Raw genomic sequence first — 71,634 nt, forward strand, 5'->3', positions numbered from 1 at the left:
TCTGCAGTTTTGAAAGAGTAACTATTGAAATAGGCTACATCATAAAAAGCCATCTTGAAAGTAGAACATTTAATGACTTATGCATAGTACATAAGGAACAGTTTATTAAATTAAAGGAGGGGGGGTGAAATGCTCGTTTTCACTCAATATCCTGTTAATCTTGAGTACATATAGAGTAGTACTGCATCCTTCATAAATCCAAAAAGTCTTTAGTTTTATTATATTCATAAGAGAAAGATAGTCTGTACCGATTTTTCCCGGAAAAACACGAGCGCCTGGAGGCGTGGCGTGTGGGCGGAGCTAAAGAATCACAAGCGCGAATAGGCTTTTGCGTTGAGAGCATGTGGAAACTGTGACATTACCGTGAGGGAAAACCCATCATCCAAAACAAACCATGGCTTACAGTCAGATTCAGCCGTTTATTTATGATCCAGAATCATATCCAGAGGCTGAAACTGAATGAGAGCAGCAGCAGCAACGACTCGCTCCGAGCGGGGCTCGAACCCGGGTCTCCGATGGGAGGCGGACGCACTATCAAGGAGGCAGAGATATTTGAAGCAGTTTTACTCACCGCCTGCAGTTCCAACACACGATCGTGACCCTTTTTCCTTGGGATTGCATCATCCTTAAGAAAAAAACGATACGCAAATCCGTCGTCAAACTGGGCCTTGTGAACAAGCATCTTCGAAATGCAGGGAACAAACACAAACACTTGCACAACTCCGTGGATGCTCTGTAAAAATAAACTCCATCCACTGGTCCCTTAATGGTGTTTTTTTTTTTGGTAATCTGTGCAGGGTTGTCTTGCCCTGGCAACCAAAAACACACTACTTTTGTGACTTTTTCCGACGCTCTCGCTCTGATCAGTGAAATGTCTGTGGCTGTGCTGCTCAGCCTCGCTATACAGGAGCGCGTGCTCTTCCGGCAGACGTGCCCTCATGACCCATATAAGGAAATTCCGCTCCATCTAATGTCACACAGAGCCATACTCGAAAAAAACTTTCCGAAACTTGTGACAAACTGGAAGGAGTATTTTGGGAACAAAAATACTCCTTCAAACGTACAACTTAATTTTTGAAACTTTGTCCATGTTTAGCATGGGAATCCAACTCTTTAACAGTGTAAAAAACTCAGTATGCATGAAATAGCATTTCACCCCCACTTTAATGATTCAGTTGCCAGAAATTTAGATGACAAGTTAGTAAACTGTGCTCAAAAGATGTGAGCAAATATAAATTCCATTCTGTATGGGAATCAGATGGTAGCTAGATCTACAGAACATAGCTGCTATAATTATCACTTTTTACAAATGAGCATACCGGTATTACAGTTGCATATTGTATACAAATATATACAGCTATATTTTGAAGCTGGTAAAAACATAGAGTAGACTTACATTTGTAATATTTACATATATTTATTTATTTATATATATCATATTTACATTGCAAACTAATGAAAATAATCTTTACATATAAAAGTGTCCCTTAAAAGGCTGTATTTTTTTTTAATTAACCATTTAGCTGAACATTAAAGAGCCAGTAAGATGAAAATTCTAAGCTTCCTATCACTGTTTATAAGTCCTTTACAATAGGTTTGAATCCATCCAAGGTTAAAAAACATTGTCATTTTGTCAAAATATCATTTTAAAATTACCTCAATTCTCAGAGATCCCCAAACGGTTCGCACGAAGATTCAGTTTCCTTAAACCCCACCCTTCGGTAGCATACTGTGTTCTGATTGGTCAACTAACATAGTCAGGTTTGATTGGTTGTTCCGCACACAACTTCATGGTAAACAATGCGTTAGCATCTTTTTGGGGTGAATTATGTCTTATTCCTCTTATCGCGAAGCAAACAGTAAAATAAAAAACTTGAACAGTCTCGCTGCTTTTTCTTCTGTGTGGGTGTATTCAAGCCGCGCGCTTCAGTTTGAATCTGAATAGCGCGTTCAGCGCGGGGGCGTGGTCACATTAGATATAACGAAGGGAGACATGAAAAACAGACATCGCGTTGTTTTCATATGGATTACTTTATCACAGAATATCTGTTAGCAGCACTTAATTAGTTTTAAAGAAGACATGTCAAGCTTTCTATAGATATCTCTCTCATGTCTCTTCGTTGAGTATTCACGGAGTTACACTTCATTTTAATGATGTGTTTGTACATGAGGATCAGCGCAGACAAAGGCTGCAGACAGCACACATACTGATAAGACGCTCGGGAGAAAACAAACACATAACTTCATAATCATACTTCGCGTTGTGATTCGGAGATGCTTGTTGGTCTAAATAAAGTTGGTAATGAACCCTCTTTTATGGCCAAACGCTTTGAAAATCCCGCCTTGTACTCACCGAGATTAGAAAAGCAGTCATCAGTGAAATGTTGTGAACACAACAAGGATTTGTTGTACTGCTCTGGTATTGTGGTAAAAATGAATTTTAGCCATTGATTCTTCTGATCTTCATTCTTTGTCAGTGAAAATAAAACAAACTTGCCTTTAAAATTAAAAACACACTGTCTCCTCGACATGATGCTATCACACCAAACAGAGCGTCTGTGTGTGGAGGGGGGGGGGGGTCTCAGAGTTCTGTTTCTCTCAAGACGGTAGGCGGAGATTATTATGCAAAGTGTTCCTAGTGACGTACATAGAGATGGGCAAAAGATTTGAAATCTATAATGACTCGTTTCAGCGATTCAGAGTCGACTCCTTATTTTAGAAGCCAATAACTTTATAAATCGTGTACTTTTTGGTTTAATTGCTTTGCAAATTGTTTACACTGATGGACAGCTACATCATACACTGTAATACAGGTCATTTTTGATTTCCCATCTGTGTGGCTCTTTAACTTTTTAACTTTAGCTTTGGTCTTAGCTTTTAGCTTTTAGTTGTATTTATAACACATTTTATTTGTATCATAAAAATAGTTTCATGTCAAATAATAAATGGCAGACTGTACCTCCACACGCCCCTGAAATCACAAGACTCTTCCACGGTCTACCTTGTTGTTACATTTTTGTTGTTTAAGTACCAAACTTGAACATACAATATAAATATATTAATAATATATGAATGTGCCAAAGCCACACTTCACTTACACCATTTGTGTTTCCGTAAACAAGTAAAGATGTATACTTTTATGCATTTCTCCTCCCTCCCACTGAAAAGAGGAGAGGAGAGCAACTGAAAGTGATGTCAATGAACAAGCCACTGATTTATTAATGAACGTAGCAAAATTACATTTTAACAGTCAAACACAACTGTCAGTGTTTGAAGTCTGTTATAGTCACGTCTTTTCATGTCTCGTCAGGTCTGTTCAAGTCAAGCCTAGTCAAGTCTGATCAAGTCAAGTCTTTGGATGTTTATGTTTGGATCACTCTGTAAATAAACTGCACTTGGGTTCTCACTACGCTTGCCTTCAGTTGACTGAATCAGTACAATTAACATAACTCCCTCACCGGATTGTCTACAGTTCTGTATAGTTTTACTATTGATTTGCTATGCAGTCAGTGCAATAAATGCTTACTAAAATTGTCAGGTTAAACATCTCTCACAGAGCAAAGGATTACCAAAGCCTCATCAAAAGTCTGACTAGGTGCATGAGCCGGGACTCAGAGTGTTCCAACTTGGCTATTTATGAGCCGTTTGTCTGCCCTGAACTGTCTGTCTGTTCCACTATGACCACTGAGGTCGTTCCCCTTTCCCTAGCACTCCCAGCGCTGGGAGTTGCTATCTGATGTGTGTGGGCAGCACAAACCATCCCAAAACCCACTGTTAATCACAAATTTTGTGAGTCACATACTAGTCACATACTAGCTGCTGTTGGGATACGCAGAAAGCAGCTCTCTGGAAAATCAAGGCCTCTTTGGATTCTTGTCATATTGGTCTGTGCCTTTTTCTTATGCTGGGCCCCATACCACTTTGTTGGATTTGGAAGAAGGCCAAAGTCTCTCATAGCACGTCACTAGAGAATAAAGCTGTGATTCCATTTTAAAGGCTGCAGACACTGTGTGAAACTAAAATTTAAGATAACTTTTTATAAGCAAGTTTTTAGATGAGACTGAAAGCATGAACATATTTCTTTTCTGCTTGCATCGTATCTTCTGTAGTTTCAAATAAGAGTCAAATAAGCACATTTATAGTACCATTATTGTCAGATTATTTTCTGGTTTGAAATATTTTTAAAAGAAAATTTTGTCATACAGCTTTGAAAATGTCAGCCTTTCCCTATACAAATAAATAGAAGCTGTTCTTGTTTGCCTATTCAAAAATAAAGAATAGTAAAAAGTCAAAATATAGTAAAAAAAATTTAAATAAAAAAATACAAGTTTAAAATTCAAGGAGATATAATGCATTTTCTCAAGTATTGTTGACGTAACTATTGTTACGAGTATTTTAACACGACAAGTAATAATAATGAACAGAATGAACAGAAGTTTAAGTGAACAACAAATAATGAGGAATGACAATTTCTATGAATATTGGAAGGAAAGCAAAAACATTCTGAAATGAATATTAGAAAGAGCTGGCATGATCAAACTAATCCCTGATCAAATTGAATAACTGCAAAATACACAAATGTACTGGTATATAAAAAGGCAAGCCCTGCTTAAATCTTTTTTTACTCATTTTTTCTCTCACAACCGTTTTAACACAGGATGTGCAAGACTTGCTGACTACATGCTTGAGTTGATGTGAAACTGTGAAACAAGTCTGATACTCATCGACACATGGTGAAATAATTGCGCATGAACAGTTGCTAATAGACTGCAACACTAAAAGTTGAATGATATTTCAAAACAGTTCCATAGAACTACATGTACAAGCTCTAACTTACTACATAGAAAGACTCTAAAAACGTTAGTCATAATGTATTGCAATGATACAATATATCAAGAGAGATATTTCACAGGAAATGATTTAATGTGGTATTTTAATGAAGAAAATGATGAAAAGTGAAATTAACTTTTGTGAAGACTGGTCTATTTATCTGTGCAGAATTATACAAATATATTTGCATGTGTAAAAAAGTCCTTTAATACTGTTTTAAACTATTAATTTGTCAGTGTATTTTTGCATTTTAGAGTTTTGAGGTATAACATTAAGGTCTAATGGAGGTCCTGATGATTTCCGTGCCAACACTTTCTGTTTCTTGCAGTTTAATCTTATTCAGGTTAGCGACTTCTATAACCACTCTCCTGGATTCATACAATCTGTGGGCACACATGTAGAATATTCCTGCAAAAGACAATTTTTAAGTCATAAACTTTTAAATAACTGTAAATATTTGTAAACTAAAAATAACATTAATACATGAAAAAATAATAAATTATATTTACTTATATTTAAAGTTTGTCATAAAAATGGCTGTAAGAGTGATGTATTTTTATGTATTTTTATGAGTCTGCATGCACATCCTGGTTTTATTTTTTTTTTTTTTGTGAGAGTACTTTATCAAGACATCAATCAAAGTCATTTCAACCACATCCTTAGGCTTATTATTTTCATCCTGCACCATGAGAACATTTCATGACTTTTAACTTCTGTGAGTCAATGCAATCCTTAAAGCAAAAGTATGTACATTTTCTACCTTGAAATATCAGTTTCAAAATCATTCTGATGGCACACTGACGTCTAATAAGATAAATGACTTGTTTATTTTCCACGATCCTTAAAACGTCTGTTCAGGGAGTATGTACATTTTTTGTGATGGTACGAAATTCCGTGAAAAAGGTGATTTTGTCACCTCATAAGATATGATACATGACTTACTTAAGCTACTTTTAAAATAGTTTTCATGGGTGGTTTTTTTTATGTGTTTTATTGTTCATCAAAATTGAGTTGTATGGGTTTAGAATAATTTTTTTGAGTAAATTATTCCTCCAATGTTGTTACGGAAGGTTCATACTGGAATAACTGAAAAATCTAAAAGAAATCTGTGTGAGTAACATAAAAAATCATCAGTACATATTCAAGTTAGATGAAAAGCGTTTAATGAAAGAGGAAACCCAGAAGATTAGACCAAACGTAGAGCTCCTCAAAGAAAGGATGGCACTGATAAAATGTTATCAGACAAAAGGAGAAGTTCAGGTGCATGATTGATGACTGAAGATGGCAGACTGAAAAAAGGGTACTTAAATCATTACTGCTTAGATTTTCATTGTACCACTGACTGACACCCAACCTCTCTGCCTGAGATCATAACTGTCTATATATATCAGGACTTGCTCTTCTTTAAAAATGTACATATTTCAAGCTTTCAAGCATTATTTATTTTGTGTATAAAACAACAACTCCCCGTATACTGTGATGATGTATAGGTATATTACCTGGCATGTCAGCACTCATTTTATTTGCTGCTTAAATAAATAAATTAAAAGGTTTTGAAAATGGGATGTATTTTATTTCTCAGTAAGCTTGTAGTACAGGAATTTGAATCTTTAAAGCTGCAATTTGGTAAGAAATGAATAGTTATCATTCATCTTAAGTAAAAGTGTTAAGTTTAGAACCATATTGGCTAATAGTCTTATATGACACCTCTATTGGTTCTGTGTAACACATTTTGACAAATGTGTTAATTAAGCTTGTTATCTTTAAGAATATGTGCCAAAAGAAGTTCCCCTATGATAAAAACCCAGAGCATAGTTTTTGACAAAAGTGCTAATTTTTTACATATAGCATATATTTTTCATCCATTCAGGATAAAACGCAAAAACAACAACAACAGACATATAATCAATTTACATATTCCAATAAGAGAAATATATATATATATATATATATATATATATATATATATATATATATATATATATATATATATATATATATATATATATATATATATATATATATATTATTTTATATAATCCTGTTTTTTAAAAAAACCTCTTGGCCTTATTAATTTGTGCATGTGCGGTGACCAGTTCTGTATTAGTGTCTTTTTTGCAGCTGTAAAAACAGTAAACAACATTATTTTTTTGTATTAAGCTTATACAGAAGCAGTAATCATCATAAAGACATAAACTTGGCTTAACCTTTTTAATGATACGATCTCCATACTCATCGGGAAGAAGGAGGCGGGAACCGGCGCACAATCAAAACATTTTAATATTCAAAATAAATACAAAACAGCGCACCAGCCCCTCGCGGACGACTGGTGCGCACAAAATAAAAAGCAAACATAAAATAATGTCCCAGGCCTGGTCCTCTCTCGTCCTTCACTATAGTCGCTCCAGTTTTATATCCTTCCATCTCCTACGTGGGACTCGATACCGGCGGTGGGGCGCAGGTGTAGCTCATCTTCAATCACTACACCCGGCCTCACTCCTCGTTCCCACGCCTCTCGGCCCCGCCCCACTCGCCACAACCATATAATAAGTTTGTAGTAAAGAGGATAAAACAAAGTTTAAATGTGTCCACAGAATATTGACAATAGAACACTCCCAAAACATATGAAGAAAGGTACCTGATGACGCAGCATCACAGATATGTTGTAAGTTGGGTGTAGTTTCATTTGGAATATTTTGTAAGGAGTTATAAATGCCATTTGAATAACTTTGAGATGTATAAGATGATGAGCCAAGTTTTTAGGTTATACTGAGGTTAGACCACACACTCTCCCAGTCGACAGATAAATTAAGGTCAGATAGTGCCAAACGATTCCAAAATAGATTTGATAGAAAGAGGTTTTATAATAGTAATTTTACTATATATTAAGGAAACCAGAAAGGCTGCGGTTGGTCGACCAGAAGACTGTATAATCCAATCTCGCATAGGATGAGAGGAAATAGGAGCTACCCAAGGAACTCTAAATGCTTTGAAAGCAGAACGTAACTGAAAAAGACAAAATATGAGGATGCTGTTAAACTGAACTTAATTCTTAATGCCTGAAACGAACAAAGGCCTTGCTTATTATATAAATCAGAGCATGTGTTTGTGCCTAAAGAAGACCAAGATTGTTGGACAAATAGACGATTTCCACATGAAATGTCCTGCTGCTGCGCCCACACCATCTGTTCCCCGGGCTGCCACTGAGAAAAACCATCAACCGGAGCACCGCCTACCCGTTCCTGAGAGTTATGTAAGCAGAACTTCTGTAGAGCATTCCTTACCAGATGTTCCATGCATTTATCGTTGCAGCCTCACACCTTTGAGATGGAGGAGTCTAAGGTGGCCTTTATCCTTACCTTGCTTACTGGAAGGGCAGCTTTGTGGGGAACGGCAGTGTTGTAGAAACCGGGACCAATGCTGCGCCTCGTTCCAGACTCTCGCGGTGGAAATGGAGAGGGCGTTCGATCTAGCGGTAGCTGGCAAGGAGGCTGCCAGAAGTCTCGCGGATCTTAAACAGGGGAACTGTTCCGTTTCCAGAGATGTATAGTAACGAAGTAGAACTACTTCACTACTGTACTTAAGTACTAAAAGGCGGTATCTGTACTTTATTAGAGTATTATTTTTTTCTTCTACTTCCACTTTTACTTCGGTACATATTTTCGCTGAGTTTAATACTTTTACTCCGATATTTTTTTTATGTGCTGCATCGTTACTCGTTACAATTATAATATTGTTACGAATCATTCCATTACAAACCACTGCCAGAACTGTAGATGGCAGGTTTGATGAAGCTGGCACATCATTGAGCGAATCAAGCGAGACTGCGCGTGCTGACTGAACTGCTGGGAAGAGAGAGATGAACACCGAGCCGAGCCAGATGATGACTCGTTCACGAGTCAAGAACCGGTTGCATCGGTTTTCGGATGACCAGTAACGTTAGTTCTTTCTGACAGTTTGATTCAATAAACCAGTTGAAGAAAACAGTTCACCGATTATTTTGCGCTCGATGCAATGGCGTCATTGGCGTTGACTGCACATGGGCTCATAACATTAACACAGAATCAGTTCAGAATCAATCACCAAAAGAATCAGTTCGGTTCCAGACGCTCTGTGTGTCGGTTTGCTTCACGCTAAATCACACATGCGCAGTATCATCACCTCGGTTAACGAATCGGAAGCGTCTGACAGAAACGGTTCTTGACTCGTGAACGAGTCATTATCTGGCTCGGTGTTCATCTTCAGTTCTCTATTCACAGCAGTTCAGTCAGTGTACTGTTTGAGTCAATGAATTACTCCGGGATATTGGTTTGTTTTAACTCAGAGGGAGTGTCAGACACATTAAACAAGTTAACAGCTTAATTCATCTGTGGATTAATGCGCATTGGAGACGCGAACTGTTTAAAACGATTCAGTTCGATTTGGTGGACTGTTTCAAAAAGATCCGGTTAAATCGAATGATTCGTTCGCGAACCAGATATCACAAACTGCTTTGTTTTTAACTGTCTTACAACAGACACGGAAGAGAAGACAATGCTGAATAAAGTCGTAGTTTTTGCTATTTTTGGACCAAAATGTATTTTCGATGCTTCAAAAAATTCTAAATGACCCTCTGATGTCTTACGGGTTTGCAAAAAACATGAGGGTAAGTTATTAATGACATCATTTTGCTAATTGGGCTAACTAACCCTAGTAACCATTTTTTTTTTTTGTTTACAAGAAGTTACAGTCAAAGGAATTGTGATTGTCCTTTAGGTTAATCATTTGAAATAGTAAAAACAATATGTTCAAACTTTTGACTACTTTCTTTAATAGCTACATAACACAATACTTCTACTTTTACTTTCAGTACTTGAGTAGTAAATTTTAAAATAGACTACTTGCAATACTTAAGTACAAAAAATGTTGAATACTTTAGTACTTCTACTTAAGTGTGGTGCTTAAAGAGCACTTCTACTTCTACTCAAGTCACTTTTTTGATAGAGCACTTGTACTTTTACTCAAGTATGGTTCTCTAGTACTTTATACATCTCTGTCCGTTTCTGACTACTCCATTGATTTTCGCACGTTGGCAGCCGAACGTAATTTCCTCTGCAATACTGGAGCTGGCAGCCAATGCAGAGAGAACACTGCCGGCCCCAAGCCTGGTAGTAAACTTAGGGCTACTATCGGGTGGGATCTCTGCCGGGAAGTCCTCATCATCCATTCTCCTTCCGTTGAGACTGAGATGGGCCAACAACAACACTTACTCCTGCCTAGCCCTCCTAGATTCCGGAGGGTAACTTCATCGACACACATGTTGCCCAGCAGTTGAAACTCCCCATCACGTATCTTTCACACCAGATCACCGTCAAGGCACTGAACAGTCAAGAACTCGAAAAACATCACCTTCACTACTGGACCCATAACCCTAATCACCTCCGTAAATCACACTGAGACCATTCCCTTCCTTCCCCTGGACTCCCCTGTGGCACCTATTTTCCAGGATGACATTTTGATTTTTTTCTTCGTCTCTCCAAGAACACGTTCAGCACGTCAGGCGAGTACTCCAGAGGTTGCTAGATAATGGGTTTTTTGTCAAGGCAGGGAAATGCGTTTTTTATGCACAGTCTGTTTCTTTCCTAGGTTACATCGTCTCTTCTGAGGGAGTACGTATGGATCCTGACAAGGTTAAGGGTGTGATAGATTGGCCAATCCAGATTCTTGTAAGGCCCTACAACGGTTTCTGCGGTTCGCCAATTTCTATCGCTGTTTAATTCGCAACTTCAGCGAACTAGACGCGCCTCTGGCCACCTTGACCTCCCCCAGAACGATGTTCAGGTGATCCGATACAGCCGAAGCTGTATACACCAACCTCAAAAGTAGCTTTATTTCGGCTCCCATTTTAGTCGCCCCTGATCCCACATATCAGTTTGTGGTGGAGCTCGACACATCAGAGGTGGGGGTAGGTGCAGTGCTTTCCCAATGCGCTTCTTCAGACAACAAGATGAACCCTTGCGTGTTTTTTTCCCATCCTTTATCACCCGCTGAACGTAACTATGACATTGGTAACAGAGAATTGTTGGCCGTCAAGTTAGCGTTGGAGGAGTGGCATTATTTGTTTGGAAGGGTCAGCTATTGTTAAACACCAGCTAAGGGCTTTGTCTTTATTATTGGAAAGATTAATTTTACACAACACAGCAGAATGATAAGACATTAAGAATGGTAATATAGAGATGTTAAAATTAGATGTAATTAGAGATGGAGTGAGAAATATGTAATCTATCCTAGAGAATGTGTTAGCCTATTAGAGAAAAAGTACAGTCAGTAGCGGTGGTATTCTGAATTCTCTAAAGATTATATTTAATTCAGTGATAAATACATTGAGCAACCAAGAAGACAGATTGTCTGTTGAATCAAATTTAGATTTATCCAAAACAGGATTTAAAACAGCATTAAAACCACCACTACTGGGCAATCAGTCAGCTCAAGCAATGTATTGGAAATATTTGTAAAAAAAAAATTACTGTCTGCCCCGTTCGGACCATAAATATAAACCAATGCTATTCTGTCATTAGCTATTTTCCAACGGAAATAAACAAATCTACCCTCATCATCACTTCCTGTGTATTCAACTGTTGGATAACATCCTGTTAACTAAGATCAGCACCCCCTTATTTTATTAAGAGTGGAGGAGAAGGCTTCCAGTTTATAATACTTGTTCTGGAACCATGCCTCGTCTTATTGTTTTAGATGCATCTCTTGTATCAGTGCACAGGAAAATGATTTATGATTTAAATATTCTAATATATGCGACAGGTACATTTAATAGCAGAATTTAGGCCATTTACAATCAATTATAGAATATTTACAACATGCATTGTATATTTGTAATCCCAAAAATGTATCTAGTAAATGAAGAAAAACAAAAGCAATTTATGTCTTAATTTAGACATGAAGCACAAAACTGTATTCCTCTTAGTAATCTTGAATTAATACCATGAACAAGAAGAATAACATGCATGCATTTGCTCAGCATTCTTTCTTAGGCTTCTCACTTCCTCTTTATATATATCCAACTCAAAAATCTTGAGCGTCATCTAGTGGTGCATTAAATTAAGGACATCACATATTCCCCTCTTAGTTAAATGAATTCTTTCTGTAACTAACAATTGGCATGAAATAAAAATGAAGAACATCAGAGCTGTAATGTATAAACAATTTCACATGTATATGAATATGAATTATACACTAAGAAACACATTAACTGAATACAAATGAGCATTTAAAATCAGCAACATGAACCAAACTACTGAATTTTCCTGTGAGTAATAATAATAATTTTTATTTTTCTATTGCACCTTTAAAATTTACTTCTCAAAGCACTTTACTGTACATAAAAAATAAATTAAAATACACAATATAAAAATGTATGAAAATAGAGGGGGGGGATTCATATAAACCACATTAGAAATAAGAACAATATAAAATTTATATAAAAAAATAAGAAAAATCTACCTAATAGAAATACGTTTTAAGACAAGATTTAAAAATGTTATGAGAATTTGCCTGCCGTATTTCAGTAGGAAGAGAATTCCAAAGTTTTGAACCTAGAGAAGAAAAAGCCCTATTCCCCAGCAATAGGGAAAGACAGCACTAGATGTAATCTGGTGATATTTCTAAGATGAAAGAAAGATGTTTTAACAGTATTCAGTATATGTAGCTCAAATGTTAAATTTGAATCAAATATTACCCCTTGATTTTTTTTTGTCTGAGATTCCACAATAGTGTCATCAACAATAAAGATACCATTCCAGCTTAACACAACTGGTGGGGTGAACCAATAAGCTTCTCAGCCTTTTCACTGTTGAGACAAAGAAAATATTGTGACATCCATTCCTTAATCTTAGAAATCCACCCATTGTAAAAGACATACTGTCTGTGAGGCAGGACCTAAACCACTTTAGTAAAGTATCAGAGACCCCAGTTTATAAACGAGTAATAAAAAGAGAACGATCTACAGTGTCAAAAGTGGCACTGAGATCAAGAAAGACCAGAATTGAAAGACAGCCAGAATCTGAAGCAATTAGCAGATCATTTGTAACCTTAACCAATGCTGTTTCAACACCATGTACATTACACTGTAATCCACGGAAGCCAGATCGTAAAGGCTCCAATAGGTTGTTTTCAGTTAAATGAGAAATTAACCAAGTAGCAAAAACTAGCTCCAAAAATTCTGCAAGAAAAGGGAGATTGGAAATGGGACAAAAATTATTTAAAAATTATTCACAAATTATCCCCTTTTTTGAAAGAAAAGTGACCCACATGATGCTTGTGGTCAAAGCAAGATTTCATGACATCCTGACGTGATGAAACATGCTTCTGCAGTTGTTTAGGCTCATGACCAGACGGTTTTCAAGATATTGAGGCAGGTGCGCATTTTCCTTTCGTGAAGTAATTCGAAAGGGCAAAACACCTGTCACAGCATGAGGTGTAACGCTAAATCTGCAGAAAGTCGGTCACTGTTGTTTTCCATGGTTCTGATTAAGATTTCTGATTGAATTGTACTTTTTATAAATTGCTGTGTGGAACTTGCGGTTGCTGTGTCTACTAGGGGCAGTGCCGTGTAGGCATAGGCAAGCTAGGTGGACGTCTTAGGGTGCCACCAGCTGAAGGGGTGCCAGTGAGCACTCGTACTTGCACTACATTTAGCAGGGTTGTGGTAAAGAGTGACACGGTTACCCTGTAATATAATTGCCTCCCTCATTAGATCCCCAACATTATTGGGCTAGAGTACTGTTGTGGCGAGTGGGGCGACTTAAGTGAAGTGAAGTGAAGTGACATTCAGCCAAGTATGGTGACCCATACTCAGAATTTGTGCTCTGCGTTTAACCCATCCGAAATGCACACACACAGAGCAGTGAACACACACACACACACTGTGAGCACACACCCGGAGCAGTGGGCAGCCATTTATGCTGCGCCGCCCGGGGAGCAGTTGGGGGTTCGATGCCTTGCTCAAGGGCACCTCAGTCGTGGTATTGAAGGTGGAGAGAGCTCTGTTCATGCACTATCCCCACCCACAATTCCGTCCGGCCCGAGATTAGAACTCACAACCCTTAGATTGGGAGTCCAACCCTCTAACCATTAGGCCACGACTTCCCACAAAGCCACTATCTGAGGAACCTGGGCTCTCATAACACCTGAGTAGTGCCACATACTGATCGACTCCATGCCACACCACATTGCTGCATTTTCCTAATACCCATTGATTTTCAATGGGGTGAAGTGGTTCTTGAAGCACTGACTCTAGCTGCAGTCCACTCTTTGTGAATGTCCCCCACATTTTTGAATGGGTTTTGTTTCACAATCCTCTCCGTTTATCCCTATTGCTTGTACACTTTTTTCTACCACATCTTTTCCTTCCCTTTGACTCTCTATTAATGTGCTTGGACACAGAAGTCTGTGAACAGACAGCCTCTTTTGCAATGACCTTTTGTGTCTTACCCTCCTTGTGCAAGGTTTCAATGGTCGTCTTTTGGACAACTGGCAAGTCAGCAGTCTTCCCCATGATTGTGTAGCATACAGAACTAGACTGAGAGACAATTTAAAGGCTTTGCAGGTTTTTTTAGTTAATTAGCTGATAAGAGTGTGCGTGGCACCAGGTGTCTTCAATCTTGAACCTTTTCACAATATTCACATTTTCTGAGATACTGAATTTGGGATTTTCCTTATAGTTGTCAGTTATAAACATCAAAATTACAAGAAATAAACATTTGAAATATATCAGTCTGTGTGTAATGAATGAATATAATGTACAAGTTTAACTTTTTGAATGGAATTAGTGAAATAAATAAACTTTTTGATGATATCCTAATTATATGACCAGCACCTGTATATACATAATCGATTATAACTTATGACATTATTAGCATACGCACTTGACATGATAGTATTAAGGGCTGCATTTACACATTTGGGATAAGCGATCACCGTGATCATCTAATAATGCAGATCGGATCATCACTCAATCACTTGGCAACAGCCACTAACTTTTCTATCTGGATAACCGATCAGATCTGTCTTTCCCGTGCAATATTTAAATAGATATGCTGAGAATGGCCTGGTGCAAAGTCAACCAGAAGAAGTGGGTTTTCTTTTGAAAAGCATTTCCAGTGCCGGGACATTTTTACAAATCAAAGACAAGTATAGGAGTATAACTAGTCTCCACACAGGTGTTCTCTTTTTTTTTCTGAAAGTTTGTGAGAAAAGGGGCAGTGTTTTTTGCGTGATGTCAACCTGCAAATGCAGACATGATGGCTGGATTGCGTTTACATTACACTGAGATCCGATCACAATGTGTCCTCAACTACCTCTGGATCAGGACATGCGGATCGGATAATATTCGACACTTGTCTTTTCAATGTGTATGTGGACAACATCAGAATACATGTCGCATGTTAATGCCAAGGGTAAACGCTGCCAAGAACCACTCTCTATTATTAAATCGGATCTTTTCTTTTTATCGCATATGTGTGTGCACTATAGAGACAAACGCAAACACAATTATTTTTAAAAGTAGCCTGCTCATATAATTTAATAAAAATGCAAAAGATTAATTTCATATAATCTTCATTTCAATCAGGACCACTTCCGTCAAGTATATTTTATGCCAAATATATTGCATATAATTAGTGTTGGCGGTATGGTTATGTTCTGGGCAACACTCCACACACCTGTCCATGCAGCTATGCTTGGACAGAGCAGGGAGAGCAGCAAGACAAACCCCCTTGGGCTACAGAACATTATAAGCATACATAATTACAATTCACAATTACATGAGTTGTAAACAAAATTTGATAGAGACTGCTTCCAATTCCAGTTCCAAGGAAGAATAAAGTTAGATTGGATTACAGGTTCAGTTTGTGGAGTTGGGGTTGGAGGAGAGAGTTAATTGCAAGCAGCGATGCGATGGAAGCATGACTGACGTGGCCTGATTGAACTAACGCGATGCTCGATGCATTGTGATGCATCGTGATATCCAATTGAATTGAATCGTTGACATGATAATCATATTCAAATTTAATTTGTGAAACCAGTGCCGATTCACACCCCTAGTGTCTACTGAAGACAGAGGTAAGAATTGTAGTCCCCTGTTTTGTTGCAACAGATGCTGTAAAGGCTACCTCTGACTATTTCCTATAATAGTCAGTGAGTGTTAGAGCATATCAAATGTCCCAGATAGTCTCAAAAGGGATCACAATGTCTATCGCTAGTTTTTCCTAAGGTGCAGAAGTTAAAGGAACAGGCTGGAGCATAACTGACAGGCAGTAATTTTCTCCTGCTAGTGTGTCCATTTTGTGCCACCAATACATTTCATGCAGGCGTGGCATTGTCCTTACATTCCCATGATGGCCCTCATGTGCAATGCAGACCAATGACTCACGCATTTCCCCAGGTACCACCAATCGAGACCCTCTAAACACAAAATCAGCTTGCACACTGAACTTATGTCTGAGCTTGTAGTACAGGCAAAGAACAGGATCCAAAGCTGAAGAAGATGGAGACCATCCACTCGCAATTTGTGTGCGCGGTGCAGAGCATTCAGAAAAGTAAGCAAAGGCAGCAAGCTCATCCTGGGATATAGCAGTCAGACCAGAGGACAGGAAAGCTACAAACTCAGGCTCTGTATCCAACTCAGCATCCGAAGTTAGAGGTATGGGCAAGTGGGACAGACAATAAGCAGTGTGCTTTTCAGATCCAGCATGGTACTCAACAGTATAGTTGATACAAAGCAATCGAGCAACGCCCTGTGCTATGTGCATACCAGCTCTGTTAGTCCATTTTGTGGTCAGCAGCGTCGTAAAGGCTTTATTGTTAGTCCACAGAGTAAATCTGCGGCCCCACAAGAATGTCCTCCACCTTTCCACTGCCCAAACGCATGCCAGAGCCTCCTTTGAACAGTGGAATATTTCTGTTCAGCTGAGGTGAGTGTTCTGGATGCGAAAGCGACAGTATGTTCTTGACTATCAGTGCATATTTCTGTGAAGATAGCACCTAGTCCGTAAGCAGACGGGTCAGTAAAAATGACCACTGGCAGACTGGGTCAAATAGTGCAAGAGCAGGACTATGTACCAGCAGCTTTGTTTTATCAGCTAAGCTTTGTTGAGCTTCATCAGACCAGAGAAATCCATTCTCATCACTCAGGCATGCACACAGAGGCATCACTATGGTAGCGCAATTGGGAATAAATTTGTTGTACCATGAGAGTAGGCCCAGCAGAACCCACAACTGAACAGCATACGATGGTGCAGCTGCATCGATTATTGCCAAGAGATGTTCCTGATCCAGCTAAATACCCTGTGATGTCACCATGTGTCCTAAAAACTGAATTGACATTTAGACTCATTCAGCACCAACCCAGTGTAGTGTATCAGACCCAAACCAGACAAATTAAAGACTCTATCAGGAGCAAGGTTGAAATATAAAGAGCCAAATTTCACACTAAATCTCAAGACAACAGAATGTTGTAAATCACGCACCTGATGGAATTTACAGCTGATTAGAGAACCGGCTTTACTTATGAGATGCAAATTAATCAACGGTGATATATATCGTGCACCCCTATGAAAAATATAAAGACAGGTTTGCAATCTTAACATTAGAAAATACAACACAGCATGACATGCATACAAAATACTGAAGTGCTTAAGTTTGGTTAAAACATTTGTAGATATCTATTGTATGACAGCATTACAAACATTGCCTGATATAGTGGCTTTCTCATGTTTGTGGGCTTTATGTAAAAAAACAAAAACCTTGCTTTAAACATTTTCGCTAGGTAACTGAGTAAATAAAAACACAATACTAACATTTCAATGGGAATTCCACCACATAACTCTCACCAGGGGCCTATACCATGAAGCTAGATTAGCTGGCTAGCCAGGTAAGTTTGCACCAATCCTGGGTTTTAGGTACCACGTAAGTGGCTTGGCTTTTAGTGGCATTCATTGCCATAGTAATTTACACTCCACGGCTAACCTGCTCCATGGCAGGTTATGTTCTGGGTTAGAGATCTCAAACTGAAGTTGGACCAATCAGATGTGAGAAAAGTGACACATGTCTGGCACAAAGTCACTCCCCCAGGTTATCTTGCTGCATATTAAAGGTCACAAAAAAAGTCTGGCTTTAATGATAATTACTGAGTCACTATATGATTTATATAATTATTAAGATGATGATTTTTATTATTTATCTATTACACACAAGCAATTTTAGTTTAACAGTTATTATAAATAATTTATTTTAAATAAATATGAATGTATACAGATCATCTAATATAAATAAGCTGTAGTATCAATAGATTGTACTATTTAAAAAAAAAAAACCCTGACCTTACATGTTCGAGTCATTTTCAAATGTATAAACTAGTTTCATTTGTGACTGCACTGATAGAGCAAGAACATTTATTTTATTTGTCCTCTTTCATGTCTAATATTACGTTTAAATTAGTATTTCTTTAATCTCTTAACCTTTAGCAAAATCTTTATCCTTTAGTTTTGAATCTCGCTGGGTCTCTCGCGAGAAGTAAATCAAACTTCCTTTGTGTTGCAAGGCTCGTGATTGGCTGTTCCAGTGTTGTCACACATGAATCACTGGCGAACAACCCTGTAACTCTAAATTGGCTACCATCATGATACAGGCCCCTGTTTGCCAGTGTTTGACCCATGCCTGTTATGACCATGTCTCTGTCTAAAAAAAAGCTTGCACGTGAATTAACTAATTAATACACTGAATTGTGCCATTAAATGATTACATTTCTCCTACACACATCATACCAAATAGAATCATTGTTCATGCAGTTGAATATACTTAAAAAATGTAAATGGCTGTGTGATTTCTTTCAGAAACCTGCAGAATTTGATGCGTTTGTAGACAAAATTTGCACATCTCCTCCCACTTCCTCCCTGTCTTCCCTTGTTGCCGAAGATTACACTTTAAAATGACTGGTCAAAAAATGCAGTGAGAAAATCTTGTTTATCATGAAATGCACCTACAAGTGATGTTAATGAAGTCACTTGTATATTAATTTGTGCACTAATGATACAGTCACTATTTGACACTCAAACATAGCTGAACATATTGACAAAGAATCTTGTAATGCTGTTTATTCTAAGATTGAGAGTTTTGGCTGATTATTGCAAAAAACGCTTTCTGACACTGTGTCCAGGTAAGAACTTAACAATTCGTCACCAGCTTTAGTTCACCATTTTAAAATACATTTTACAAGATGAGGATTAAATCTGATTTGTTGCATGGATTAATGTATTAAAGAAACATAAATAAAATACTACTGTTTAAATTAAATAAATATTAAATATTTGATTTTAAATTTTAATTCTGAATACAATACATTGATTAAAGTGTGAATGAAATGTGAATGAAATCCTAAATGTTATGAGAGGAGAACATTTAAAAAGGTTTTACTGGTAACTCATGATTTAGCAGAAAAAAATTTCCAAATCTATGTCTGAAATCTGTGTTCCTTTTATGACTACGTAAACCTTATCAGTTTAATGTACCCTCTTGGTTGCCAGACAACACTCATCATGTTTATCTAACTGTGATGTGAAGCTTGTGAGACTTGCATGGTAACCACACGCTTATGGTGTGATTGTGTACAGATCAAAGTTGAGTGCATAAGCATAATCATATGAAAGCTGCTGTAGACCTACAGAAGAAACACTGAAAAAGCACCTTTAAAGGATTTATCTGTCTTGCTTGTAGAATGATCTCCAATCCAACTCTTTCCCCTCAATCCAACTCCAATACCTCAATGTCCTATGAGAAAACAACAATAGACATTGTCTTCTACTCAATCGTAGTTCTCCTTGGCACCACTGGGAACTCTTTGGTCATCTGGGTAGCTGGATTCTGCATGAAACCCACCGTCACAAATGTTTGGCTGGTGAATCTCGCTGTAGCAGACCTGATCTTCTCCCTGACACGAGTCACTTCTCTCATCAAAAGCATCTTCTTCGACCACTGGCCTTTTGGAGTTTTTCTCTGCAAGTTCAATGGTTTCTTCAAGTATGCCAACATGTTCTGCAGTGTTTTTCATCTGGCTGTCATCAGTGTGGATCGAGCTCTCTGTATCTGGCGTCCAGTGTTCACCAGAAAACGCCGGACGTTATGTGCTGCTCGTGTGGTCAGTGTGGGAGTTTGGATTGTGGCAGTGATGTTAAGCTCACCGTACTTTTTGTACCGACAGGTCTTCCTTGAAAAGAACAACTTGAGCCACTGCTCATTCAAGGTAAGAATGGTGTTATAAATTACTGCATGTGCCAGCCTTCGTTAGCTTGCATAAGGACTAATTTTAGTATTATATATTCATAATTGTATTTTCAGGAGAAAGGAGAAGAAGAAGGAGATGGCAGTTCAGCAAAGTATGTCTACTATTTAAATCGTTTCATCTGTGGATTCTTGTTGCCCTTCCTGGTCATCCTAATCTGTTATATACTAGCTGCTGTTGGGATACGCAGAACACGGCTCTCTGGAAAATCAAGGCCTCTTCGGATTCTTGTCGTTTTGGTCTGTGCCTTTTTCTTATGCTGGGCTCCCTATCATATTCTAGGACTGGTCAAGTTGGTGAATAGAAACAACAAGGCAGTAAAAGAAGGATGGGCTATGGTTTCAAACTTAGCTTATTTCAACAGCTGCATTAACCCGGTTCTGTATTTCTGCATGGGATTGGATTTTAGTCGATGCTGCAACCAAAGTTTGTCTGGGATTTTTCGCAGAGCACTTGTGGAGGAAAGCCACAGTCTCTCACAGCAAGTCACTAGAGAAGAAAACTGTAATTCCATTCCAAAGACTTCAGATACTGAGGGTGAAACTAAAGTTTAAGAGATGAATATCTAACATCTAGATTAATAGCTAACAAAAATGAAAGGTTAACACACCTCAGTGTCTTCTAGCTAGCTTGAATCAGTAGATGGAGCCTTTATATGGCAAAATGCTCAAATTAAGGTAATTTATATGTAATTTTTTCAGACAAATGTTTATGTGACAATTGTAAACTTTCATGGTTATGTTTGCCTACATGTTTGTTTGTTTGTTAATTAACAGTCAGGAAGAGAAAGAGGAAATTATGTGGGAAAGGGCAAACGTTTTAGACCAGGATTGCATTATGACTGGGGTTAATCTGAGTTCATTTTTATTATTATTCATTTTATTCCTGTAATATTTGCCTTTGCAATAAATACAGTATATGAAAAAAATGTGTCTGGTGTAATTACTCTTCATTAGAAGAAATCTAATAAAGACTTTCAAAAGTTTATTCAAGTTCAAATTCTGATTGTGATGTCTAATGTGGTGAATCAAAACCCCTAATCCTTTAACTCTTAACCTGTTAACTGTCACTCACGTTTTTGAAGATAGACTTGAATGTTCATGATACAAACCTAAATTTTTATAATTCATGACTGAAAACATTTTGTAACATGATTTTGATGTGCCATTTACATGGTAATGCAATGTCTGATTTTAAAATGGGTTTTAAAGGATGAATTTTGAGATTTTATGTTTTCAAGTGATACATAACTTCTGATGATTTCTAAACAAAGGTCAAAGCTCCTTTTGTAATGTAGATTTCTGAGGGTGCACTCTTGTCATAAATTGATCTCTTACTTTTCCTACATAATTTTTAACAACAAATATTGGTATAATATATATTTGGGAGTCTTAGACCTTTCCAACGATATATAGTTTGTCAAGATTAGATTAAATTTGATTGTAATATAGTATAGTCAGCGTAGGCATCCCGTATACGGGATGGGGTGACATTTAACAGGTTAATGGCATTACTGAGCAAACTTAAAATAACTCAACTAACATCTGCAGTGACACTGCAACATTAAAGATTGAGCAGTATTGAAAAATAACAAAGTGTACAAAAATGTCACTAAGACATTTGAAAAATAAATAATTAATTGTTCAGAAGTGAAGTTTGGGAAGAAAGGGATAGTTCACCCAAAAATCAAAATGATGTCATTAATAACTCACCCTCATGTCGTTCCAAACCCATAAGACCTCCTTTCATCTTCGGGACACTGTTTAAGATATTTTAGATTCAGTCCGAGAGCTCTCAGTCCCTCCATTGAAGCTGTGTGTGAGGTCTATTGTCCATGTCCAGAAAGGTAAGAAAAACATCATCAAAGTAGTCCATGTGACATCAGAGGATCAGTTAGGATTTTTTGAAGCATCGAAAAACACATTTTGGTCCAAAAATAGCAAAAACTACGAATTTATTCAGAATGGTCTTCTTCTCTTCCTGGTCGGTTGCGAGATTTCAAAATACTGCAGTTTAGTGATATCCGGTTCGCGAATGAATCACTCAATGTAACCGGATATTCTAGAACCAGTTCATCAAATCGAACTGAATCATTTGAAGCTGTTTGCGCATCCAATAAACATTAATCCACAAATGCCTTAAGCTGTTAACTGTTTTAATGTGGCTGACACTCCCTCTGAGTTCAAACAAACCAATATCCCGGAGTAATTCATGTACTCAAACAGTACACTGACTGAACTGCTGTGAAGAGAGAACTGAAGATGAACACCGAGCCGAGCCAGATAACGAACAACAGACTGACACGTTCTCGAGTGAAGAACCGTTTCTGTCAGATGCGTCCGATTCGAGAACCGAGGAGCTGATGATACTGCACATATGTGATTCAGTGTGAAACAGACCGACACACAGGGCGTCTGAACCGCACTGATTTTTTTGGTGATTGATTTTGAACTGATTCTGTGCTAGTGTTATGACCGAAGGTCAAGTCGAGTGCAAAAGAACCGGTGAACCGTTTTCTTCAACCGGTTTATTGAATCGAACTGTCCGAAAGAACTACTGATGATCCGAAAACCGATGCAACCAGTTCTTGACTCGAGAACGAATCAATCCTTCGTTTATTATCTGGCTCGGCTCGATGTTCATCTTCAGTTCTATCTTCACAGCAGTTCAGTCACTGTATTGTAAATGAATTACTCTGGGATATTGGTTTGTTTGAACTCAGAGGGAGTGTCAGTCACATTTAAAAAGTTAACAGCTTAAGTCATTTGTGGATTAATGTGTATTGGAGACGCAAACCATTTCAAACGATTCAGTTCGATTTGGTGAACTCGTTCGAGAATATCCAGTTACATCGAGTGATTCGTTCGCGAACCGGATATCACTAAAATGCTTTGTTTTGAACTCTCTAACAACAGACACAGAAGAGAAGACAATGCTCAATAAAGTCATAGTTTTTGCTATTTTTGTACCAAAATGTATTTTTGATGCTTCAAAATATTCTCACTGACCCTCTGATGTCACATGGACTACTTTGATGATGTTTTTCTTACCTTTCTGGACATCGACAGTATACCGTACACATAGTTTTAATGGAGGGACTGAGAGCTCTTGGAGAAAAACCTAAAATATCTTAAACTGTGTTCCAGAGATAAACGGAGGTCTTACGGGTTTGGAACAACATAAGGTTGAGTCATATATGACATAATTTTGATTATTGGGTGAACTAACCCTTTAAGAATAATTTGACAGAATATTGTGTGATTTTGATATAAAATATTTTAGAAAAATGTATTTACATATTTGCCTAAACACACATATGAGATGGAAAGTGAGATATTTGGATATAATTCCTCTGCAGTTTTGAAAGAGTAACTATTGAAATAGGCTATGTCATAAAAAGCCATCTTGAAAGTAGAACATTTAATACAATGCATAGTAGCCTACATAAGGAACAGTTTATGAAAGTAATAATTCAGTTAGCAGAAATTTAGATGACAAGTTAGTAAACTGTGCTCAAAAGATGTGAGCAAATATAAATTGTGTTTTGTATCAGAATCATACAGTAGCTAGATCTACAGAACATAGCTGCTATAGTTATCACTTTTTTTCTTTTTTTTTTTTTTTACAAATGAACATATTACAGTTGCATATTGTATACAAATATATGTTAGATTTTGAAGCTGGTAGTAAAATAGAGTAGACTTACATTTATAATATTTAAATATTGTGACACGTGTCCCGAGTCACCTCATCAGCGTCGCCCTGGAAACGCACGAAGAACACCTGGAAACCTCATCACCGGCTGATCGGTCACGGCTGCCGTCAATCAAGCGGCGGGATACACAAGTGAGTGATCTCTCCAGAAGACTGGATGCTAATGCTGTTCTCCGTGTTCCCTTACAGAAAGCTCGTGACCGATCAGCACCCCCACGCACGGACACGCCGCACTTGGGACACCATCACGACCAGCGCACCAGCACCTCCTACTCCTGACCACGGAACTCTCACACCCGAATAAACCCACCCTCCGGGGCTTTACTTTGCACTCCTTGCTGTCGTGTGATTCTTCACCCCGTGACAATATATTATCATATTTACATCGCAAACTAATGAAAATAATCTTTAGATATACATGTTTTCCTTAAAAGGCTGTATTTTTATGAACCGTTAGCTTAAAAATTAGCATTTTTTTACTTTGGCTTTGGTCGAATGAATTGTATTTATAACACATTTTATTTGTATCACAAAAATTGTTTCATTTCAAAAAATAACTTGGAGACTGTACCTCCACACGGCCCTGAAATCACAAGACTCTTCCATGGTCTTGTTGTTACATTTTTGTTGTTTAAGTACCCAACTTTAACATACAATATAAATATATTAATAATATATGAATGTGCCAAAGCCACACTTCACTTACAAAATTTCTGTTTACATAAACAAGTAAAGATGTATACTTTTATGCTTGTCTCCTCCCTCCCACTGAAAAGAGGAGAGGAGAGCAACTGAAAGTGATGTCAATGAACGAGCCACTGATTTATTTATGAACATAGCAAAATTACATTTTAACAGTCAAACACAGCTGTTGACTCAGTCACAAAGGATCATCCAGTGTTGTTTCCTTGAAGACTGATGTTTAGTCTGATTTGTGAAAACGCTGATTTGTACAGGTAAGAACATTAACGTCATTCCCTCACCAGATTGTCTACAGTTCTGTAAAGTCTTACTATTGATTTGCTATGCAGTGCAATAAATGCTTGCTTAAATTGTCAGGTTAAATTTGTGTGAATATTTTACTCCAGAACATCTTGTTTTTAATACAGCCAACATTAGGATGATGTAACTGGGGATAACGTAACTATGATTTATGAAATCCTAAATCTTTATGTCTGTGATTTCATAAAGTAAATCAAAATATAATACTTACACTTACATGTGGCATAACGAGTGCTCTTTTAAACACATTTTGAAGTGCAACATGAATTTCTACCGCCTGACACATATCTTGGTTGCATCTCGCAAAATGATGATAATTATATGTCAGAAATTTTTTAGGGTACCCATAATGAATCAACCATTCAAGTTAGCTGATAGAAATTGACAGCAAGACTGTTGTTTAAACTGAAATAACATTCCCTGAGTTATCTCTTGATCATAGAATGACCTTCAAAACAGCTCTTCTCTTCCACACCCACTCTGAGGTCTCAAACCACCATGCAATCACTACAGTGGACATTGAAGCCATTATGGACAAGGTTAGCATTGCCTTCCTCACCATCATTACTCTCCTCGGGACCATTGGGAACTCTGTGGTCATCTGGGTGGCCGGCTTCCGCATGAAACCCAAAGTCACTAACATATGGCTGGTGAATCTCGCTGTAGCAGACCTGATCTTCTGCCTGACACGAGTCATATCACTCATCTCAAGTCTGTTCTTCGACTACTGGGCTTTTGGAGTTTTTCTCTGCAAGTTCAATGGTTTCTTCAAGTATGCCAACATGTTCTGCAGTGTTTTTCATCTGGCTGTCATCAGTGTGGATCGAGCTCTCTGTATCTGGCGTCCAGTGTTCACCAGAAAACGCCGGACGTTATGTGCTGCTCGTGTGGTCAGTGTGGGAGTTTGGATTGTGGCAGTGATGTTCAGCTCACCGTACTTTGTATACCGACAGGTTTTCCTTGACAAGAACAACTTGAGCCACTGCTCATTCAAGGTCAGAATGGCATAACAAATTACTGCATGTGCCAGCCTTCGTTAGTTTGCATAAAGATTAATTTTATTATTATGTATTCATAATTGTATTTTCAGGAGAAAGGAGAAGAAGAAGGAGATGGCAGTTTAGCAAAGTATGTCTACTATTTAAATCGTTTCATCTGTGGATTCTTGTTGCCCTTCCTGGTCATCCTAATCTGTTATATACTAGCTGCTGTTGGGATACGCAGAACACGGCTCTCTGGAAAATCAAGGCCTCTTCGGATTCTTGTCGTTTTGGTCTGTGCCTTTTTCTTATGCTGGGCTCCCTATCACGTTCTAGGACTGGTAAAATTGGTGAATAAAAACCACAAGGCTGTAAAAGAAGGATGGACTATGGTTTCAAACTTAGCCTATTTCAACAGCTGCATTAACCCGGTTCTGTATTTCTGCATGGGATTGGATTTTAGTCGATGCTGCAACCAAAGTTTGACTGGGATATTTCGCAGAGCACTTATGGAGGAAGGCCAAAATCTCTCACAGCAAGTCACTAGAGAAGAAAACTGTAATTCTATTCCAAAGCCTGCAGACACTGAGTGTGAAGCTAAAGTTTAAAAGATTAATATAACATCAAGATTAATATCTAATAAAAATGAAAAGTTAACGCACCTCAGTGTCTTCCAGCTATCTTGAATCAGTAGATGGAGACTTTATATTGCAAAATGCTGAAAGTAAGGTAATATATATATATATATATATATATATATATATATATATATATATATATATATATATATATATATATATATATATATATAAAATTTATACAAATATTTACATGAGAATTTAACATTTTTATGTTTATGTTTACCTGCACATTTGTTTGTTTATTAACAGGAAGGAAAAGAAAGAGGAATTTTTTTTTCAAGCTTAATATGTGTAAAAGGGTACAAATTTTAGAGCAGGAGTGCATTATGATGGGGTTAATCTGAGTTATTCATTTAATTCCTGTAATATTTGCCTTTGCAATAAATACACAGTGTATAAAAAAATGAGTCAATTGCAATTACTCTTCATTAGCAAAATCTGATAAAGACTTTCATTAGTTTATTTGTTCAAATTCTGATCTCTAATGTGGTAAAAATTTAATCTAAAACCCCTAATCCTTTAACTCTTAATGGCATTACTGAGCACACTTAAATAACTAACATCGGCAGTGACACTGCAACATTAAAAATTGAGCAGTATTGAAAAATAACAAAGTGTACAAAAATGGCCTTAAGACATTTGTATAATAAATACTGCATTGCTCAGAAGTAAATAATTTTACAGAATAGTGATTTTGATTTAAAATATTTGTGAAAAATTAATTTACATATTTGCCTAACCACTCATATTAGATGGCAGGTAAGATATTTGAATAGTCAACATTTTAACATTCAAACACAGCTGTAGACTCCGTCACAAAGGATCAGGGTGTTGTTTCCTTGATGGTTTAGTCTGATTTGTGAAAACGCTGATTTGTACAGGTAAGAACATTAACATCACTTCCTTACCAGATTGTCTACAATTCCATATAGCTTTCCTATTGATTTTCTATACAGTCAGTGCAAAAAATGCTGGCTAAAAATGTCAGGTTAAATATGTATGAATATTTTACTCCACAGCATCTAATTTTTAATAGAGTTCCTGTGGCTCAGTGGTTGAGCACTGCATTAGCAGCACAAAAGGTTGTGGGTTCAATTCCCAGGGAACATGCATACTGGTAAAAAACTTGTAGTCTGAATGTACTGTAAGTCAAGTGTCTTCTAAATGTAATACAGCAAACATTGGGATAATGTAACTATTATTTATGAAATCCTACATCTTTGTATCTGTGATCCATCTCAAGTATTTTCTTTGACCACTGGCCTTTTGGAGTTTTTCTCTGCAAATTCAATGGTTTCTTCAAGTATGCCAACATATTCTGCAGTGTTTTTCTTCTGGCTGTCATCAGTGTGGATCGAGCGCTCTGCATATGGCATCCGGTGTTAAAGGTTGCGTTCTTCGTGATCCCATGTTTCAAACTTTAGTTAGTGCGTAATGTTGTTGTTAGAGTATGAATAATATCTGTAAAATTATAAAGCTCAAAGTTCAATCCCAAGGGAGATATTTTATTTAACATAATTCGCCTACATCGAACGACCAGTTTGGATTACACCCCTCTACTTCCTTCATTAATAACGTCACTAGAACAGTTTTTTGACTAACGTCTGCCCACAAGAATACACAAAAAAGGGGGCGTGGTCTTGTTCGCTCTCACGGAGAAAATGAAGAGTTGCGTTTAGCGTGTGTTGGTCACCATGTCGTTGAAATGCTGTCATTTTCATCTCGGAGTCCAATCACCTTTGTTTGGCCTTCCCAGGGATGCTGTACTTAGAAATCAATGGTTACAATTTATGTTTAACTCGGTTCCCGAAGATTATAATCCACATGTGAAAACTATGTGCAGCACATTTTGCTGAGGACAGCTTCCTCAATCTCAATCAGTTTAATGCCGGATTCGCACAAAGATTATTCTTGAAAGATGGAGCAGTTCCCTCTTTGTCTGTAGAAGGCGTTGTTAATGGATCACAACCGGTAAGTGTATTTTATTATTTAAGTTGGTGCGATAAACAGTTTCTGTAACTTATTACACAAAGGGCAATGATATTTAGCTTTGTTAACTAGATTGGAGGGCTGTGCAAAAAATCGAATGCGATTTTCATGTGCATCTCGTCAGTAAAGGCGCTCCTGTAATTAGAAGTACATCTCCAGCATGTGCATTCAGATCAGGATTGCCAGGTTTTCAAAACAAATCCTGCCCAATTGCTTCTCAAAACTTGTCCAAAACTAGCCCAATCGCGTTTCCAGGAGTGCAACATGTGCTAAGCTGCAGTCGAATCACAACACAGGAACCGCTGGCGAAACACAAAACACTTTTCCCATTCCCTAAAATTCCCTCTTTACCGTCCAGATGGTTTAGATTTTTACATTTCGAGGAAGGAGGGGTAACAGAGAGGTCACGGATTTGCTGGAAGCACTTCACACACAAATGCTTCAAAAATTGGACAGAACACGAAATGGGGTTTGCGAGATATCTGTCATTAACAGATAACGCGGTCCCGTCAGTGTACACCGATGGTGCCTCACAAAGTTTGACGGTAAGTGGGACTGCTGGTGGTGTTTCAGGCGGCGAGTAATCCTCAACATCCCATTGTAAACTTGCGTTTAGATCTGCCTCCATTTCTGAATGAAACACCTACTTTTCTAGATCCAATCAGGTGCTAGTTGGAAAATAAAGCCACGCCCACTATTTTTCCTTGTTTAGTATTCCGTTTCTCTAGGAAATACATCACAACACTGGAGAAGTGGTTTGCAACTTCCGGTTCATGCGGACTTTAACAATTTATACCATTTGTTTTAAAACCTGCTTTTTAATTATAAGTTTAGCCTACATACTGACGTGCAAAACAATTCTAACTGATTAGGCTATCTCCCAATCCTTTGATAAACAGCCTATATAGAGTTTGTTCAAAAACAAAAACAATATACATCCAGTTTATAATCAAACTTATCTCTCTGTGTGTGTGTTTTTCTGCTCCATGTAACTTTGTTCTGTGTATTTGTCCTACCCTGTCAGATTGTGCTACTTATCATTAAAACAGTGGACAGTACAATTCGACAACAAAAAAATGCTACCGGTAAAATTATGGTTTATTAACACCTACACATACCACAACCGTAAACTTACATTTGCCTAATGTAAATACAGTAATTACGTGTTATATTTGCAGTTGAAGCTAGAAGGCTACAGTAAACCAACAATAATTATTTTTCTACCTTTTAGATTGTGTTTTGAAGGATTCCAAAACTTTTTTGTGTTGTGACCTAAATCTAAACATCTTTTATGTAAAATATCTTACTCCGGACAGTACTAAATAAAAAAATAACATGCATTTTGTATGATCTCTCTTATGTTGATATAATTATTCACATTTTCTCAGATTCTGCAAGGGGTCCCCAAACTTTTGCATGCCACTGTACTGAGAGAGAAATTTCACAGAAAATGATTTGATATGGAATTTTATTGAAAAAAAAAAAATATATGAAAAGTGAAATAAACTTTTGTCAAGACTGGTCTATTTATCTATTTATCTGTGCAGAATTATACAAATATATGTGCATGTGTAAAAAAGTCCTTTAATGCTGTTTTAAACTATTAATTTGTCTGTGTATTTTTGCAGTTTAGAGTTTTAGAGTTTTAACATTAAGGTCTGATGAAGGTCCTCTGAAGATATCCGTGCCAACACTTTCTGCTTCAGGTTAGCGACTTCCAACCACTCTCCTGGATTCATACAATCTGTGGGCACACATGTAGAATATCCCTGCAAAAGACAATTTTCAAATCATAAACTTTTAAATAAGTGTGAATATTATTTTCAGTATCAACTAAAAAGTAAAATAAATCCATTAAAGAATAAGCAATTATATTTACTTAGCTCTTTTTGTTCATTTGAACCATTGGTAGGTCACCACATTAATAATGCGAATAACAGGCGCACTTATATTTTTATTGTGCTTGTCATAAAGATAGCTGTGAGAGTGAATTTTAGTTTAGTCTGCATGCACATCCTGTTTTTTTTTCCTTCTGTTTTTGTTTTTTTTGTGTGAAACTACTTTATCAAAAGGTCAATCAAAGTCCTTTCAACCACATCCCACATCCTTTCATTCTGCACCATGAGAACATTTCATGACTTTTAACTTCTGTGAGTCAATGCAATCCTTTAAGCAACAGTATGTACATTTTCTACCTTGAAAAATCAGTTTCAAAATCCTTCTGATGGCACACTGAAATGACTTCTAATAATGTAAATGCATTGTTTTTTCCCCACGATCCTTAAAATGTCTTTTCAGGGAGTATGTAAGTTTGGTGACCAGGTACGAAATTCCCTTAAAATGGCAGACTGTTTTACGGCAAAACCAAATGCACGTGTAGGCTACAAATATCCGCAGTAATTAAAACAGTGTATTCCACAAACTTAAGGGGGATCCAAAGTAACAAAAATACACAGAACTACATGCGGTTGGTTTAGATAGCAGTCTATTTGGTATTCTATCACCTGCAATGAAGGTCATGAGCATGGCCACCCATCCCAGTATGTAGGACCAGGAGAAGCGCCAGTCTCCAAAACGCTTGCCCAGGAAGCTTAGGGTTACGCCAGTGTAGATCGCCATAGCAAGCAGCAAAAAAAATGCTGGGTGTGAAAAAAGTGATGAATTAAAATTGGACAGAGGAAACGTAGTGCCATCTATATTTTTGACTTTGTGAACAGTTTTTATTTATATTTAAATATGCTAAAAATCCACATTCTTCAGCTCATTGTGCATGTTTGTGACTCACTGGAGATGAAAAGCATGATTCCTGCTGCAAAGGAACGACTGAATCTCTCAAAGGCGGAAAAATGGGCAAATGAGAGGATGCCTGCCATGATGCCTGCAAAGCATGCCATTCCCGATAGGATCATAAACGCCCGTGTGGCATTCCAGTATGCTGGGGAAAGAGACAAGAAATGTTCTAACAGTCAATAAGTTTATGTTCATTCTCCTCCCATCCCAGCCAATCACTGTTTGTCTGATTTTTCTTATTTGATCTTTGAAGAACTGTCCCTACAAAATCACCTTGAACGAACCAGAGTACAGCTCCTGTAATCTCAGATGCCATCTTATGAGACCAGGGGTACAACTTTGGAACACCTGTTCAGAATACGACTGTGCTAAGAAAACTCAAACCAGAGTATGGAGCTCTGTATGGCAAAAAGAATAATGCATTGCCATCTACAGGCACAAATTGTCTAAATGCTCAAATGCAGGTGTCCGATTTATTTTATAATGATGTAAGGGACTTTTAAGTTCAAGTTGATTTAAAAAGCCATGAAAAATGCATATATTATAGACACATCAAAATATGTTTCTGGTGTTTGCATGAAGACATTTGCTTACCTATACTTGCTGTCTGCATGTAGCATTTGTTGGCCATGCAGTACCTCCACAGGCCCTGGTGGGCATAGCTGCCCGAGAGGCGATACTGCATCCAGTAGTCTGTCGCTGTGGAAACCACTATCAGGATGTTCCCAATAATGGCACAGAACAGGCCTCCACCCGTAAAGCTGTACATTCTGACACACGCTGTGACAATGCAGGAAGGAGATATGCACTATACACATAGGAGAGACATTTTAATTTTACAGACACAGATGCTAGCACAAACATTAATAAATGGGAAATACAAAATAATTCTTCAGTTAAAACTAAAATATAAATAAAACATCAAAAATAAAATCAATTCTCATCAAACAAACATTTGGCTAAAAGGTTAATTAAATATAAACACGCATCAATATTAATTTATCAATATAACTTTTTCTTTTTAAAGTTACTCAATTTAAACACAAAAAGCATTTCCGAAAAATATGCATAAAGCATTTCAAAAATAAATTTGCAGAAAAGAATTATGAATTTGGTATCGATATCTACTTTTTAAAAATAAACATATACTTTTTAAACATACACTTCACAATTGCAGATTTCTTTACACTTGCATAAATGATTTTATTTATCATGTTTTGAAATATGCACCAAACATATAAGGCAAACAAAATCTTGTAAACGAATACATAAAAAATATAAATAAAACATTTAAAAAAAAAAAATCTAACTAGTTTTCTCGTCAAACTATGTTAACAAAATTAAACATATTATATAAAATTAAATAATAACATGTAAAGTACATATTCATATACAAAATAATTACAGTTTCTCAAGTTAAACACAGAAGCATTTGGGAATTTTTTTAATACATTTCCAAAACAGCATTATGTATTATCTACAATAATTCAGCAATATCTACTCTTTAAAACATTCCTAAAGCTTTACATAATAGATTTCTAAATAGTTGCATAATTCATTTCGTTTATCAAATTTCTTCGCACAAGAAGCTTAAAAATATGGATGTTACAGCTTTTTCTGTATACTTCAAAATATTGTAATTGAGAAAGCCATCTTACTTAAACATCAGAGCTATTTTTGATATTCCAGGTTAGATAAAACATTTCTGCAATGTATTTAATTGGCACGCTTATCGTAAAATAACTACTAGTTCCATTTACACTGCATTTACGTTTCAATCAATGAATCAAATATTAAGAATTACAGATATATATATATATATATAAATATATATATATATATATATATATATATATATATATATATAGAAAAAAAGTGCTTTACATCGCTTACCTTGTTGCTTCTGAGGCAAATCCCTCTTTGCTTGCTTATCCTCTGGGGAAAGAGGGAGTGAGAGAGTGGAGAGGGAGAGAGAGATATTAAGAGAAATAGACAACCTCTGTTGCCCTTTTTTGTTGATGGTGGCAAAATCCTTTAAATGCTACCTCCTCTGTCCCTGAAACAAATACACTTGAACTGGTTAGGGCAGGGGCCCTGGTGTGTCCGACTTTTCACTATGTGTATGCATGATGTCAATGGTCCACCTTTTGTTTGAAGAGTAGACTGTTCTGTAGCTGCACATATTCAAAGGATTGCTTTGGTAAAGCTGTCAATGCAAAATGCTGAGTTGCATGCTTGCTTTGACAGAGGCCACAGCGTGGATGCCCATGGCATACCTATAGTTTAAAGTGCAATAAACTCAATGTTTCCTATTCCCAAATTAAATTACTGAATCAATTTTTAAATATAGTTCAACAACGAGGGAAAACTGCTTTTGAAAAAAAAAATGATCTGTAAATATGTGAATGAATCAAGTCAATGCTTACAAACAAGCTTTTAATATGGAGAACCCGTAGGAATGCATTTGACTTATTGCGACAAAAACAGCTTAACTGTATGATTGACAATCAGAACTGTTTAATCAAATTGCATGACTTTATTCGGTTGCATTTTATTTAACAGTATGTGTACTTAAATGTACTTATAGTGTACTTACAGTGTATTTATCTAAGAAAGTTCTGGTAATACAAGGTATCTACATGGGGTAGGGTTAGGTTTAGGGGTAGGTTCAGGGTTAGTACCTAGTTATTACATAGTTATTGTAATTACTATAATATGTACATAGTATGTACATGGGGAACAGGGCTGTAAAATAAAGTGCAACCCTTTATTCTTACAAATTACATTAATGTATATACAAATGTACTGTTTAGTGAAATTCTTGGGTCCTTGCTTTACAACAAAGCAAGCAGTAATATCTCAACAATGCTGCAAAATATCCATCCACCAATTTTCTACACCCTCTTATGGAATGCTGGAGCAAAATAAATCCACATATTAAATATTTATAAAGAACACATACATACAATGCACAGAATTAAAATACCTGTTAACAATAAAGAATAACTGCATGGTCAACAGGACAGTTAACAGTCTCTTCAGATATTATCCAAAAGCACTAGACACTTGCATTTTAATAAACTTTCATTTTGTACAAAAAATAAAGGTTAAATAAAACCTTTAATATTTTGTTTGGGGGTTTTCAGTGAATGCTGAATGAAAATTATAAGAAATAACAGAAAAAAAAGCTTGTATTGTAGGGACGAATTCTAGTGACAATCTGTTTAAAGTGATGCTTTGCCAAACATGTCTAATACTACTTGGATTTCTCCTCCCATAAACATCAGATTTATATGAAATAACTGTCCACCACGCAATTTTCAACATTATTTTAATTCAGAAAAAATGGAACCCTTAAGGTGTATGAGCTGGACATACTGCATGTTCAAATTCATATTCCATGTTGTCAAATGTCTTTGACTTCAGCTGTTCATCGCGTTAACTTCTCAAACAATGTATATAAAATACACTGCTTAATTATTTCAAGGCTAAAAAAAGAAATTTGGTATTGATTTCAACAGCTCAATTTGCCATTCAGCAGCACAGTCTTGTGACTACAGCAGTGCGAGTTCAGGAAAATAGAGAAGTAGCCTACTGTTGGGAAACGCTTGCTTTCATAATTTCATGTTTAGGCATATTAATGAAAACTTGTTACGCGTGTAGGCTATATCGAGTTAATAATTCGGAGTATTTGTGTAAATGAGGTTAGCATGTTCATTCACATTACAGTTTTTAAAATAAAATGTCTATTTCCTATCCACCACTCTTGCGTTCGTGTCATGTGGTTTGACCAAAAACCCGGATTGGATCGCTGGGGTCACCTGAGAAAAATCACCACTCGTCATATTCGTTATTCCTCGTGCTGATGTGACCAAGGAAAATCTTATATTTTGTGCACGTTATAAGTTTTGAATTAACACGCGACCAGGTTCTAAGTCGTGGCGAAACACAAGGTAAGTTTTCAAGTTCACTTATTTATGAAAAGACATTTCAAAGCATCATGACAGTCATCATAAAATTCGCGAGGCTGTTATAGCAATAGGTTAGTTGGATCTGATTTGAACTTAAATTCCCAGTTTTAGCGTTGAAAGTCTATCGCAATAATATATCGTTAGACTCCCTATTTGTTCTGTTTCTAGCCCGTAATGTTACCTGCGAAATACAAGTTCTCTCATAGTACGTATTCAGCCATGGACGTGTTGTTTTATCTATCTACCAAAAATATATTATTGTTTCTAAACCTAAAACACACTTTGTTTTAAATAAGCACTCCACTCCATATCTTATTAACGGCAGCTCTATAATGTGGCTGCTTGCGGATGGATACGTAAAAACGATAACAAAGCAATTCGACGCAGTTCAGAAATAAGGCGAAAACGTGATTTTAATGTTCCAAACGCTTATAAATAAAAGGACAAATAAAAACAGTGTTAACGTCAGTGCAAATACTTAATGAAAAAAAGCGATTCAACAGCTCGAGAACTCGATTAGACCGAGAGCAGGAGTGCGTAACATACGCAACAAAGCCGCGCAGTGAGCGCAACAACAACCGGGACACCTTCCTTCTTCTTCCACAGCGATCTCCATTTTAACTCCTCGCCCAGCCTGCACCTCACGTGTCCTGGACTGTCTTTCTCACATGACCCGTGTGTTTGTCCCCGTGATCAGAGCTTCCATCTCCCGTATTTCAAGTGTCGCTGAATATCGCATTTTTAAAACCGCTCGCCTTCATGGATATGCTCGATCAGAGCTTGGACACCTCGACGAGGTGAGAGCGCGTCCTTTATGTACGGCTAACCTCAAGGCCCCAGTCAACCATTTTCTGCTCTGTTTTCATAGTAGGACAGTTAGCAATCCTCTTTCAAGTTTATTTTTTTACTTTTCTAAAGTTTTATGCACGCCATTAATATAGTAAGTTAAACAACATATACGAAAAGCACGAAGAAAACAACAGATCGCAGGCGTTTTAACATAGATGGTCGACATATTTATATCACTATTAGCCCGATTGCTAATTTGGTGGTTTTTGTCTATCCTTTGTACTAGAAGAAAACACAACTCCAAGCCGGTGTATGTTTGCCTTTAACAGTAGTCCTCAAATTTGACATTTTCTGAAAAATGAAAGACATTTGAACTGATATTTCAAATAGAAATGTCGTGTGTAGGCTGTTACTGTTGGAACAAAAGCTCTTTCAGCAGTTTAAAGCATTAACTGTTAAATTCCCTTCAACCTGCAACCAAACCGTCTTTTCCTCCAGAGGCTTTATGTGCATACCGAAGTTTGTGTTTATTTAATCCCGTGTGAATACATATGTATATAATTTTTTATCTAGAGAAATCGTCGCTATTAGTATTTTAAAATTTTGCAGACCACTTTAAAAACTGAACGGTCTGTAGTGATGAGAAGGGGGCGTTCACTGTTTGTTCACAAATATCTTGATGATCTAGTTCAGATTTATAACTAGAACATATTTTTTCAGTCATTTGGAGTTTTTAATGGATTTTCAAATAGTTCAAATGTCGTTTTAATTAATTGCATCAAGACTGAATGAATGTAGTAGTTATGTACGATTCGTTAACGAATCGTTCTTTGAGTCGGATCTTTTCAATGAATCGGTTCGCGATTCTTTCACAAATCTGAGCTGTCCTTGAGTGAAAAATATGAAGGTTATTTAATTTAAATATGACAACAACAAAAAAATTCACATTAATTATATCTAAATTTAGAACAAAATATGTTTTCAAAATAAAAGTATAAATGCGAATTATACTGTATTCCGGGACTAAAGGATCAAAACACAATTACAGTAAACGCTTTTATTGTAAATAACAGTATTATTTTTAAACCAGTGTAATCAATTAAACATTTAGCAGAAATGTGTCTTAAGAATATGCCTATATGATTTTGATCTGTATCTGGAGTTTCCTTTGAGTAGTTTTATAACATGACCCAAAACATTTGCTCTTTGTCTTTGCAGTCACGAGAAACAGGAAACTGAGGAGGTTGTTCAGCTGCAGGAGGGTAAGTAAAATCATGCATGTGCGGATGCAGTGAGTGATGCATATATTAAATATAGCGCTGTTGGTTTGTGGTGCATTTCTCAGGAGAGGGGGTGGGAGCGGAGGAGCAGGCAGCCGTTACAATAGCGAGCGTCCAGCAAGCGGCAGCCTTTGCAGACCACAATGTTCAGTATCAGTTCCGGACAGAGAACACTGGTGGACAGGTCAGTGTGACCATTGACCTTTCCAAGGTTCAAACTGGGGTCACTCTGTAATAAAACATGACTTGAGTACTGTGTCTTAATAACGAGTCTTATAAGAATTATTTTATGCTTTTATGAATATTTTCACTTCATGCTATATCAAAATAAGAGAAATCCAGTAAAATTACTTCTTAAAATCTACTTGTGAGCCTTGCGATGATCTGGCCATTCAAGCAGGGATTTTCCTGCCTGTGGCTCAAGACGCTGAGTTAGGCTCCATAATTGTACAACCCTAATAAGGACAAAAAGGTTTGGATTATAGAATGGATGGATGGACTACTGAAAAGATTTATTTAAAGATACAGCTCACAATTTTAAAGGGATTTTAAAGTTGACCTTATAGAACTGGGCATATAGTACTCAACATCCCACGTATAAATGTTGCGGGGAAGTACAGTATATATAAGTATATACTTCAATGTGCAGTTTTCATAAACGAGACCCATTTAAAGATTTCAGAACAAAATCAAAAAGGTTGGGTCTTCAATTGATAAAATATCATCTAGAATTACAGTAAAATCATACTAGAGCCACTGGCTCAAATTACCCCACTCCTACCATCTTAACAAACTTGTATTATCCAGCAGTTTAGAGATAACGTCACTCAAACAGTATAACCACATATTATAACCTTCTAAAGCACAAACGTGTGATATTTTTTTTTTCAAATTTGCCTGTAATTGTTCAGATACAAAAAACTAAATGAGTCCTTGAACATAAAAAAGTGTTTGAATCTAAATGTAGTTACAAATTATTTCATGGGCCTCTCTCCATCACAGGGTTAGTAAAATGAAAAACTCTTCAAATGTGTGTGGGCCATATCACCAATATTGTTTAAGGTTGTCTCAAAACAAGGGGTGGCTCAACTTCCCCACAGGCTCAAATCACCCCACTTTCCCTTATTGGCAATGTTTTAGCAAACGTATATAACATCCACTTTACATTTATAATTTGATTCCTGGTAGATAAAATGAAGTGCAACCTTTCTTTTTCTTTACTGTTGAATATCACGTCTCATTCAGAAAATGTCAAACTATGATAATACAGTAGGTTTCAAATGGCAAATCATTTTTGTTTTAATGCATTTTTGTTATTTAATTCCAAATAGATTATGCAACTTAAAAGATACAAAACATTCCTACCAAATTCACATTTGTGTTCTGACCTGAAACAGGTGACATATCGTGTGGTCCAGGTAACAGAGGACCATTTGGAAGGAGATGGAGGAGCAGCAGTCAGTGTAGTGTCCACAGCCTTTGCAGGCGCACAGCAAGCAGTAGCACAGGTGTGTATGGAACAGACTGGATCAAAGCATGGAGAAAAGTAATAAATTAATGCAGTGTCAAATTTGGCTCCATGTCTCTCATATTTCTTTCATGTATCTTTCTATAGGCTGTCATCCAGAACCCTTTTAGTAATGGAGGCAGTCCAGCGGGTGAAACGGTGGGGGGAGAGACACGCTTTGCCTACTTCCCAGCAGCAACTGTCACTGACGGTACAGCTACAGCTGTCTCAGTGCAGGCCACGTCTGATCCGACCCTCACACAGGCTGGAGGTCAGTTTCACATGCCAAAGTCCAAAAGCAGTGTTTGCCATTGACGCATTGAAATGACCGTTTTTACCTGTTTATATGCAAAGCAAGTAAGCTGCATTTAGAAGAATTGTATTCCAAAATGTCAATGGCATATGTGCACAGTTTTTACGACTGTACCACTTATCTTATTACTGCACAAAATTTGAACATTTTATTTTTTTTTTATAACCTCTTGGGCCAGAATTTATCAGAATATGCAATATGTTTCCTCCTCCCCACGGCGAAACACTCACTGTGGCTGGATGCACTTAAATCCGCTGTAAGGATGCTTTCCGGTCACATATTACACATGCTATAAACAAACAGAATGCAGGTTAAGGTGTTTACATGCTGGAAGCAATTGGGTTAATGTGCAGAATCCTATGAATCAGTTCTGTTAGGTTTATTTAAGCCATTTATGACCTTATGAAAAAATCAAACAAATTGGTTTAACACGCATGAGCACCCATGTTGTCAGTTTAAGCATAATCCAGTGGTAGTAAGTTCTAGTATGTCAATGTGCCGAAAATGTAGAGTGTTGATAACAGATGCTGCAGGTGCACATTTTTTCAAATTGTGTTTTTCAAACACTATTTTAACATTTCCATTTTTGTTTTCCCTAGGTCAGTTTTACGTGATGATGAGTCCACCAGATGTTTTACAGACTGGAACACCACGGACCATTGCCCCTCGTACACACACTTACTCTACGTAAGTATGATCATGAATCAACCCCTCATTTTTTCCTGTCTGCACGGCCCAGTCCAACCTTTCACCCTAGTACTATGTACATAATGATTTGATCCCTTCACATTCCCCCAAATTAATTTCAGTGTGCAGAACGATGAGAATGAAATTTCAAATCAAATCCTGACGAATTTTCCTGCAAAACACCTCAGATTGAGAGTATGGAATTAATTGGAAAATGCAATGATTTCACATACAAATATGCAAAGTATTTTCCAATCAGTTTAAGTGCAGTCAGAAAAAACAACCAAAACAAATTTGTCCCACTTGCCTGCTATCCCCAGAGACCTTGGTGAACGTGAGAGTCTTCAACACAGCAGATCAGAATGGTGAGGAAGACCTTTTACACCCCACCCCCTTTCAGCTCCCAGCCTGTCCATCTCTAGATGCTGCAGCTAGCTTTTAAAGGAATAGTTCACCCAAGAATAACATTTTGCTGAACATTTACTCACCCTATGCCATCCAAGACGTAGATGAGTTGGTTTCTTCATCAAAATTCAGCATTACTTCTCTTACTCAACAATGGATCCTCTGCAGTGAATGTGTGCCGATAAAAACATCACAGTAATCCACACAACTTCAGTCCATTAATTATTACGGACTGTGGACTCATATTTTGGCCAGAAGCAACGGTTTAAAGTTAGAAATGCGTTTTTGATGGATTTGTTTCCTACAAACATGCAGCTTTTCACTTCACAGTTTGTTTATTGATAGACTGGAGTTGTGAATAACTTGTGGACTATTGTGATGTTTTTAATAGCTGTTTGATCTCTCATTTTGATTTCACCCATTCACTGCAGAGGATTCATTGGTGAACAAGTGATGTAATGCTAAATTTCTTCAAATCTGTTCCAATACTCCTCTACATCTTGGATGGCCTGAGGGTGAGTACATTTTCAGCAAAATTTCCTTTTTGGGTGAACTATTTATTTAATTCAGTACTGTATAAATATAACAGATGTGTTTGCTCGTGTTTGAGTTTTCTTCATGTTGGGAAGACATCAATTCTGGCTGCTAAAAACTGAAATGAAGAAAAATCAAAGGGTTTCTTTCAGGCTTATTACTTGTTTAATCCAGATTTAAGCAAATCTTTGGGTAGATTCAGTACTGAACTGTTGTTATATCAGTGAACGGGCTGGAGAAATTTTAGTTTTTTTGCAGATTCATTTGGTGGTTTAATAGTGCAGTAAAGCAAGCTAACATAAGTCTCCTCTTTTTCTCTTCTGTCTCTACTTGCACAGGAAAATTGATGGACCCCGGGCACCTCGTGACGAGAGAAGGAGAGCACAGCACAATGAAGGTTAACTAATGCAAGCCTTAAGTCTTAGAGCTCACAATATGTACAGTTTCAGTGGAAGCAAAAACATCTGTACCAAGCAGTTACATGATCAATTTCCCAAATTTTGCTAATTTGAAAAATTATGAATTTGAAACATTTTTTTGCCTATTTAGTTACAGTAAAAAAAAGAAAAACCAGGAATGTGCATTAGAGAGAGAAAATGGGATCAATTTGGATTTCATATTGACTTACTGGAAGTAATTCAGTGTATAGAGTAAAAGTAGATCAGTTTGGGCTGTTGCAAAAATGGTTTTCTTGGTGTTTCTGCAGTGGAAAGGAGAAGAAGAGACAAAATCAACAACTGGATTGTCACACTGTCTAAAATCATCCCAGACTGCAATATGGACAATACCAAAACAGGAGCAGTAAGTAACAGCACCAGATCTATTCTTCTTGGAACTATTGTACCTCTTTACACCTGCTAATGTTAATGGGCTGTTTGTTGTCGTCTCTAGAGTAAAGGAGGCATCCTGTCTAAAGCATGCGACTACATTAGAGAACTCCGACAGACTAACCAGAGGCTGCAGGAGAGCTACAAGGAGGTGGAGAGAATACAAGTGGACAATGAGCTACTAAGACAACAGGTATTTTTGTTGTTGTTGTTTATGTAGGATGCACAGTGGGATCTCAAAGCAGATTACTAGTTAAGATGCTCCTTTTTGCTTCAAAATATTATTTCTTTAAATTGCAGATAGTATAAATAACAATACAGTCCAAGTCAAGTGCTAGTTGAATTGAAAATGTTTTTTTTTTTGTTTAATTTTTATGGATTCTGTTTTTAATTGTTTTAATTAAATTTTGATCATCAAAACGGATGTTTAATCAGTTTTATATATATATATATATATATATATATATAAATATATATATATATATATATATATATATATATATATATATATATATATATATATATATATATATATATATATATATATATATAACAATTTAACACTTTATTATCAATTATTTTTCCAGAAATTCTGTTTCGGTTTTTCTGGGTCCTGAGTTTTTTATCCATTTATTTTTTGGTCTAAAACAGTAGTAATCAAATTATTGCTGTCATCTTTTACAATTAAATTAATCTTTTAAATTGTAATCAAATGACTTTTCAACAGTTACCTTCAGTTTTTGGTGAACAAAGTGTTGTACAAGAGGTTTACAGTTTCAATTAAAATGGATGACACATTGTAATAATCTTTAAAAAAAATGCCTTAATGTATCCTTAAGTAAAATAAATAAATAATTCAAAGTTGTAGATTTATGAGATCTGTGTTGTTTTGCTTACCAAGTCCGATTGGGCAAATGGTAATATGTTGAATGTCCATTACCCTGCAGATTGAAGACCTGAAAAATGACAATGCACTGCTCAGAGCTCAACTACAACAACATGGCCTGGAAATCAGTGAGACTACATCACAGTGACAAAAACAAAACAACAACAAAAAAAAACATTCTCACGAATAAAAAAAAAAAAAGTGATAGTGACATGGAGAAATAATCCCTCAATGACTTGCTTGTACACGCATCTTCACAGAGTTAAGATGTTCTGCACCTCAAGTAGGGTATGAATGCTTATGTGATGCACAGACACACATCCTTCTGATAAGAGACTGTGACCATTTTGAAATTAACATCTGCTGTACAAGCACATTTTGTTTTCTCTGTCACTTCCGTGAGAATTCAACCACTTGGACTCGACTGATATGGAATAACCCTCATCTTCCAGAAGTATTCTGCTTGCCACAGGTTTATGTCTTTAGTTTCAATCTTGGATTTGTGAACCAATTATTTGCCTGCTAATGCCTAATGCTCATCTTTTGTTCTGTTTGAAACATTTTGTGGATTTTATTTTTGCTACATAGTGCAAATTTTACTACTGTCTCTTAACACGACAGAAGGTCTTTTTTCGAGGGTTCTTCGGTATTGTATTTATTAGCTTTCAAGAAATTGCGTAGCAGCAGGTATACAAAACCTTTGCATTTGGCTGATGTTTTGAATTCGATTTCGTTTTTCTGTCTTGTAGTCTTTCCATATATCAGACTTTGTGAAATACATTCATCAGGCTGATCAAAGACTTGATATCGTGGCACATCAAGACTAATTTACAAGTTTGCTTAGAATGTAAATGAAAGTGCATAGAGTATGTTTTTATTTAAAATGGAGACTTGTGATATCTAAAACTGCATTACCTATAAATCTCAGTTATCAGAGTACATTATATTTAATGCACTGTAATTTTAGTGAAGGATGAACGAGTAGCTCAGGGTTTTGAGGTGCAGGAAAATAGCCTAGGCTCTCCCCACTAACCTTGTAATCCTGCACTTTTTCCCCTTTGGCTTTAATATACTAGATTCAAACATGTACTCTCTCGCTCTCTCTCTCTCTCTCTCTCTCTCTCTCTCTCTCTCTCTATATATATATATATATATATATATATATATATATATATCATGTATTTCAACCAGTTGTTCTTAAGTCATTAATTGATTCAAAGAAATGTACTTCATAAGCCCTAATTCCCAGGCTTGTTTATCTACGGCAAATAAAATGGAAGATGCACAATAGAAACAGATAGAATTGCTACTGCTAATAGTGTTCTGGCTTATTTTATTGTAGCTTATCTTCCATCTTATTTTGTAACATTCCTAATTTAGGTCGTTGATTTAGACATTGATCAACAACACCATTTTGATCAATAAAATTGGATTTGAGCTTTAAAATTTATCAACCTCCATTTAATTATAAGAGTGTGAACATTAATAACTGATGGCAATGAGAGTTACTGTTAATGAGCTATGCATAAGGAAATCAAACGTACTTTTAAAGTGAACCGATTTATTTTCTTTAACCTTCTTAATAGTGTTAGTGTTTACCAGTTAATCTAGGTTTTAAGGCCAGAAGACCTAAGTCTTGGAATGAAAAGGGCTTAGGTCTACTGGCTTAAGTCTCCTAAGACTTGGATTTGCGTGATATAGGACCTTTAAGGCCATCTCTCACAGCCTTGTTTTCATTCATGTTTAATTCAATATGTCGTCCAACCTGAAGGTCTATTCAGGTCTGGGTTTTTCCCTTCCTAGTCAGGCTTATTGCAGAGTTTGAATAATATAATGCTAGATTACAAAAATAATACTTTAGACTGTTTACTGCAACCAATCACGAGGTGGTGGTGGTGGTATCCTCAAGTTAAATCACAAACAACCTGTGATCATAGCATACCAAGGCCTGGTATCACTGACGGGGCTTAGCTGAAACCAGGACTAGCACTTTCATTAAATTATGGTATTTAAGCAACTTTTATAAAAATGCCTTTGAAGAAAACATTACCGGTCTGTATCTTGTGACAGAACAATGGCACTGACATATTTTAAGATATGCCAGAGCAAGATATTTTCAGTTGAGACAGCTCAAACATTCATTTTAGTCTTGGACTAGCCTTAAGACTTGTCTGTGAAACCGGAGGAAAGTGTTGAACCAGTGAAACATCAAAATATATTTCACATAGCAATACAGAGAGGGCACAGATGACCTTTAAGCACTCTCTCTGTCCTCTTCACAGTATTAATGCTGTACTTGAATGACTGTTGAGTCCAGAACCATAGTCTAATGCACTGCTACTTTTAAATTAAAGCTTAGAAAGAATATTTTTATTAATGTATGTCTGATTGAATTGAGGAACACTTAGCATGACATTCTTACCACTGGTTTGATATCTATAAGCTATACAACAACAACAACAACAACGTTGCGTTTGTCGTGCCTAATGACTGTTGATGTTTATGTATGTACTTATATAAAAGAGAAACCCAGAGTTACAATATGTAGTTATTTTTCTTTGAAAGAAACAAAAATTCTAAAATAAATGTGAAAAAAGCTGTCAACATTTAAACAATGTCTTATCTTCTACATCACCATTAAGTCATATGAAATTCAATTCACTGCAATGACAATGTCCCAAAAACACTGACATTTCTAATCTAAGCCAACGGAGGACTATATATATAGTCGAATCTTCAGACATTGTTGTCGGCCTGTGGTAAAGTTCTTCTTTACTGTAGAAAACAACCCTGCAAATTCTTAAAACAGCACCTGTAATATAAAAACATTTATTTAACATAGATTTTTTAATATAATAAAAAAATAAGCAAAATAAAAGTTTGTAAAGATACTAAAAACATAAGCGGTTTTATTTCCCTTTTTTTTATTTCGTAACAGTGTAGTAACCATGTTTCTTGGTGAATTGATTACCATTTATATAACCAAATACCATGGTTAAACTATGGTTAGTGTAGCAAAACCATGGTTAATTTGTGGTTACCATGGTTTAAATGTAGTAACCATGATCTTTTTGGTTTTGTTTGTAGTAAAACCATGGTTAATTTTCGTAAGGGTTGGAACTCCTGTAACATACTTTAGACACCTGGATGGCATAGATACAGTAAACAGAATATGATTTGCATTCTATTATATGAACATTTAAAATTAAGTCACTGTGGAGTCTTATGTTGTTATAAACCTGTATCCAATTTTTTTGTTTTGTTTTTTTTGTTACATTTTTAAGCATTGTTGTGCAGTTTTTCCCATGCTTGATCTCTTGTTTGTTGAAAGGTCTCTGTGGTGCTGACTCCTTCCTACCTCTTCCTTGATTTAGGCTTGTCCATCACGACAGGCAGGTCTCTATGGTCTGTGGTGGGCTCTATCAGAATCCCATTCAGTTCACTACCTGGTGGATGGCTGGTCTTTGGCTGCACTGGGGTCAGAGCATTGCTTGTGAGTTCTTCTACAGTGGGGCAGATGGTGTATGGAGATCCACTGCACACCCACTTGATGAACTTGGTGAAAGTTTCCTGAGGACCCACACTGGGCAAGTGAGCCATTAGGTGTAGGCCTTGAGGCTTTGCTGCATTACATTTACATTTATGCATTTAGCAGATGCTTTTATCCAAAGCGACTTACAGTGCATTCAGGCTATCCATTCTTATTTATTTATTTTATAAGTATCTGTGTTCCCTGGGAATTGAACCACAACGCAATGCTCTACCACTCAGCCACAGGAACATTATTCTGGATTTTGTTCCAGGCATAGCAGTTGGCCCTTATGAAACAAAAATATATTGCAGTATAATGGAAAATATCATGCAATATATTAGGCATATATTCTTATATAGGGGATTTAATCTTTATTTTTTCCAATATATTGCAATATATTGAAAGCGGCAATAATTTGTATATTTTGCAATATATTATAGAATATATGTATCATCAATATATTATTCAATGTATTCATTTTAAGAAATATATTGGTAAATATATTTTCCTTTCGTAAGGGGAGTTGCAGGCAGGTCTATTTTCCTGGTACCGTACTCACTTTGGAGAATCCATCTTTCTGTAATGTGTGTTTGTCGCAAAAAGTGCGCAACGAAGGAAAAATTTCTAAATCAGAGTTTTGATGTAGAATACACAGGAGAACTAGTAAAACACAACCAGACATAAATGCAAACCAAGGCAGTCTAAGACTAATAATAATAACTGTCTTAATGTGCGATAAAATAATCATCAACGTTCCATCCCTAAAATATTTAAAATATTACTTGCTGCATCAATTCATTATTTTCATACACGAAAACTGCACCAGGAAAATGACCATGTAAGAGCAATTTAATTATATTTACAATACAGCACCCATAGTTAACATTTTACACATTTCACATTATACATTTTATATTACAAATAACAATAATTACAGAATAAGTGTTTCAAAGAATAGTACATATTAAGCACATGGGTCAACAGTACCACACTGTTGTCCAGATTTTGATGAAATACATCAAGCCTCCATAGAACCACTTCAGTCTTACTATAGATCTTCCCTCATTTTCAAAAGATCCGATGCTGCTAAAGTTTAAATTTTTTGCCTTTATAATAACTTACTTTTATTAATGTTTAGTTAAAACCATTAAAAATTGTATCATGTAATATAGAAGCAAACATAAGTGAAAAAGGAAAGCTGTGATTAAAAAGCTGTCTTGAAAAATGTCATACTGCTAAAAATATTATGTTACCATGCACTCTCTTCCAATAACTTTAAAAACCACCAAAACATTATCTCATATCCTTCCCTTAAATATGATTGGGTGACTCACACTCAGAAGTTAAAAAATTCCATGATCAAAGTCAACATCTCATGTATTTCCATGAGTGTCTTGTCGTACCCTAATCAGCTCTCTTTTATAGAAGGGTCAGCTTTGTTTGCTTTTGATTTGTCATCTTTAGATTCACCATGGCTTATTATTGACGCAGCCTGAGTCGTTGTTTGAGGACTCCTGGAAGCCCTGTTGCAGTGATTCCACGACTTATATGATGTATTCCTTCGTTTATGGCACAACTTGTCCACCAAATCCCTCGGCGTCCACGGCGAAAGCATTAACATGACCACTGGCTCAAGAAATACATTGCAGGAGCAGGAAAGCATGGCTTCACTTCTCCACTCCACATTAGTGTACAATACAAAGCCCACCACGTGGGAAACATTGTAGGGTCCATAACAGACCACAAATACTACTAAAGTGGAGAGTGCAATGGCTAACACCCTTCTTTTCCCATCAGAGGGCAAAGCAGAGTGTCTGACAAGCACTAGGCAGCGCAATGTGCAGAATGCTGACAAAACAAGTGGCACCAAGAAGAGTAGCAGCGCCATCTCCAGGCGTAATGGCACCAGCACTTCCAACTGCACCTGGGTGAAGTTTTCATAGCATGCTGAGACATTCTCCTCTGATAAAGACACAAAATGGCCCCCTCCTTCAGCAATATAAGCAAAACCCAAGTGTGCAAGCACTAAGAGCCACAAGATGGCGCTTACCAGGCAAGAGGTACGCGCCCGACGGTAGAGTTTGTAAGTTATGGGATAGGCAATACTCAGATAACGTCCAACGACGACTGCTGTGAGGATCAAACTGCTACCATAGACCGAAGAGAACAGAAAGAAGCTGTAAACTGGACAAACCGCAGCTGGAAGCGCCCAACCTTGGAGCACGGTCTCGGCCACTTTGACTGGCATCCATGACACTAGAGCCAGGTTTGCCACGCACAGGTTAAGAGCGTAGACTACGTTGGGGGTGGCACCGTGTTTTCGAGCCTTACGGATGTACACGAAAAGTACAAGGAGGTTGCAGGGAAGTCCAAGCAAGAAGGTCAAGATGTAGACCAACAATGAGACGAAGCTGGACACAGTCAGCTCCATGTCAGATCAGTTTGTCGATTCGTAGCTCACCTACAGTAGATCAATTAACTTATGCCTCCTTTTTATATGCCCTCCATTGGCTGCCAGTATTCTCTCGTTATTCCATTTGTAGGAATAGCCGTTCCTGAATCAAATTAAGTGCTGAACACTCTCCAAACTGCATGGGGAAAAAAACATGAAGACAATAAGGAAATTCGTATTTGCACAAAAGTTCATATTTATTTGGAAGGCAAAAAGTAGGGGGTGGAGGTGGGGGTGTGTATGGGAGGGGCGATAGATGGGTGGTTAGTGCATCTAAGAGCTCGAATTGGTCTGATATGATGTAAGGGGATGGGTATTTAATGCAGCAAGATGGCATTTATATGGTCTCACATTGCCTTATTTGCTTTTGGTGCACACACTAGATCAGGCAACTTAGTGAAATGATTCAGAATAATTGGGATTTGCAGGAAGCTGAGCCCATCCAGCCGTGACTGCAATGAACTGGACGGTTAAACCATTAAAGCTGTAAACTCACTAGGAGTCTGTTTGGGGACGTCATTCAAGAATGGGTATTACATACTACAAATTAACTTGACGCTTTTATAGCAGCTTGCAAAAAGCCTTTGGATCATTTTATTAACCATGATCATACTGGCTATACACAGTATATACTGTATATGTGTGTGAGTGAGTGAGTGTGTGTGTGATCATATACAATATAATCATACTGGCTGTATATATATCCTAATGCAAAGTAGAACTTGTGAGTCAATTATTCACAAGGGATCTCAGGAAAAGACAAATGCTTTAATAAAAAAATTAAACAATTTAAAACCAGTGAATTTACTATATTCTAAATATTTTAATTACATTTCATACTGCTCAAACCAAAGATGCCTAACCACATCAAATTATGTATTTAAAGACTAAAAAAAACAAAGAAAACAGAAAGCTTTAGGAACCATTTACAACCTCAATTTTAGGTTTATAAAAACAGTTATAAACGGCAAAAACAACATGCATATCACAAAACCAAAAGTAGCACCACAGTCTTCATATAATGGCATCTAAATATAACCTGATCATACTCTTGTGATCAACCATGATTAGGACTCTGTCATATTTGTCATGCACATAAGACACAAGTAGTCCCGTTTAGAAACAGTAGTGCAGCAGTAAACTTCACCAGAACTGATAAATCATGACCAATGGATGGGCATTTTTGTGTCTTTTATCATGTTTATCACTGATTAGAGTCAAAGTCCAATCTGAATAGAGGCTTTTGTATGACATTAGCTTCGCTTCCCAAACATGAAACTGCAATCTGTTGACAGATGGATTAACATTGTTGTTGTAAAGGTCTGTGAATACAAAAAGGCCATTTAACAATATGACACAATGTTCCATGTGCAGATGACCATGAATCAAAAAAATTATAATTTAGCAGCTATTTAAACCTGTTGGTATCTTTTTATATTTAACGTTTGCTCGACTCGAACTCAAAATGATTACCAAATTAAAAACACTTTTTTTATTTCTATCTTGAGGCTGATAAAATAAATTTGTTAAATACTGGAATCAAGATAATACAGTTTATTATGCAATGATTTGTATCAATGTATTTATTTAATTTATTTAGTTGTTTTTGACTAGTTTCCACCCTCTCTCTTCCCAATTATTTGCCCATTTGTGCAGCTCAACTGGTAGATCCTAGTGCTGGCATCTCCAAGGCTCTGGGTTTAATTCCCAGGGCATGCTAGTACTGATAAATGATTTCCTTTAACACAGTAAAGGCACTTTGGATAAAATTGTCTGCAAAACATGTCTATCTATTGTCCTTCCTCTTTATTACCTCACCATGACTGGCCAGACCAAGTTGCTAAATGTCACACTCATGTCATTGACTAATAATTACATAAAGTCCTGTGTCAACAGGCTATGTTCATTTGTCTGATGTCAAAAACTTGTGGAAGTTCAGAACAAGCCATTGGAACAGGGTTGCCAAGTCCACAGTTTTCTTTAAATTTTTTAAAAATGCTGCCATGGGTTGACTTTTTTCCCCATGGGTTAAAAGTTTGACATATTGCATAAATTGTATTTGAAGTGCTCTTTTTGATAATATTTTGCCCATTTTGTAGTATTCCAATGATAAAATCATGCTGGATGATGAGTTATTTGAGTAAGGGGCAATGGTTGGGTGTTTTGTGAAATCAGACTGTGTTTATGATTACTACTGCATAGTGATAATCCAGTTGAAATTGTACATTGAAAACAAAACGGTGACTGTAAAATATGTATTTTAGGTATGGGAGTGGCATATTTTGGGCCTATTTGGCCATTTACCTAGTTTTGTTTTGCAGATATGTAAACCCTGCATTCAACTGAGGAGGAAGCTTTGGGTAATGATTTCAACTTATTTCTAAAGATCAAGTAAAATTTGATTTCTCATGAAACAAGTCCTTTAAATCGAGGTGCGGTCAAATTAGTGAACAAAAAATAAATAAAACATCTATTGTCAATAGCGTAGAAATGTATAAAGAACCACACACATGTTAGTCAGTTTCAAACCAAGCACTTCTAACTTGAACACGAGTGAAATCTGCATGGAGGAACTTTATGCGTTCACGTAAAACTCCCGATCACACAGATTCCTGTAGGAATGACTGGATTGGATCATGAAATATCATTTAGAAATGGTAAACGTGACATCACCTCAAGTATAAGGTAAGAACCAGGGTGTCAACTCAAGCTTTTGTCTGCCACTGTGTGCTGAGCCCCCTCCTCTTCACTTTGCTGACCCACGACTGCACACCGTTACACAACTCCAACCTCTTCATTAAGTTTGCGGATGACACGGCTGTGGTGGGTCTCATTAGAAACAAAGATGAGACAAACTAAGGAGCCAGGTGAGCCGCCTGGCCGGGTGGTGCAGTGACAACAATCTCTCTCTGAACGTGGAGAAGACGAAGGAGATTGTTGTTGACTTCAGGAGAGCGCACACTCAGCACGTTCCTCTGACCATCAACGGTGCAACTGTGGTGAGAGTGAGCAGCACCAAGTTCCTGGGTGTACACATCACAGAGGACCTCTCCTGGACCGACAACACAGTAGCACTGGCCAAAAAATCACAACAACGTCTCTACTTCCTCAGCAAACTGAGAAGAGCCAGAGCCCAGCCCCCCATCATGTACACCTTCTACAGAGGCACCATTGAGAGCATCCTGTCGAGCTACATCACTATGTGGTATGGTGCCTGCAACGCGTTGTGCCGAAAGACTCTGCAACGCATAGTAAGAGCAGCTGAGAAGATTGGTGTCTCTCTCCCCTCCCTCCAGGTCATTTACGGAACCCGTCTCACTTGCAAAGCCCTCTGCATTGCAGGTGATCCCACACACCCGTCACACAGCTTCTTCAGTCTGCTGCCATCAGGGAGGAGACTGCGGAGTCTCCAGGCCATGACCAGCAGACTGAAGGACAGCTTCATCCACCAGGGTCTCAGGAAGCTGAACTCCCTCCCGAACTGCCCCAAACTTCACCCACCAAACCAAACTGAACCTGGGAGTAATGGGTTATGAGATAAATAACCAATCAAAACACACCAGATTAAGATGGATGGTGTTTGTTTTTCACTGGGTGAAATTAACTAAATCAAAGATTAACTAAATCAAAGGAATTGTTTAGACACTTTGTTATTGTTCTAGTTATTTTACCTTTAGCTAATATACCAGACGTCTTGCACATTCACAGAAAATAGCTTACATTTGTGCTGCAAAGTAAGATAAATAGAAATATATAATTTAGTTTGAGGGCAAAAACATTCCCCATGCCAATGTTACAAATAGGTTACGAAAAAGTTTGCTTTGCGAATTCACGACGTTGATCAAAGAAAAGCTGTTTGGTTTCAAAGTAACTTTTATGCGAGTTGTACTACATACATCGTAACACAATTAAGTTACATTTACCTCTTTATAAAATCCAAACCATGCGGTTCCAACATTGTTTTGTTTTTTTAAACTGAACCATGTACTTGTAAGACTTACCTTGTAAGTCAGGGGTGCATCCTCTTTTCTGTCAAAGCACGATACTGGACATGATAGGATGGTTGATTGTCTGCTACATTTGTAGACCTTTTAACATGAATTGAGAATAATTCATCCTAGGCAAATCTGTCAATTGATTAAATACCTATAGAGTTGACTAGCTGATCAGTGCTTATGCCACATATGGGAGATTTGAGTTATTGATCTCAGTTCTGGTTTAGCTGCATTTCATCTTTACCCATGTATAATAGAATCTAATCTTAATATAGTAGCACATATAAACGGGTTTGAGCTTTTTGTAGTTCATCGACATTCTGGCGTACATTTACGACTTCATACAGCTACTGTATTTACACTATAGAAATTGCATCAGTAAAACAACAGGATTAATAAAAACCACCAGATACTGTTATCAGGTGTATAGAATAGAATATATCCTGTTACAATCTGCTTCTTTGGCAATGGCATACACCCTAAGCACACTGCTGCCATCTGTAGATCATAGTTTAGAGTTAACTGATGGTATTAAAATATATTTGTTGTAATATTATTATTTTTTCTTTTTACAATTTACAAACCAAAAATGTTAGAAACTACCACAAAGATGAACACTACATGTGTAAAAACACAGAAAAAGAAAAAAATAAGCAAGTAGCAAAACATTTAAATCAAATGTGAAAAAAGATAAGGTACATAATATTTAAGATAACAACATATAAAATGCCACTAAAAGAAAATAATATTTGACAGAGGACCATACATGTGGATATAATACCAGATCAAATTGGAGGATTTGTTCTTGTAAAACAAGGAAGGAATGAGAAGGAAATATTATCATTTACTGTTCTAATATATATATAAAGTTTTTTTTCTTCACAATAAAACATTTTTTATAGAGAGTTTATGTAATTTATGATCTTACACTACCTATGAATTAACAATCTAAGGCGGATTAAATAAATGACATTATGCTAGGAAGTGACGGTGTTTCCTGCGTTTGGTATTTCCTGTGGGTCTCCCTGATTCAGTGTTGCCATGTCACTGCATTTTAGGTTTCTTTGACTTATTTTTTTGCTTATAAATATGGGCGATTTCAGGTTTGGGGATGATTTCAGTTTAACAGTGACTCGAAACCTTAATAATCTTTAGGCTAGAAATTAGGCTATTTTAGGATGATTTTGAGGATGTAAGCCGCATAGTTTTGTCATACCAACTTGCTTGTTTTTGATAAATCTGGCAACACGCCTGACTGTACAGAGATGGTAAACCCTAGGCAAACCGGTAACACACCGACAGAGTCGATGAGACGTCAACGGCCGCTGGGCAAACTCGGACTAAAGCGACTAGAATAAAATACACATTTTCGACTCGGCAGCGGATATTCATCTATAAACTTCATATGTGAGTGTATGTCTTTATATTATAGGAGACTGGCACTTTAGAAGACACTGCGAATGGTTCGAGGCTCCTGACAAACTCTGTTTCGCGACGGCTGTTAAAAATACTTTTCTCCAGAGTCTTTTGGATTGTCAGCTGGTAGCAATCACGGATCTACGACAAACTGTAGGAGACACGGTTGGGATTTCGTGCCTTTTGGTTGACTGACTTGTTACTGGCTGGGTGGAGCTCCGAGCAGAGCAGAACCTCCGAGCGGCCCGCTTCAGCTCCCGCGGTAGGAGCCGGGTGTAATTCGGGACATTCAGCGGCTTTAAACAAACACCATTTGGCCGGTATTTGATCCCCTGGAGCCGGCTATAATCCGGACAGAGACCCCATGAATGGAAATCGGAACTACAGGTACGTTGCTCTCGTTTTCAGACCGATTTAGGATTCTTGTCTATTCCGAACTATGGCGAATGGACACTGTGTAACTTTGTTACGTCCACCGTCAGCACAACACACGTTAATTGCTTAGCAAACGTCCTTGGTGAGTTGTTAATAACTGCATTTCGAGATAAGAATACGTTTTTGGTTTATTTTACTGCTCGTGTACGTTTGGGTGTAGCAACCAAATTATTGTGAGGGTTTTGGGTAATTTTTTTTTTTTTTTTGGCTGATCCTGACTCACTTTCTCTGCTGACGTCAGTCCGCTGTGGCACAGCTGTCACGCACAGGTGCTGCGTGCGTCAGGTGCGGCAGTCCTCGAGCTGCCGGGGGGAGGGGGGATTTCTGATTGTCCGTTTCCATGACGACTGTCACTAAATCAACGCTTTATCAATGTGAATAATCTTACGTAGGAGTTTTAGGAGACTTGATTTAGGAGTTTGTTTAGGAGTTTTGTATTTAACCAAAAGTTCCTTTAGAAACTATTAATTGTAGATGCTCAGACACCGAGATAATAATGTGTATCGGTTTAATTGTAACGTAAAACAAAAATCAAAATATTGGTGAAATAATGTTCCATCGTTATTAAGCATAACATATTATTTATTGTAAAAATTAAACAACATACTCATTCTGACTGTACATACATTACATATAAATAAAAAGTGATCATACAAAATTTTATTTAAATTGTTTTAATACTTTTTGCTGATTTCAAAAGACTCTTAGGATAGTGGTAAATATTTAAAATATTACATTCTAATGTATTGAGAAAATAATAAAGCTGTATTAAACTTTAATTGTTTTGATGCTTGAAAACCCCTTGTATAGTATGTATATATATATATATATATATATATATATATATATATATATATATATATATATATATATATATATATATATATATATATATATAGTGTGTATATATAGTGTGTATATATATATATATATATGTATGTATGTATGTATGTATGATTTAAAAGAAGAAAAAAAACTTTAATATTAATACAACTTTAATATAGCATTTGTCTAAGATGCGATTTTATTAAGTTCCAGCAGAAATTAATTTGGCCAAAGTTCACTGTGAAAAAAAGAAATAAATAAACAATTATGCATACAAGTAGTGATGCTTACAAATAGAATCCCGAATAGAAGTTAACCCGAAGCAAAGTACTGTCTAACTTTTGGCTAACTCTACTAGGTCTGACAAATAACAAATTTAAAAATATTTTTTCTGAATTCTGTTTTAATAACCTAAAAAGATTTATTATGATTGGATTAAGTGCTTTCAATTTGCTCATTCAAATTTAGCCAAATTCCATGATTTTCTATGAAATACAGTAAATAAAATTTTTATTACTAGATTTATCAATTTCACAAGTCCTATACATGCATACAAACATTCAAATATATATATATATATATATATATATATATATATATATATATATATATATATATATATGTGTGTGTGTGTGTGTATATGAGGGCTTTCAGAAATTATTTTGATCAAAAGTCACTGTAAAAAAGTAATAAAGTAGCAGGGGGCAAATAAATGGAAACAGATGCTCACAAACAGTGTTAATCTTAGGAAGAGTACTGCTGGAACCGAATGATCATTTATCCCTTAATTATAATAAAAATATTTTAAGAAAAGTTAGTGTATTGTTTAAAATGTCTTTTATGTAGTTGACTTTTGGCTAACTGTTCCAGTTCGCCCAAATAAGGATTTGATTTGTGTGATATGAGATCAGAATGCCCCTTCCCTATATTTCACTATAAAATTAATTTGATCAAAAGTCACACATTGTATGTAATACATATTTTTTATTATTATTATTATTATTGGTTCAAGTTTTTTAATTTTATATTGAAACATATTTCACACAAATATTGACAAAATGTAATTAAAAATATAGGAAAAAAATATTATTACCAGCCTACACTAGGCAGAATGACCAGTGTACCACTTCTGTAAATCAGTGAATCTGCGTTATAAATGCTGAAAATTTAACAATTGTCATATTGACACACATTTAGCAACTGTTAGCAGATATATCAGTCTGTCATTAATAGAAGCCCATATCAAGTGCAAAATTGACTGTCTAAACACAACAGTATCAGACAACTTTAAATTCTTCTGCTTGACTAGCTTTAAATAATTAAATGATGAGAACGGAGATGTGTTTCAGTCCCTGAATGAGTGAAACCCTTGTAAACATGCCAGTCACCTATTTGCCAGTTAAGTGAGCGTTACACTCCAAGCAGCAGACCAACAATAGCCTTTCGAACTGATCTGAGTGTACGTTACCACATCACTGTCAAACCTGTAGTTCCTCTTAGTCTGTGATGTCAAGAAACCGCTCTGGATTTCAAATAAAGGGAGAAAAATGGACTTGTTGAGCATGAATGCGTGTGAACATTACAATCAAGTGTTTCATGGTGAGATTTCTGCATGAACATTGCAGAGTGAACGCACATGTGTGACCTACAAGATCAATTGTACCTGTGTCTATATATAGAAACAGCTGTTCTTCCTTGAATTGGTTGTTAGTGTAGTCTTGGCTGCTATGGTGATAAGAAGCCACATGAGTGCCACCGGCATAGCAACAGCACACTGGGAAGTGTAAGTAGCAGTTGCTGTCGAATTCCCCTTACACACATCTCTCGGTAACGGTTTCGATCTGTAAACCCCCTCTAAAGCGTCTTTACAACACCAGTAACAGTCTCGCCCACTGTGACATGATGTGTTAATGCAGCATGCTACTCAATGTGAAAAAAGAGAAAAGTGATGTCAGAGTTGGTATTCAAAGTGAAAGAAACTTTTAAATGACGACAAGGCTGAACATCTAAAGCAGATTTAAATAGACAAGCAGAAAGGTCATTAATTCTTCAACGTATGGCTAAATATGTTTTCTGTAAAGAGAGGTGGGCACTCTTTTCCATTAAAGAAACCTGCCATGACTTCAAGATAAAGCCTGCATGATTCATCGAAATAAAACCGAATCATGGCAACTTTTTGAGAAATGTTGCTTGGGCAATGTTTTTTTTTGTTGTTTTTTTTTGTTTTGAGCAATGTTGCTTGGGCACTTTCACGTTGAGAATGGATCACAAATGTCTGTTTAGCTCGTCATGGGCCCTGTGTCTCACATGGTTGACATTACCCAAAGTTGCCCAGCAGCATTGCTCGAAAAGTTGCCCTGTGTATCATCAGCCTAATTTCTCATTGAGGATTGGTAACACATTTCTATCTGGATACCTTAGGTTGGCCCTGTGTCTCACCTGGTTGCCCATTGATGGCAACATTGTCCAAAGTTACTGAGAAACATTGCTCTAAAAGATCCCCCGTATTCCGCCTTGGTGTGATTATCAAATCACATAGGCTGTGATTTAATTAAGCAAATAAATAAAAAAGAGTGATGCACAGCAGTGTGTTCTTACATGCAAAGCACTTAAGGGCTCCATGAAATTTGAAAATGAAGAAATTAAGACTGTCATAAATATTAGTATTATAATTTTACAATTGTAGTATAAAACAATTATTGTATTATTTTGCAAATACATTGCACTGAAATATTATAGCAGCAATATTTCTTTAGTTTTTATTTAGTATTATTATTTTATAGCAATATCAACAAATGCTGTTAATTTGGCTGTGGATTTTGTTATCTGAAGTTATAGTTACAGAACTCTTATTATTGTCTTTGAACAGAGGTCCTAGTCATCTAAAAACTTTCAGTATAATTAATGTAACTTAAAATGACTTAACTGTGACTTCTGGTCGAGGTCTTTAAAGCAATAGTTCACCCAAAAAGAAAATTTTTGTCATAATTTACACGAAAGAAGATATTTTAAAGAATGTTGGTAACCAAACAGTTGACTGTAACCATTAACTTCTATAATGTCAGGACTACTGTCAGCTGTTGATGTCTTCAAAATAACATATTTAGTGTTCAGCAGCCGAAAGAAATTCACACAGGTTCGGAACAACTTGAGTTATTTGAGTAATTGATGACATTAGTAAATGACATTTGTGGGTGAACTTCCTGTTTCTGAAAGTTGTTAAATCACCTGTCTTAAAAATGCAATGCAAAAAATGTTTCTTAATGTTCCCAAAAATAGGCATTTTATTTGACTATACTGAGAATCTGAGTTGTGTTTTGGAGATATCTGTATGTGTGCCTTTAAATATTCAAGCCAAATTGGTTGCAATCTTTCTGTAGAAGTCTCAGCTGACAGTGTATGCGTTTTATTTGTTTCGCAGGTAAACAGTGACGTGTATGAAAGATGTGGGTTACTGGTTATGTGTGTGGTGTGGTGTGATGGTGCTGACTGTTATGTTGTTTCCACTGAGTAGGTATTTAGAGGAAATCTCCTGATAAGACAAATAACACCCACTGTTTAAATTTCGTGTCACGAATCGAAGAGGTGATTTACTATTATTAATTCAGATATTAATCATGAGAAATAACGCTTTTATATCTCTATGAAGGTTGATATGGCTTTAATGTCATTATTATTATGATGGCACCATGACAGTGTCTTTTTGACTTTATGTGTCATATATTTTTGTGGGGGCTTGTTTAGGTTTTCTTTTTCATTCAGTTCAGTGGTAATAACTGATTTTGAAAGTCTATGTAATGTAGTAAGTTTTCAAAACTCATACTGATGGAAAATCCCCTCTGATTTTCATAACAGGAGCCGTTGGGGCTGCGCCCCTGTTCTCCGTACCTCGGAGGCCAGGCTATGGCACCATGGGGAAGCCCATCAAGCTGCTGGCCAACTGCTTCCAGGTGGACATCCCCAAAATGGATGTCTACCTGTACGATGTGGACATCAAGCCCGAAAAGTGCCCACGTCGTGTTAACAGGTACCAAACAATGAGCAATAATGATACTTGTAGTTTGTGACACTTATTTTTTTTAAACATTTTTTTTTTTGCCAAAGAAATATGTGCATTAATCAATCTGTATAGTCAGATTGAAAACAAAATAAACACAATCTTGTTTCATCATTAAGGACAGTTCACCAAATTACATTGCTGAAAAATTTACCCTGTTCCAATGAAGAAAAAAATAATTTACACCTTGGATGGCCTGAGGTTTGATTAATTTCCAGCAAGTTTTAATTGTTGGGTGAACTATTCTTTTAAACCTATGATAACCACTACTATGACCCCTTTCTGTAATGGGTTCTAGGGAGGTGGTGAATTCCATGGTGCAGCACTTTAAGGTGACAATCTTTGGGGACAGAAGACCAGTCTATGATGGCAAGAAAAGCCTCTACACCGCCCAACCGTTACCAGTGGCCACAGCGGGGGTAAGACATAAGACCTGGGCTCCAGGGTTGGTGGGAAGTACCTTAGAGTACTTAAAAGTAATTAAGCCTTGATACATGTATTTGATAATGTTCATCATCACATTCCTGTTATGATACCAACTGTAATTCTTATAAATATTTGCTGCAAACTTTTTTGTAATAGGCCTACCGAACTATCAAGACTGCTATAGAACAGCATCTTGATTATTTCATTATTAGTGTTGTTTTATGCATACGGTATATGTTTGCACAAAGCATATGATTATTAATACCTTAATAAATACAGACATAACTAGAATATTGATAGTGGACATTAAAGTATTGTATAATGTATTAAAGTATAAATCAGGAAAATGTCATTTAATTTTATACAATCAAGAAATGGAAAGAAATGAATGTAAAAATGCTAATGTGTTAAAATTTTGCTAATGTATTAATGCTAATGTATTAATTTTAGAAATAAAAAATTGATCACATGCAACGAAAAGATTTTGCCTTAATGCATTTGCACATTTACAAATGCGATATTAAAAAAATTATTTATATTTTATACGTAAAAGGGAACATCTCATACTTTAGAAATGTCTTTTATTATTTAACCTGTATGACTAAATGACACACTTTTGTAAACTTGTGCCAATTTGTGTATTACCTGTAGGTGGACTTGGATGTGACCTTGCCAGGTGAAGGTGGGAAGGACAGGCTGTTCAAGGTCACCATTAAGTTTGTGTCACTGGTCAGTTGGCATTTGCTGCATGAGGTCCTGACTGGGCGGAGCACATCTGATCCTCTGAACCTGGATAAGCCAATCAGCACCAATCCCGTACACGCTGTAGATGTTGTTTTGCGCCATCTGCCATCTATGAGGTAAGAGTTCCCCCGAGTACTGTTACCTGATCATTAAGGGCATTTAATACAATTAGAAAAGCTTTAAGTGATTGTTATCTCTTTAACGATACAGTGCATGTATTAGTAAAATGAGACAGTTTTTTGTTGTAGATTAGAGTAGCATAAACAGTAATTGGTTGGATAAGGATAATTTAGGTCAGTTATTTTGTACAGGTTTATTCTGCTGGTTACAACGGTGTTATTTGTCTTCTCTCCCTTTAGGTACACTCCGGTGGGACGATCTTTTTTCTCCTCCCCTGAGGGCTATGATCACCCACTGGGTGGGGGGAGGGAGGTGTGGTTTGGCTTTCACCAGTCAGTGCGACCAGCTATGTGGAAGATGATGTTAAACATTGATGGTAAGTTAAAACATTTTGGTCTGAATTATCTAGTTACATGATCTGGATGTTGTTCAGTGGTTAGAAAAGATCAGATAAAAGAAAAAGATCAAACAATGGCAAAATAATTATGCAATTATTGACATTCTTCTATTTTCTCCCCCTATTTGTCACTGGTCGGAAAAACAAGATAGTCCAGTTTTTAAAAGCATCGCAACGTTCATATTTTGGGGGATTTAACCTGCAAATGACTTTTTAGCTATTTAATTAGCAATTGGTGAGACATCAACCCTGTTTTAATTTCTCCACAGTGTCTGCTACTGCATTCTACAAAGCTCAGCCTGTCATTCAGTTCATGTGTGAGGATTTGGATATCCACAACATCGATGAGCAGCCTCGACCTCTTACTGATTCCCATAGAGTCAAATTCACCAAAGAAATCAAAGGTTTGTGTGAATGGAAGAATAGAGATATTTCTATTCATCAAAGAATCCTGAAAAAAACATCATAGTCCTCCAAAAAAAAATTAACAGCACAACATTACTAATAAGAGGAAATGGTTCTGCAGAAGGAGCACCAAATCAGCACATTCTTTAATTTTTGCATAAATAAAATTGGCAGCTTGGACTGAAACGTGATATTTACAATACTGTATTTAATAGTCAAAATACTCTGTGCTGTAAACTGAGCAGTTGCATCTGTATGGTGTAAATACGATCTCCTCTCATCAGGTCTAAAGGTGGAGGTCACCCACTGTGGCACCATGCGGAGGAAGTACAGGGTGTGTAATGTTACTCGTCGACCAGCAAGCCACCAGACGTAAGTGTACTGTATATGCATTGTTTTGTATATTTCTTATTGTAATGTGAGGTTTGATTGTGTCTCAATTAGCAGACAGGTCAATAAGTATATACTGTGTCAAAAAAAAAAAACTAATATTTTACTGTCTTTTTTGTTATATTGAAGAATTATATCATTTGCTCACCAGTGGATCCTCTGCAGTGAATGGGTGCCGTCAGAATTCGAGTCCAAACTGTTGCTAAAAATATCACCATAATCCACATGACTACAGCCCATCAATTAATGTCCTGTGAAGCAAAAAGCTGTGTGGTTGTAAGAAACAAAGTTATCATTAATATATTTTAACTTCAAACCATTGCTTCTAACTAAAATAGGATTCCTCTATTCATAATAATGCTTTCTCCAGTCATCATATCCGAATCAAGTGAAAAATATGCACATATTCTCTGTGCACAGAAATATCCACAAAACGTTTACAGGTGAAACACTGTAAAACAGTTCTAAACAAATATATTGGTGGATTTTTGATGATAATTATGGATTATGGACTTGTTTTTGAAGTTAAAATTTCTTAATGGTGTTTATTACAAATATGCAGCTTTTTGCTTAACAAGAGGTTAATTGTTGGGCTGGAGTCATGTTGATTATTGAGATGTTTTAAGCAGGTGTTTGCATTCTGATGGCACCCATTCGCTGCAGAGGATCCACTGGTGAGCAAGTGATGTAATGCAAAACTTTCGCAAATCTGATGTGATGAAGAAACAAACTCATCTACATCTTAAATGGGCTTTGTAATTTTCATCAGATGTTTAGTTTTTGGGTGAACTATTCCTTCAAGATGTAGTGAAGAAACCATTTCAGAAATGTTTTGTACTTTTTTTGTTTAATGCTTATCACCCCAGCTCCCCACTCATTTTTTTATTTACTTTGTCAGGTTTCCTTTACAGTTGGAAAATGGTCACACCGTGGAGAGAACAGTGGCACAATACTTCAGGGAAAAGTACAACTTGCAGCTCAAGTATCCCCATCTGCCCTGCCTACAAGTGGGGCAGGAGCAGAAACACACATACCTGCCTTTGGAGGTGAGAGTCAAGATATTTGATCTATTAGATTCGCTACCATTTTTTTCCACAGCCACCATCTCTTCACTGATTTATGGATTCATTTCTACACTAAATGACATTGTCAGAAGATTTTCAAATTTCTTGATCTATTTTAATGGATCCAAAATTGATCATCCTCTTTATCCCTCAGGTGTGCAACATTGTGGCAGGCCAACGCTGCATTAAAAAATTAACAGACAACCAAACCTCCACCATGATCAAAGCCACAGCTCGCTCAGCACCGGACAGACAAGAGGAGATCAGCAGACTGGTGAGTTCAGTGTGTCGCTCTCTGATGCTGCAGTAATTCTTCAAGAATGAAGACTACCAAAATGTTGCTTTCATGGAAAAACAACATCTGTCCCAAAGATTTTCAATCAGTCTTAACTCTAATCTTTCTGAATCCATAGGTGCGCAGTGCCAACTACAACTCGGACCCCTTTGTGCAGGAGTTCCAGTTCCGTGTGCGGGATGAGATGGCGGAGGTGACGGGTCGTGTCCTGCCCGCCCCTATGCTGCAGTATGGCGGCAGGGTGAGCTCTGAACAATTTATGGTACCCATTCCCTTTCATTCATGCACCATATGTGTGGCTAGAAATTGGTCATTGTTTGTGTCTAGATTTATCATTTAATATTGTAATTGATGTGTGCTAATTTTTTATGTCTGCATTTGAGGGGAGTTTCTGTGTGGGTTTCTTTAAACAGAATAAGGTTCTTGTTGCTGGTGTTTAATTGCTTGTCTTTTCAAATATCTTGCTTTTGCATTTGGAAAATGCATTTTCCTTTATTGTTTATATGTGTTTTATGGTTAATTGTGAATAATTCATTGTTGCATGACAGCTGTTTAGAAATACATATGCTGTAAGTTTGGCTGAAAATGAACGCCCTATACTGCCTGAATTCGTGTACTATTTGATCTCAACAAATGACAACAACCTTGTGTTACAGAATCGTACAGTGGCCACCCCAAGTCATGGTGTGTGGGACATGAGAGGCAAGCAGTTTCATACTGGTGTGGAGATCAAAATGTGGGCCATTGCTTGCTTTGCCACTCAGAGACAATGCAGAGAGGAAGTTCTCAAGTAAAGCTTTTTCCATCTTTTTGTCATTTGCCAAAGCACAATTTATTAATAGAAGTGAATCAGAAATACTCAAGTTGTCTCTCGTCTTTTTGTAGGGGGTTTACAGACCAGCTGCGGAAGATTTCTAAGGATGCAGGGATGCCCATACAGGGCCAGCCATGTTTTTGCAAATATGCTCAGGGAGCAGATAATGTGGAGCCCATGTTCCGCCACCTGAAAAACACCTATGCTGGCCTCCAACTCATCATCGTCATATTGCCTGGGAAAACTCCTGTCTACGGTAACTATATATGGACAGATGTTTATTTTGTGATGGAGTTTCCTAAATTCCTCTTCATTCGATTAGAATTATTAGGGCGAATCACCTTCCTTTTCTTGTGACTTGCCAGTATGAGAGTGTTAATAAATATGTTTTAATATTGTCTCTGATTTAAACTTTGAGCTTCAGTGTATATATAAAACCTGTAATTGTATATTTTAATGAAATTGGATTCTGTGTTATATAAAATAATACAAATTTGCATGACCGACACCCAGATGTATATGCAACAGTTCAACACATTGAGTTCAGCACAGTGTGTGCTTCGTTCATGTCAGTTTTAATGAATTAAATATGGTGTCTATTCTCCCTTGATATATTCTTTGAGCTCCTCACTGTTACACTCTGTGCTCTTTCTCCAGCGGAAGTGAAACGGGTTGGAGACACTCTTCTGGGAATGGCCACTCAGTGCGTTCAGGTGAAGAACGTGGTCAAAACCTCCCCTCAGACCCTCTCCAACCTCTGTCTCAAGATCAACGTCAAACTGGGTGGCATCAACAATATACTGGTACCCCATCAGCGGTAAGAGAACTAAATGAATCAATTTACTCTGAAAACTTGGTTTCCTTGCTTAAAACACAATGTCCTTAAATGTACCAAACACCTGTTTATGTGAATTGATGCTGTTTTTCAGCCCATCTGTGTTCCAGCAGCCTGTTATTTTTCTGGGAGCTGATGTCACTCATCCACCCGCAGGAGACAGCAAGAAACCCTCCATTGCAGCTGTGAGAACAACAGAACATATATACACAACTTTTATATCAAACCCTATAATTCAATGACATTATTCACACTGGTGAAGAAAAAAAAATAATTAGCAAAACCTAAACTGACCTGAAAGTTAGACCACCATTGAACAGCTGAAGATATTTCAAAGAATGCTCTTTTTTCACACAGGTGGTGGGCAGCATGGATGCTCACCCCAGCAGGTACTGTGCCACCGTCCGTGTCCAGAGGCCCAGACAGGAGGTGATTCAGGACCTGGCATCCATGGTGCGAGAGCTGCTCATTCAGTTCTACAAGTCCACCCACTACAAACCCACCAGAATCATCTTCTACAGGGATGGTGTGTCTGAGGGACAGTTCAGACAGGTGAGGCTCTCCAGAAAAAAGCACTGATGAGCTGAAAAAGTAATACAGCCAATCTGTTTTTCATGTGGTCATCTGCGCTGCTTGCTGTGGTTTTTACTTGTTTTGTACAATTTTCATAATGCTATGTGTTCATAATCATGCTTATCTGTTTTTCCATTATCCTGCCATATTCAGAAGTATTTTTGAACTGTGCAGTATTTGACCTCTTTATTTCTAGGTGCTGTACTACGAGTTGCTGGCCATACGTGAAGCTTGTATCAGCCTTGAGAAGGATTATCAACCGGGAATTACCTACATCGTCGTACAGAAACGCCACCACACTCGCCTGTTCTGCGCTGACAACTCTGAGAGGGTGAATATGACCGACTTCTCCTAAAAGCTTCGTTACATTTTCCTCACTTTTTCTCATTTTCAAATTTTTTTTTTTTATCTCTCACGCTCACCATTCTTCTTTTTGTATTTATTTATTTTCAAAGGTGGGCCGCAGTGGTAACATACCAGCAGGTACCACAGTGGACACTGATATCACCCATCCATATGAATTTGACTTTTATCTGTGCAGCCATGCTGGAATACAGGTAAGGACATCCTGTTAAATCAATTGATAGATTGATAGAGTTAATAAATCTGTTCATAGTTTCACCATTTGGAAGAAGTTAACCTAATGCATCTCATCAAAATGATTAATTAACCTCTTTTACCCAGGGTACAAGCCGACCATCACACTACCACGTGCTGTGGGATGACAACTGCTTTACAGCCGATGAGTTCCAGCTATTGACCTACCAGCTATGCCACACATATGTACGCTGTACCCGCTCCGTTTCAATCCCTGCGCCTGCCTACTATGCCCACTTAGTGGCCTTTAGAGCCCGCTACCATTTAGTGGATAAAGAGCACGACAGGTATGAGATTTACTCGCTTGATTGTCTCTGTCTTGGTATCTACAAGTAGAAATGTTTTGTTTGATTCAAATGAAAGGCTTTTAGAAGCTGTCAATCACTTTGATTTGAGTTGGCTTTGCATATTCTTGGTTCAGGCAGGTGTTTCTTTGACAAAGTAAGCCAGTATTATTAATTTCAGTGATTCAGAGTAATGGCTTGAATTCAGGAAGTCAAATTATTCAAGCTAGCCACCTGAAAGACAGATCATAGTCACAGATTTAGACTGTATCTACATGTTTTCACTATTTAGTGTTAAAACAGGAGATTTTTCCCGTTTTAAGTTATACTGATGTGTGCATTCTACTACTACAGTATGTACAGCATACAGTATGAACTGTTCAAAAAGTTTGGGATAGGTAAATTGTTTTAAATGAAGGGAAAAAAAATAGGATTCTTTAATGCTCATTATGGCTGCATTTATTTTAGCGGAAACGCAATAAACACTGAAATATTACGCTTGTTTTCAGTTGTTTTTAGAAAGTTAGAAAGACCAGTATTTGTTTGAAATGGAAATCTGTAACATACTGTATAAATTTGTATCTCCTTGGTATGTCGAGGAAAATGTGTTTCTTGAGCCGTGTTTCCACCGCTGGAACTTTACCCAGGAACTAGAGACTTTGGGTTGGTACTCGGTGTGTTTCCACCGCAGGAAACAGGAACTAAATAAAGTTCTGTGTAAACAAATTGCCCCTCAGAAAGTCCATTTTCGCAAGTTATACAGTCCATGGGTAGTACTTTTTCAAAGGTCCGGAACATTCGGGAGCGGGATTTGTGCGCTAAACATGCCGATTGATGTAGTTCACACAGCATTGTGTTTTCAACCTCCATTTATTCAGTTTTATTTAATTTTATATTTTCTAAATATTTCTGTTATTGTGTCATGAAATGTAATTTTAAAAGTATTTCAGGCGAGAATGTAGTTGTTTAAATATATAATATGCGGTTTATTTATAGAGACCAAACCAATTTAAAAATGTGTTTCACCGATTTCGGAGACGATCAGTTCCAAGCGAGTTCCTTGGCTGGTCCTTCTGACATTTGCCACTGGTTCTGATGTCTCTTTAGGTGTTCAACATAAAATATAATTATTTTGGGGTAAATCTAACTGGCAATCTTTGGTCTTTATTCAATTAATCTATTAATATGTTAAAATAAAAATAAAAAGAGGCGATACTGTTTGATATAATATTTAGTTTGTTCCTTTTTCTTGGTACAACTGTTCCGGGTAATTTCAGTGGAAACGCGGCTATAGTGTAAATGCCGGCCTCTGCTCATTTCCTTCTCCTTTTTCACAGTGCGGAGGGCAGTCACGTGTCGGGCCAGAGTAATGGCCGAGAACCCCAGGCCCTGGCCAAAGCTGTGCAGATCCATCATGACACCCTGAGGACCATGTACTTTGCTTAGCCCAGTCACCACAGACCTGTCAGTCTCTGGTCATCATGCACTTAGTGGAGGAGGCCTTCTCCCAATCACAGGCTGCTAAAGAGAACCAAATGTAGAACTTACAGGAGGAACCTGCACTGTAATGAAATAGAAAAACAGCCAATCTTTCCAGTATGCTTAGCTTACTGATTGTTTTTAATATGTAGATTGCAGCTATACCATTATTTATTAGATTCATAGATCTGTATAACTTTTAATTTTAGGTCACAAAACCAAGCTTAAAAAGGTTTGCTTCATCAGCTCGTTCTAGATCACCAATGAGGCATTATGTCTTCAGGACCAGAGTGATGAGCCCTACTTGTCTGGATTTGTCCTTCTACACAGTTTTGTTTCACAACTAATCATACACGCATGAAGTTGGACATCAGCATCGTCAGGTTCAGTTGAAAATGACAGGCAGGTGTGTTCAAACAGAGTTAAAACTTATCTTAGGAACCACTTTTGGTTTAGGAGTAGTATTTTATTAGGTTTGGTGAAGTCGGTCGTTGGAGGAATGCAACTAGAGGGCAGTGCAAAGTTTGCTATGACATCTTACGCTAATCTGTGACTATTCTTGATGTTTTACTAGTAACTTAACAGAAAATTATGTTTTTCAAGCTAATTGTAATCTAGCATCAGCAAAAAAAAAAACAAGACAAATGAAATGTCATTCCATTTTGTTCCAACCAACTGGAAATCCATATTTGTCCCCCTACTTCTCATTTTCCATGTGTCCATGTCTTATTCTGCTTTTTGGACATTGGAGGTACCACTTTTCTTCCAATTCCACAGTCTTTCAAATGATTCTATATACCTCTGTGATTAACTTTCTAGTCCATGCGCTGTCTGGAAAATATTGCACCTACCATTGAACCATTAGTTCCTTGTGGTTCCTGACGGCTTTCTCCTCGGCCCGCTCATTAAGCAGAGGTGACAGATTAGCTAAGAACTGCAGAATCGCCAAAAGATGAACTTTGAAACTCAAGGGTTGGCAAAAAGTTTCCACAGTCAACTTTTATGTGTGTTGAATGCTTTGCGCCTCATTCAGTTTATGTGCGCTTACAACGCAAGCGTTCAAATCAGTCAGAGCGTGACCATAACACATTTGATGGATGTGTGTGCACATATAATTCCACCCAAGGCTACTCAGATGGTTACGTCATCCATTAATATTAACTTTACAGCTGTTAGACATTTTATTCTCATTTATGATATTTGAGCTTATTTATAATGTTGCTATTAACTTGCTTTGTCAATTGCTTATCTGTAAATTATCTATTTAACTTAACAGTTTGTTAATTTAGCGTTTTAGCCCTGTGAACTCTGACAAACACTGTCCCATAAGCCTTTTAGTGCAATAAGCCAATTATTGACAGCTCTGTCGTAGACTTTCATTATAGAATGCAGACCATAGCTTATGAGCGAATGCTTTGGTTTTATATACACTAGATGTGTTGTATGTGGCATTGTGTAAGAGAACTTGAATTGAAATGGATTGTGTGTTTTATGGCTGGAGTGCTGGGTTGAGTTTACAGAGGAGATGGTTACTCTCATGGGTATGTTTTATGGGAAAGACTCAGTTTGCTGTCAGGAAATCCTGGTAAAACCTTTCATGTAAAAAGTCAAATGAGACAAAGTGCCTGTTTTATAGGAAATATCCCTAAAACACGATTCTATTGGGGTACATCTTAAATGTGGCATGTACATATGTTGGACAGATATTTAGCTATTGAAACTGTTGTTATTAAGGTATTTTTTTGTTTTTAAGGGCCATTTGAATAGTTGAACTAGTATAGAACTGACTAAACCAAGACCTTGGTCATTTTCTTTTGAACTTTTAAACTTTAAATTTTCTTTTGAACTTTTAGACATTTTTTTGAACTTTGTGTTAAACATTTGGACATTTCGAGTTTTTAAATTGTCTTTTGAACTTTCAAACCCTTTTTTTTTCAAATTTCAAAAATTGAAGGTTGAATTTTCGAAAAAGTTAAAAAAATAACTTTTTTTTTTTTTTTTTGAGCCTTCTTTGTAAACCCTTTTCTTCAAACCCCTGCTTGTTCATAGCCCCTGTATATTCAACTGCATTCCACACAGACCAAACCAATGTGCCTCAGAATAATACTGAGTAAAGGCATTTGGATTATAGTAGGGGTAGGTGGAGGGTTATATTTGTTGACTCTGTGGCCTCCGGCACACTTTACCATCGGCCTTAATGTGAATGGCACTGTGGTCTTTCTGCTCTATAGCCACAAATACGTGTTGACCAGTGTAGCTGCTATTTTACATAAACTACATCTGCTTTTATATGTGGAGAGAGCAAGAGAGTTTCTGAGAAATGACTGACAAATATATTGCTGCACTTAAACAAAAAGCTGTACGGTCTCAGATTTGGCGAGACTCCCAAGGTGCTAAGAGGTGTGGTGCTGTAATTCGGGGATGTTAACTACGCTAATCTGTCTAACTCTGCATTCACTTTTCACCAGGTGAAAAAAAAAAAAAGTAGATTTTTAGAGCCTTGTTTGGAATTTTTTCAGGATGTGATTTTTGGTTAGCTTGCTAACTTCTTGGAAAATTGGGTTTGTGAATTACCAAACCCACATAACGTGGTGATATATTCAGACAGCTGAAATAAAATGTCGGTTTCAGCAAGTTAACTGTAGTTTAGCTCTGTAAACAAAAAAAACCTTGCGCAAATGTCAAATGGCTTCGGTGCTCTTTTTTTTTTTTTTTTTTTATGTTTTGAGAACTGTTACTTCTCTGCCGCTACCAGCATTTGAACTTACTTGAATAAGGGGAGTGATCAGTAGAACCTGCACCCATATGCACGTTTGGCTTTAGATGACCGCATATAGAGCCTTCTGAAGTTGCCACGGAATAAATCGCTATAAAAAAAGTCCTGTAGGTGGGGGATTGCGTAGGGGTGGGGGCTTTGTTTAGTTGGTGGGTGTGGCTTAAATGACACCTCCCACTAAAACTGTGACGTAACACTCTCCACCCCTTGGTTTAAAGCTGGACTGTGGATACCTTAAAGCATTTTTAATTCAGAGAAGTATATTAGTATATTTTTAAATAATGGAACTTCATAATTCACATTAATTATTTTTGCTAACAAAGTCTATGAAAGATAAGCAAAAGATGATAATAGTGATGTCAATCATCATAGTGACTAATAATTGGGCTAATATGCAATAGACTATTGACTAGTAGATTCGTCTCGTCTTGTTTTTTTTAAATGAAAGTCGTTCGTGAGTGTCTCTGCATTGTCCTACGGTATTTATGAGTGAAATAGTTTAGTTCACAAAGGGATGAAGCTTCAGTCCTCTCACGCTATTACTTCTATTGACTTAAACATGAAGGTACTGCCTCAAACATTTCCATTTAGTTGATAAACAAGGATGATTCACACAAAAGCACAAGCATCCTCTTGAACTCGATATAATAATAGTGTCTGAGCTGAAGTGATTCATTGTTTTCTTCAAGCTTAGAGTATTTGCTGCTTGATGTTATTTTTCTGGCTTTGCTGAGGTGAAGATTCATCCTTTGGGCAGACGAGTTAGTGGAATGTGCCTTTTCTGTTGGTGCTGTTCTTAAACAGATAAAATACAACATTTGTAAGGGCCCAACTAGCCTATATTGAAGTTATATTGATATGATATGCTGTATACTGTGTGTTCAAGAGTGTTAAAACTGTATGTGTGGGTGTGATTGTGCCTCTTTATTCGCCAAGAACACATTAGATCACAGAGCTTGCCAGTTATAGGGTCTCTGGACCAAACTTTCTACAAGGGTTATAGCTACTTTTAGGATTGGCACTGCACAACTAATAGATCAAGCACTGACCAGGCGAGCTATACCGTAAAGAGCCTGGAAACTTATCCCAAGCATCGTTTTCTCATTATTATTATTTTTATTATTATTAGTCTTCAAACCATTTTTAACAACCAAGACAAATCTGTGTTCTCTATGTGATGAAATAGCAATAATGAAATTAGTTATGTCACTAATATTTGGCCTAAATTCCATTTTAGACAACTTTTC

General features: G+C 36.9%; 6 protein-coding genes across 9 annotated transcripts in view; 4 read left to right on the forward strand and 2 right to left on the reverse strand.

Annotated features, from left to right (window-relative positions):
- The first annotated feature begins 18,914 nt into the window (after positions 1-18,914).
- On the forward strand, positions 18,915-20,772 carry LOC113061990 (C3a anaphylatoxin chemotactic receptor-like). Its single transcript, XM_026231489.1, has 3 exons — positions 18,915-19,039; positions 19,597-20,122; positions 20,218-20,772. The coding sequence occupies exons 2-3, from the start codon at positions 19,598-19,600 to the stop codon at positions 20,713-20,715; spliced, it is 1,023 nt and encodes a 340-aa protein (XP_026087274.1). The 5' UTR covers positions 18,915-19,039; position 19,597; the 3' UTR covers positions 20,716-20,772.
- A 4,548-nt stretch (positions 20,773-25,320) lies between these two features.
- Positions 25,321-26,465, forward strand: LOC113061937 (C3a anaphylatoxin chemotactic receptor-like). Its single transcript, XM_026231449.1, has 2 exons — positions 25,321-25,872; positions 25,968-26,465. Exons 1-2 carry the CDS (start codon positions 25,321-25,323, stop codon positions 26,463-26,465), a joined length of 1,050 nt encoding a protein of 349 aa, XP_026087234.1.
- A 3,473-nt stretch (positions 26,466-29,938) lies between these two features.
- On the reverse strand, positions 29,939-33,605 carry LOC113062338 (lens fiber membrane intrinsic protein-like). Of its 2 annotated transcripts, XM_026232124.1 has the most exons (6): positions 33,171-33,605; positions 31,872-32,085; positions 31,551-31,625; positions 31,273-31,422; positions 30,992-31,126; positions 29,939-30,256 (listed from the first exon to the last, which is right to left on the reverse strand). In XM_026232124.1, the coding sequence occupies exons 2-6, from the start codon at positions 32,044-32,046 to the stop codon at positions 30,195-30,197; spliced, it is 597 nt and encodes a 198-aa protein (XP_026087909.1). In that variant the 5' UTR covers positions 32,047-32,085; positions 33,171-33,605; the 3' UTR covers positions 29,939-30,194. The 2 variants fall into 2 exon arrangements, with proteins under 2 accessions (XP_026087909.1, XP_026087911.1); XM_026232126.1 differs by lacking the exon at positions 31,551-31,625 and having other exon boundaries at positions 33,171-33,580.
- Positions 33,606-35,616: 2,011 nt separating this feature from the next.
- On the forward strand, positions 35,617-45,080 carry LOC113062339 (upstream stimulatory factor 2-like). Of its 2 annotated transcripts, XM_026232127.1 has the most exons (11): positions 35,619-36,045; positions 37,256-37,299; positions 37,383-37,501; positions 38,715-38,825; positions 38,933-39,095; positions 39,737-39,824; positions 40,145-40,189; positions 41,102-41,160; positions 41,470-41,564; positions 41,655-41,783; positions 42,538-45,080. In XM_026232127.1, exons 1-11 carry the CDS (start codon positions 36,008-36,010, stop codon positions 42,622-42,624), a joined length of 978 nt encoding a protein of 325 aa, XP_026087912.1. In that variant the 5' UTR covers positions 35,619-36,007; the 3' UTR covers positions 42,625-45,080. The 2 variants fall into 2 exon arrangements, with proteins under 2 accessions (XP_026087913.1, XP_026087912.1); XM_026232128.1 differs by lacking the exon at positions 40,145-40,189 and having other exon boundaries at positions 35,617-36,045.
- Positions 45,081-47,133: 2,053 nt separating this feature from the next.
- On the reverse strand, positions 47,134-48,663 carry LOC113061991 (free fatty acid receptor 3-like). The gene has a single exon (XM_026231490.1). The coding sequence runs from the start codon at positions 48,437-48,439 to the stop codon at positions 47,417-47,419; it is 1,023 nt and encodes a 340-aa protein (XP_026087275.1). The 5' UTR covers positions 48,440-48,663; the 3' UTR covers positions 47,134-47,416.
- A 5,047-nt stretch (positions 48,664-53,710) lies between these two features.
- LOC113062340 (protein argonaute-3-like) overlaps positions 53,711-71,634 on the forward strand; it is an 18,372-nt gene continuing 448 nt past the window's right edge. Inside the window, exons 1-19 of one of the 2 annotated variants that reach the window (XM_026232129.1) lie at positions 53,711-54,258; positions 58,987-59,158; positions 59,487-59,607; positions 60,266-60,474; positions 60,718-60,854; positions 61,145-61,279; positions 61,565-61,652; positions 62,569-62,716; positions 62,889-63,008; positions 63,148-63,291; positions 63,686-63,819; positions 63,915-64,099; positions 64,501-64,660; positions 64,773-64,863; positions 65,036-65,230; positions 65,448-65,582; positions 65,707-65,808; positions 65,936-66,135; positions 67,470-71,634. The exon at positions 67,470-71,634 is cut by the window's right edge and continues 448 nt beyond it. In XM_026232129.1, coding sequence (XP_026087914.1) covers positions 54,240-54,258; positions 58,987-59,158; positions 59,487-59,607; positions 60,266-60,474; positions 60,718-60,854; positions 61,145-61,279; positions 61,565-61,652; positions 62,569-62,716; positions 62,889-63,008; positions 63,148-63,291; positions 63,686-63,819; positions 63,915-64,099; positions 64,501-64,660; positions 64,773-64,863; positions 65,036-65,230; positions 65,448-65,582; positions 65,707-65,808; positions 65,936-66,135; positions 67,470-67,578 — 2,604 coding nt within the window. In that variant the 5' untranslated portion in view covers positions 53,711-54,239 and the 3' untranslated portion in view covers positions 67,579-71,634. The remainder of the gene's footprint in view (positions 54,259-58,986; positions 59,159-59,486; positions 59,608-60,265; positions 60,475-60,717; positions 60,855-61,144; positions 61,280-61,564; positions 61,653-62,568; positions 62,717-62,888; positions 63,009-63,147; positions 63,292-63,685; positions 63,820-63,914; positions 64,100-64,500; positions 64,661-64,772; positions 64,864-65,035; positions 65,231-65,447; positions 65,583-65,706; positions 65,809-65,935; positions 66,136-67,469) is intronic. The other variant, XM_026232130.1, reaches the window with a different exon arrangement.

Source organism: Carassius auratus, chromosome 44 (genome assembly GCF_003368295.1).
Source record: "Carassius auratus strain Wakin chromosome 44, ASM336829v1, whole genome shotgun sequence".
Taxonomy (NCBI): domain Eukaryota; kingdom Metazoa; phylum Chordata; class Actinopteri; order Cypriniformes; family Cyprinidae; genus Carassius; species Carassius auratus.

Coding starts and splice junctions, on each gene's coding strand:
- LOC113061991 (XM_026231490.1), bottom strand. CDS start 48,439: ATGGAGCTGACTGTGTCCAGCTTCGTCTCATTGTTGGTCTACATCTTG.
- LOC113061990 (XM_026231489.1), top strand. CDS start 19,598: ATGATCTCCAATCCAACTCTTTCCCCTCAATCCAACTCCAATACCTCA. Junction 20,123..20,217: donor TGAGCCACTGCTCATTCAAG/GTAAGAATGGTG, acceptor TTGTATTTTCAG/GAGAAAGGAGAAGAAGAAGG.
- LOC113062339 (XM_026232127.1), top strand. CDS start 36,008: ATGGATATGCTCGATCAGAGCTTGGACACCTCGACGAG. Junction 37,502..38,714: donor CAGAGAACACTGGTGGACAG/GTCAGTGTGACC, acceptor GACCTGAAACAG/GTGACATATCGTGTGGTCCA. Junction 39,825..40,144: donor CGTACACACACTTACTCTAC/GTAAGTATGATC, acceptor TGCTATCCCCAG/AGACCTTGGTGAACGTGAGA.
- LOC113062338 (XM_026232124.1), bottom strand. CDS start 32,046: ATGTACAGCTTTACGGGTGGAGGCCTGTTCTGTGCCATTATTGGGAAC. Junction 31,423..31,550: donor TGTACTCTGGTTCGTTCAAG/GTGATTTTGTAG, acceptor CTCTTTCCCCAG/CATACTGGAATGCCACACGG. Junction 31,127..31,272: donor AATCATGCTTTTCATCTCCA/GTGAGTCACAAA, acceptor TTTCACACCCAG/CATTTTTTTTGCTGCTTGCT.
- LOC113061937 (XM_026231449.1), top strand. CDS start 25,321: ATGACCTTCAAAACAGCTCTTCTCTTCCACACCCACTCTGAGGTCTCA. Junction 25,873..25,967: donor TGAGCCACTGCTCATTCAAG/GTCAGAATGGCA, acceptor TTGTATTTTCAG/GAGAAAGGAGAAGAAGAAGG.